This window comes from Chrysochloris asiatica, unplaced genomic scaffold (genome assembly GCF_000296735.1).
Source record: "Chrysochloris asiatica unplaced genomic scaffold, ChrAsi1.0 scaffold00010, whole genome shotgun sequence".
Lineage (NCBI taxonomy): Eukaryota > Metazoa > Chordata > Mammalia > Afrosoricida > Chrysochloridae > Chrysochloris > Chrysochloris asiatica.
The window spans coordinates 20,918,454-20,981,517 of NW_006408528.1; the positions used below are offsets into that span (position 1 = coordinate 20,918,454).

Sequence of the window (63,064 nt, forward strand, 5' to 3'; positions counted from 1 at the left end):
AATGGCCTGGGTCAGGCGCACCCTAGTCCTCAAGCTGACATCTTTGCTCTTCAACACTTTAAAAAGTTCCTGTGCAGCAGATTTGCCCAGTGCAAATGACAAGATATATGAGTCATAACATAAACATATGCACATCACTGTTTATCACAGTACTATTCACAGTAGCAAAAAAGATGGCGGCTGCCTAAATTCCCATCAATGGAAGAATGGATAAACAACCTTTGGTGCATAAACACAATGGAATACTATGCTGCCTTGAAGAATAACCATGAAGCTGCAAGTGTAAATTGCTACAATTTAATGAGCTTGACCTTTGCTTATGGATGTAGTTGCTCAAAATACCAGCCAAGAGGGAAGGAGTCTTCATATCCAGGATCAAATCCATCCCCTCAGTACACAGGGTTGATAGCGACGGGCAACTTAGACATTGGCTACCTAAAATGAGATGGCTATAAAGGTTATAAAGGCATAAAGTAGCTGACAAGTTTTCAAGAGTGTGCTTAGTTTGAGAGAGGAGGGGAGAGGTTAAAATCCCCACTGAATAGTTTTCATCTTTTTGCTATTGTGAATAGTGCTGTAATAACTGCAAATTAAAGCTACAATAAAACTGATAACACCAAGTGCTGGTGAGAACAAAGAACAATTGGGAAGGCAAAATGGTACAGCTACTTTGGAAAAGAGTTTGTTGTTTTTCTATTAAGCTAAACGTACTTACTAGATGACCGAGTCTCCCACTCTTAGTTATTTATTCAAGAGAAGTGAACCGTATCTACATAAAGATGTATACACAAATGTTCACAGCAATTTTATTCATAATAGCCCCAGATGAAAACAACTTGCATTCAACTAGAAAAAGAAACGAAGTACTTACTCACTAAACAACATTTCTCCTAACAATATTTGACTAAATGAAAGATTCCAGGCATAAAATTATAAATATAGTATGATTCCTATTATAAATTTCTGGAACAGGCAAAATCACAGGGCTGAAAAGTGGATGATGGAAGGAATTCACTGCAAAGATTCATGAGGGACTAGAATGTTCTATTGAATATGATGGTAGCATATTAATGGATGCATTTATGGAGCTTCTTTGAACTATAAACTTAACTGAGAATTGTATATAAATTATACTTTCATATTCCAGTGTACCTGATTTTAATAAAACATTTCTGTTGAATAAAAAAAAGTCAGGATATTGAGATTTCATCTCTCATGTTTTGGATATGTTGTCAGGAGAGAACAGTCCCTGGAGAAAGACATCATGCATAGAAAAGTGGAGAGTCAATGAAAAAGTAGAAGACCCACAATGAGATAGATTAACACTAGGTTCCAGCATCACAATTTTGAGTATTGCTCAGAACTTGACAGTGTTTCTGTCTGTTTTGCATAGTCAGAACTGACTGGACAGCACCTACCAACATTAATGCTGGAGTGAAATGGAATTGTTCTGATTTGCATCATTAACGATTAATGATCATGAGTATTTCTTTGCTACTCTCCCAAATGTCTTCTTTGGTGAAGTATCTGTTTGTGTCCTTTGCCCACTTTTTAACTGGGTTATCTTTTTGTTGTGTGGTATTAAGGTTTTCTACACATTTTTGAGATTTGTCCAAATAGCTCATTGCCAAAAACTTATCCCTAGTCTGTAGGCTCTCTTTTTACTCTTTTGCAAGTCTTTTGATGTGCATGAATGTTTAATTTTCAAGAGACCCCAACCATCTAGCTTGCTGTTTTTGTACTTTGTTATATTTGATAGTTTATTTATACCATGTATTAGGGTGTCTAAGTTTGTCCATGTTTTTTCTTTGGTAATCTTTTTTGTTTTAGATTTTACATTTAGGTCTTTGATTCATCTTGTTACTTTTTGTATATGGTACCGGATATTGATCCTGTTTCAGTTTTCTACAAATGGAGATCCAGTTTTGCCAGCACCATTTGTAAAAGATACTGTATCTCTTCTCCATTTAATGGGTTTTGACTGTTATTAACAATGAGCTGTCCATAGGTAGATGGATTTACTTTTCAATTCTCAATTCTGGTCCATGGGTCTATGTGCCAGTCATTGTATCTATACCAGGCTATTTTAATTACTGTGGCTGTATAGTAGATTTTGAGATTAGAGAGTGTGAGACTTCCTCTTTTATTCTTTTTTTTTTTAGTAGTCTTTTGCTTATCCAGGGCCTCTTTCCTTTCCGTATAAGATTTGTGATTATTCTTCCATATTTTTAAAAATGGACTCTGAATCAGGATTACATTATATTTGTAGATTTCTTTGGGTATTATTGATATCTTCACAATGTTAAGTCTTCCTACCCATAAGCATGGTATAGTCTTCCATTTATGTAGGGTTAGTTTGGTTTCTTGTAGTTGTATTTTGTAGTTTTCTTTGTGTATTTTGTGTCTCTTAGCTATTGAGTGTAAGTAAAGTATTGCTACTAGGCTCCAGTGTATATATACATGAGGTTATTCCAAGCAAAACATATTAAAAACAATTTATCTCCCTAGTTTGTCATATTGACTACCAATCTCTGAATTTTAAAGTGATTTTTCTATGGCAAAATGTTGGTAACTATACAAACTGAATGACAGGCAATCAAGAATTCATTTATACTAATCTGGTGTGGAGCTGTGGGCTAATGCGCTGGACTGCAAGGTCAGTTTGAACTGCAAGGTCAGTGGTTCAAGCTTACCAGCCACTCCTCGGAAACCCTATACAGGGTTTAGAACTCACTTGACGGCATACAACATCACAAAGTTTTGTGGGGACTTCTGGTGCGGTGCTCTAGGATCATCACTGGACTGCAAACCACAAAGTTGGCAGTTCAAACCCACCAGCTGATCATTGGGAACCCTATACAGGGTCACTATGAGTCAGAATCAATTCGACGGCACTTAACAAGAAGAAAAGTTTTATGGAGTCCTGGTGTGGTGCTGTAGGATAAGCACTGGATCCCAAAGTTGAACCACAAGGCCGGTAGTTCAAACTCATCAGCTGTTCCTTCAAAACCCTATACAGGGTTGGTATGAGTCTAAACTGACTCGACAGCACTGAACAACAAAGTTCTGTGTGTGTTTGAAAAATTTTATATTAAAATGTTTTAAATGGTTTTCATAAACCTTGGGACCTCAGAAATGTATGTCTGTGTGTAAAAGTCATTTATGGAAAACAAAAAGGTTCCATTAAATTTTTTTTTTAATTAAAATTTTTTTTGGATTATGAATATGAGGGTGAGTAAGAATGCATTGCTACTTATGCGATCCTATGCACAACAGAACAAAACACTGCCCAGTCCTATGCCACCCTCACATTGCTACCAGGGCTCCAGTTTATACAGCATGTGTTCATTCCAAGTAAAACATTACCTCTGCAAGCAATGGATGGCTACAGACAAGTTGTCTATGCAATACACTTATCTTAGTCTCCTAATGGTGCCGTTTAAAAAAAGATTAAAACAAGGGCTTCTGAGGGGATGTGCTCGACCAGTTAAATTCAAGAAAGAGAGCTCAGAAGGTTACAGTGATTATTTTTTGGAATTCCAAAGGATAATCTTGATAGATTTTCTCAAAGGACACAAGAAGATCATGGGGGTTTATTATGAACAAGTTGTAAGAAAATGAAAACTCTGTTAGTTAGAAAAAGGCCAGGAAATTGTGCCAATCTCATAATCACTGTTAATGCTGGAGCCAATTGCTGCTGACACTTTGTCAATCCATCTGACTGGTGTCTTCCTCTTTTTTGCTGACCAAGCATGATGTCCTTTTCCAAGGACTGGTCCCTCCTGATAATATATCTGAAGACAAAGTCTTATCATACTAGCTTCTAAGGAGCATTCTTAGCAGTACTTCTTCCAACAGATTTATTTGTTCTTCTGGTAGTCCCTGGCACTTTTTTTTTTAAATGTTTTATTGTGATTTATGTTATAGATTACAGGGGAGAATATTAGCTTTACATTCATCCTATCGTATATCGTTATATTGCCTTGGTTACAAATCCCCTCCATGCATCATCAACCAACCAAATGGCACACCCCGCAAGCCTGCCCCTCGGTTGTCAACACACAGCCCCTCTCCCTCTCTGGGTCTAGAGTTCCCAGCGCTCCATCTCTCCACGTCGTCATCTCTGCCTCCATCTCTGGCATCACCGTTTATCTGGGTAGGGTCCCACACTCTGCTCTTCTCGCTTGATGGTCCCAGGGCCCTCCACTCCTGGACTGCAAAGTCAGCCACTCCCCTCCTTTTGTTACAAAATGTCTACCTTTACATTTCCAACCCTCACAGTCAGTCCTGATAATAATTATTCACTATTGTACCACATGAGTGCTATTCACATCTCCTTTCATCAGTCCTGTCCAGACAGATTGGATACTGCTCAGTCGAGATTCTACCTTCCTTCCCGCCCTCTGGATCTAGGCTCCCTCTTGAAAGTTTGTAAGCTAGTCACTTCTTGCCTTTGTAGCCCGCCATTCCACCCCCCCCCCCCCCCCATTTTGGGTAGTCAATGCCCAAGTTGCCCATCCCTGTCTATCCTCCCTGGTACTTTTAATATTCCTCGCCAACACCGTAACTCAAATGCATCAATTCTTCAACAGTCTTCCCTGTTCATTGGCCAAATTTCACATGCAGATGAGGTTATTGAAAATACCATAGTCAGGCACACCTGAGTTCTCAAACTGACATCTTTACTCTTGTGCAGCAGATTTACCTAATGCAATACGTCACTTGATTTCTTAACTGCTGACTCCATTAATGTTGATGGTGGATCCAAGCAAAATGAAGTCTTTAACAACTTCAATCTTTTCTCAAGTTATCATGATGTTACTGGTCCAGTGGTGAGGATTTCTCTTTACATTGAATTGCAATCCACATCTAAGACTGTGGTCTTTGATCTTAATCAGTAAGTATTTAAGTCCTCTTCACTTTCAGGAAGCAATGTGTCATCTGCCTATTGCAGATTGGTAATAAATCTTCCTCTAATCCTGATTCCACATTCTTCTTCATATAATCCAGCTTCACAGATTATTTGCTTAGCATACTAAAAGTACTCTTGACCAAAAATACTGTTTTGATTTATACCAACCCTGTATAAGGTTCCCGAGGAATGGTAAGTGAGTTTGAACTGCTGATCTGTAGGTTAGCAGTCCAGTTCTTATCCTACCAGAAGTAATGCAAGTGACTTTGTTGTTGTTGTTAGGAGACGTTGAGTCGATTATAACTCATACTCTGTATAGGGTATACAAGGAGTGACTGGTGAGTTTGTGGTTCAAACCAACCTTGTGGCTTAGTACTTATCCCACAGCAGTACATCAGGATGGAGAGAAATTTATTTTCTCACAGATTAGACGCTAAAAGCCTGAAATCAAGGTATCTACTCTAGGAGTCCTGGTGTAGCACTGTGGGCTATTGCGTCAGACTGCAGTCGTTTGAAAACTGCAAGGTCAGTGGTTCAAGTTCACCAGTGGCTCCTTGGAAACCCTATACAGGGTCGCTATGGGTCAGAATCGACTTGACGGCATCTAACAAATTTAGGGAAGGAGTCCTGGTGTGGTGCTGTGGTTAATGCGACAGACTGCAAAGCCATTTGAACTGCAAGGTTGGTGGTTAAAGCTCACCGGAGGCTCCTCGGAAACCCTATACAGTGTCGCTATGGGTTGGAACTGATTTGACAGCACTTAATAACTTCAGGGAAGGAGTCCTAGTGTGGGCTGAAGGATAAGCACTGGACTGTTTACTACAAAGTGCTGGCTCAAACTCACCAGTCGCTCCTCAGAAACCCTATACAGGGTTGCTGCAAAAACTCTTTAAAGTGTTAAAGAGCAAATAGGTCACTTTGAGGACTAAGGTGTACCTGGTACAAGCCATAGTATTTTCATTCACCTCATATACATGTGAAAGTTGGGTAATGACCATAGAAGAATTGGTACATTTGAATTGAGGTGCTGCAAAAGAATACTGAAAGTACCACAGACTACCAGAAGAAAAAAAATTGTCTTGGAAGAAGTACAGCCAGAATTCTCTTTTGAAATAAAAATAGTGGCTTCATCTCTCGTCCTTTGGACATGTGGTCAGGAGGGACCAGTCCTTGGAGGACATCATACCTGGTGAAGTGGAGGGTCAGAAAATAAGAGGCAGACCCTCAATAAAATGGATTGACACAGTGGTAGCAACAATCAGCTCAAACATTAACAACTGTGAGGATGGCAGAGGACAGGGTAGTTTCTTTGTTTTACATAAGGTAGCTATGAGCTGAAACCGACTGGACAGCACCTAACAATTTACCTTTGCTGCCAACATATCCATATGGTGGTGCATACAGGGGGCTAAGTTATGTATACTTCTTAGACACAAAAAAACACCTTGAGGGAATGAGTTGCTACACCTCGGGGGATAAGGATCATAGTCTGGGGAACACCAATGTCAACTGGCATAATATAGTTCACAGAGACAATGTTGTACTTTGGTAGGTAGCAACTGGAGTCTTAAAAGCTGGTGAGCAGTCATCTAAGGTGCAATCCTCCCCATCTGGAGGAAATAAGAATGATGAAAATCGAAGATACATAGAAACAGTCCAATGAACTAGAACATCAGTCTCCACAACCCTGAGGCCAAGGAACTAGATGGTGCCTGGTTACCACTACCAAATACTCTGAAAAAGATCACATTAGAAGATCCTAGATAGAGTGGGAGAAAAAATGTGGAACAAAACTCAGAATGACGAAACCAGGCTTACTGGTGGGACAGATTGGTGGAACTCCTGAGACTATGGCCCTTAGTTACCTTTCATGTCTGGAACTGAACTGTCTCCTGTGGCTCAGTTTTCATCCAAATAATGAGTTTATAAGGAGAGTAGCTAAATTTCCAAACAAATAGGTGTGTAAGGGGAACAATAACACTAGTGAAGTAAGCACACATTAGAATAGTCAACCATTTGAGATCTAAAGAGCAGCATTTACTCAAGAACAGAAGGATTAGGATAGGAGGAATAGTAACAGGAAATACAGAGAGTATACGGGATAAGTGGTGTTACATTGAGGGGATTTCAATTAGTAAGATGAAACAAAATGTGTATGAATTGAATGTAAAACTGATGTCCTAGCTATAAACCTTCACTCAATTCACATTAAGCTGTTACGTTGTGTCATTAAGTCGGTTTTGTCATTAGGTTTGCACCATCAACATTGCAATTAGCCATCCAGTCCTTACCCTACAGCACCACATCTCTCATGCTTAAAATATGTCTATTTGTAGATTTAACCACCACCACTTTCCTTTGATTCTCATTGACTTATGGCTACTCCTTGTACTTAATATGGTTTTCAGTGACTATTTTTTCAGTAGGAGATCAAGCTTTTCTTTGAGTACCTCTGAGTGGACTCAAACCTTGAACCTTTTGGGTAGCTGCCAGTGCTTAATCCTTTACACCACCCAAGGACTACTGTTATGTTAACAAATGCACACATTGTTTTTTTGTCAACCATATCCTTCCCCCAAAGTATTTTCATAAGTGTACTAGGCTAACTTTGGTAGTGCTGATGAAAATAACTTGGGGGTGGTATTAGGTAGGTGCCCTCCTGACTCATAGTAAGCCTAGGTAAAGTTTTCGAGGAGCAGCTGGTGGATTTGAAATGGATCTTTTGTAGAGCAGTCCAGTGTTACATCCTGTAATACACACATAGATTAACTAGAGCATGTAGTCACATTTTTGCTGATAAGAGTGATTTTAAAAACAAAGTTTTTTTTTAAGGAAAACGTCTAAAAATGCTTTCTTGTAATTGACAGGATTCATGTAGTTCTAACAGTCATTTGAGATTTGAGGAAGTCAAAGTATTGAAGGTGACTGAGCTTACACTACAATTCACTATACATTTAAACCCAGTAAAATAAACTACCATTGTATACAAGGACGCTGGTAATTAATTTTGACATTCTTCAGTAGGTTGTTGTTAGGTGCCGTTGAGTTGGTTCCAACTCATAGCAACCCTACACACAACAGACTATCGTATTTATGCTTGAGTCCATCACTAGAACGCCAATCCTTCTCATTTGGGGTCATTTTGCTAACCCTCCTTTTTACCAAGCATGGTGTCCTTCTCCAGGGACTGACCCCTCCTGATAGTATGTCCCAAGCGTGAGAGACGAAGTCTTCTCATACTGGCTTCTAAGGAACATTCTGGCTGTACTTCTTCTAACACAGATTTGTTATTCTGGAAGTCCAAGGTACATTTAATATTCTCCTACATGATAACTCAAATGTATCAACTCTTCTATGGTCTTCCTTATTCACTGTCAGACATGGACATACATATGAGGTTATTGAAAATAACATGGCTTAGTTCTCAAACTAACATCTTTGCTCTTGAACACTTGAAAGAGGTCTTGTGCAACAGAGTTGCCTAATGCAATGTGTCATTTGATTTCTTGACTGGTGCTTCCTTAAGCGCTCATTGTGGATTGAAGTAAAATGAAGTCTTTGACAACTTTAATCTTTTCTCTATTTATCATGATGTTTATTGGTTCAGTTGTGAGAATTTCTGTTTTCTTTACACTGAGATGCATCCCTTACTGAAAGCTATAGTCTTAATTTTCATCAGTATTTTAAATCTTCTTCACTTTCAGCAAGCAAGATTGTATAATCTGCATTTTGCAAGTTGTTTGTCTTTCTCCAATCCTGATACCACATTCTTCACAAAATCCAACTCTTCAGATTATCTGCTCAACATACAGATTGAAAAAGTATGGTGAAAGAATATACCCCTAGCACACACCTTTCCTGATTTAAAAACATTCAGTGTCCCCCTTTTCTTTTCAAATGACTGCCTCTTGGTCTATGTACAAGTTCTTCATGAGCACAATTAAGTATTCTGGAATACCTATTCTCCACAATGTTGTCATGATCCACACAGTCAAAAGCCTTTGCATAGTTAATAAAGCACAGGTAAACATCTTTCTGGTATTCTTTGCTTTCAGTCAAGATCCTTCTGATAATATCCCTTGTTCCACAACCTCATGTGAATCTGGCTTGAACCTCTGGCAGCTCCTTGTCAATGTACTGTTGCAGCAGTTTTTGAATTATCTTTAGCAAAATTTTACTTGCATGTAATATTAATGACATTGTCCGGTGATTTCCGCATTATGTTACATCACATTTTTGGGATGGCACATATATGGAATTCTTCCCATCATCTGGTCAGGTAGCTGTCTTCCAAATTTCTTGGCATAGATGAGCGAGTGCCTCCAGTGCTGCCTGTTTGTTGAATAGATTTCAGTTTGTATTCCATCAATTCCTGGAGCTGTTTTTTGCCAATGCCTTCAGTGCACCTTGGACTTCTTTAGTACCATTGACTCTTGATCATATGCTACCTCTTGGCATAGTTGAAATGATTGAACACTGACCATTTTTTTTAGGGTTTCTAACTCGAGGTTTTTGCACAATTCATTATAATATCTTTGTCTTCTAAAGCTGCTCTTTGAACTTTTCTGTTAGGCTCTTTTACCTCATTTCTTCCATTTGCTTTAGCATGTCTTTGCTTTACTTTCTAACATCCATTTTGGTCTTTTCCTTGTCTTTTTAATGACCCTTTGCTTTTTTCTTGTATGATGTTCTTGATGTCATCCCACAACTCTTCTGGTATTCAGTCATAAGTGTCTAATGCATCAAAACTGTTCTTGAGATGTTCTCTAAGTTCAGGTGGGATATGTACACGATCTTATTTTGGCTTTCATGGACTTGTTTTACTGTTCTTCAGCTTCAGCCTGAACTTACAAATGATGGTCCGTTCCACAGATTGCCCCTGGCCTTATTTAGGCTGATGATATAAAACTCTTCCACGGTTTCCACAGATGTCAATTTGATTACTGTGTTTTCTATCTGGTGAGGTTCATGTGTATTTGTTGTTGTTAAGTGCCGTTTAGTATGCTCTGACCCATAGCGACCCTGTACAGGGTTTCCAAGGTGCAGCTGGTGAGCTTGAACCACCAACCTTGCAGTCCAGAGCATTAACCATGGTGACACCACCAGGAGTCTTTTCATGTGCATATTGTTGTTAGGTGCCATCGAGTCAGTACTGACCCATAGAGACTTTATGCACAGCAGAAAAACACAGTGTCCGATCCTGGGCCAACCTCACTATTGTTGCCACACTTGAGTCCATCAATGTTGGTACTTGGCCAATCCATCTCACTGGGGGTCTATCTCTTTTCCTCTGACCTTCCACCTTACCAAACATGATATCCTTCTCCAGCAACTGCTCCCTTTGACAATATATCCAAAGTATGAGAGAGGAAGTTTGGTCATTTTGGCCTCTAAGGAGCACTCTGGCTGCACTTCTTCCAAAATGGATCTATTGGTTCTTTTGGGAGCCGATGGCACTTTTAGTATTCCCCTCCAACACCATAACTCAAAGCCATCAATTTTTCTATGGTTTTCCTTATTCACTTTCACATGCATATGAGGTTATTGAAAATACCATGGCTTGGGTCAGGTGCACCTTAGTCCTCAAGCTGGTATCTTTGCTCTACAACACTTTAAAAAGGTCTTGTGCAGATTTGCCTAATGCAATACGTTGTTTGATCTCTTGACTGCTGCTTTCATGAGCGTTGATAGTTGATCCAAGAAAAATGAAGTCCTTGACATCTTCAATCTTTTCTCCATTGATAAGAATGTTGTTTATTATTCCAGAGGTGAGGATTTTTGTTTTCTTTACATTGAGATGTAATCCATACTGAAGGCTGTGCTCTTTGATCTTCATCAGTAAATGTTTTAAGTCCTCACTTTTTTCAGCAAGCAAGGTTGTATCATCTGCATATCGCAGGTTGTTAATGAGTCTTCCTCCAATCCTGATGCCACGTTTTTCTTCATAGAACCCAGCTTCTCGAATGATTTGTTCAGCATACAGGTTGAATAAGTATGGTGAAAGAATACAACCTTGTCGCACACCTTTAATTTTCAACCATTCAGTGTTCCCATGTTCTGGTTGAACAATTGCCTCTTGGTCCAGGTACAGATTCCTCATGAGCACAATTAAGTGTTCTGGAATACTCATACTTTGGAATGTTGTCCACAGATTGTCATGATCCACACAATCAAAAGCCTTTGCGTAATCAATAAAGCACAGATAAACATCTGCTATTCTCTGCTTTCACCCAAGATCCATCGGACATCAGTAATGATATCCCTCATTCCACGGCCTCTTCTGAATCTGGCTTGAACCTCTGGAAGTCCTCTGTCAATGTATGATTGTAGCTGTTTCTGTATTACGTTTAGTAAAATTTTACTCACATGAGATTATCAAAGAGATTGTCCTATGATTTCCACATTCTGTTTGGTCACTACTCTTTGGAATGGGCACAAATATGGATCTCTTCCAATCAGTATTCCAGATAGTTGTCTTCCAAATTTCTTGGCAGAGGTGAGTGCCTCCTGTGCTGCCTCACTTTCTTTAAAGATTTCAATTTTCATTCCATCAATTCCTGGTGCCTTGTTCTTTGCTAGTTCCTTCAGTGCACCTTGAACTTCTTCCCTAAATATCATTCTCTTGATCATATGCTACCTCTTGAAGTGGTTGAACATTAACCATTTCCATTTAGTACAGTGACTCTGTGTATTCCTTCCTTCTCTTGATGCATTCTGCATCATTCAATAATTTTCCCAGAGAATCTTTCAATAATGAAAGTTGAGGCTTGAATTTTTTCTTCAATTCCCCCAGCTTGAGAAATGCTAAGCATGTTCTTCTTTTTGGTATTCTGAGTCCAGATTTTTGCACATCTTATTGTAATATTTAGCTTTATCTTCTCATGCTGATCTCTGAAATTTTCTGTTCAGCTCTTGGACCTCCTCATTTCTTCCATTTGCTTTAGCATCTCTACGCTGGAGAGCAAGTTTCATTGTCTCTTCTGACACCCATTTTGACCTTTTCCTTCTTTCTTCTCAATGATTTTTACTTTCTTGATGTATGATGATGTTCTTGATGTCATCCCACAACTCTTCTGGTCTTCGGTCTTTAGTGCATAGTCATCTTTTATGTTGTTTAATACCTGTATTGGCACTGAAGAAGTCGTTAAGTTTTTCAAACTTCTATCAAACGATTTGTAGGATAGCTTCTATTACCAAGGCCATATTTCCCAATTATTGTTCCTTCCTTCATTTCCAACCTTTGTATTCCAATCACCAGTAATTATCAACACATCTTGATTGCATGTTTGCTCAATTTCAGACTGAAGTTTATAGAATTATTCAATTTTATCATTACTGGCTTTAGTGGTTGGTGTGTAAATTTGAATCATGATGTTAAGTGATCTTCCTTGTTAAATGCCATCCAGTGGGCTACAACTTATAGTGAACCTGTATAGGGCTTCCAAGGAGCAGCTGGGGGATTTTGAAGTGCTTATTTTGCAGTTAGCAGTTCAGTGTGTATCCTTTGTAGGCTTATGGATAGTGTTCTATTAACAGACAGCATTGTATTTCAAGATAGATCTTGAAAATTTTTTTTATGATGAATGCAATGCCATTCCTCTTGTCATTTAAAAAATAGCCAATACCAGTCCATTTCAGCTATCATTTATGGTATCGATCTTCATGTGTTCCATTTCACTTTTGACCACTTCCAATTTTCCTAGATTCATATTTTATGTATTCCATATTCCAGTTATTAATGGATGGTTGCGATTGTTTCTCTTCATTTTGAGTTGTGCCTCATCAACAAATGAAAGTCTCAAAAGCTCGACTCCATTAGCCTTAGCAAGGTCAGCTGTACTTTGAGGAGGCAAGTGTTCCCCAGTAGTTATTTTGAGTGCCTTTGAACCTGAGGGTATCATCTTCTGACACTGTATCTGACAATATTTGGGGACTGGCAAGTGTTCTACTGCTATTCATGAGGCTTTCAGTGGCTAAACATTCAGTAGTCTGCCTCTTTCCTAGTCTTAATCTGAATGCTCAGCTGAAACCTGTTCACAATGGGTGATCCTGGAGTCCTGCTGTGTTGCTATTTGTGAATGTGCTGGACTGCAAAGTCATTTTGAATCTCAAGGTTGACAATTCAAGCATACTAGCTGCACCTTGGAAATCCTATAGAGTCGCTATGGGTTGGAACGACTCAACAGCACTTAACAATGGTTGACCCTGCTGCTATTTAAAATACCAGTGACCTAGCTTCCTGCACTGCAGAACACAAGACACCACAGAACAAACAATAAACTGACAGATGAGAAGTGGTATGGCTAAGTCTGTCTTAGTCTGGTTCTTGTTCATCTTTTCCCTAGGCCATGAGTTTAATGCTGACTTGCTGTTTTCTTACATGGAGGCTTTTATTACGTTTTACTGACAAAATTTTTATCTTTGATTGCCCAGAGCTCTTTGCACATGTTTTGTGGATAGTTTGGGAGGCTGCTTCCCTCTAATTACTGTTGTTAGTTCCATCAAAATGGTGCTGACTCATAGGTACTCTGATTTCTGAACAGTAGTTGGTGGGTTTGAACCGCTGAACTTGTGCTTAGCAGTTCAGTGTCTATACTACAAGGCAACACCAGACTTCCTTCATTCTAATACGTTCCATAAAATTCATGCTAATTAATGTGGAAACATTTGTAAAAGCCTGCTTCTGCTTTTTAATCTAAGTTATGCATAATTATCATTCTGTACAAGAACAGGTGTGTAACTGCTTCTTTATACAAAAAGGATAATGTAACCGTTGATTTATAGTAACAGGTGTCTTATCTTTTTTTTTTGACAGGAGATATTAATTACTTGATCAGGTTGCAGGCTGGATTTGTACCTGTACTTGTCCCTTTGGTTGGGTGTCGATCTGCATAGTACAACCCATACAAACTGTGACAGCCCTCTTATTTGTATAAGCTTTCCAAATAAACTAAAATTTAATAATTTTTTATAAGTTGTATACCCATAATAAAGTTCATGTTTTGTTAAGTGCTGTCAAATCAGCACTGACTCATAGCAACCCTGTATAGGGCTTCCAAGGAGCAGTTGGTAAGTTTGAACCACCAACCTTGTGGTTAACAATCTAGTGCTTAACCTATAGCACCATATCAGGACTCCTTACTATGTTTTAAAAGCCCAGTATTCAAAATAATAATTAACAAAAAATATAAAAAATAAGGTTAAGGAAGTAGGATTCAGCATGAACCTTGTTTTGCTTATTAGATACATCTAAGGTATTGATCTTAACCATTCTGACAGCTGACAAATAGCCCCACCACAAATTGAAGACTATCACTCTATTGCATGTAGGCAATGTACAGGAGCTTTCATTGATCCTACTTAAAAAAGTACTGGTATAAACAAGATTTTGAAAAGCCAGTATTTTCCAACTATATTGGTAAAATTATTATATTCAAACGGAATCATGAGCTAATATGTTGGAAGCCATATTGTTGTTAAGTAACATGGAGTTGGTTCCGACTCATTGACCCTGAACAGGGTTTCCAAGGCTGTAAATCTTTATGGGCGCTGAAAGCCTCATCTTCCACGCAACAGCTGGTAATTTCAAACACCCGACTCTGCGGTTAGCAGCCCGATTCATAACCACTACACTACCAGAGCTCCTTGGAAGCCATATAGGATTATATAAAATTGAGACTGATAACTCATTTGTTTGTAGCAATAATGTAATTTATACAATAGCATCAATGTTTACTGTGTAAAATTACCACTGGTTGTAAATTACTTTTAAGAAAATATCCAAAGGCAAACGCCTCTTACACCTGTTGCAAAGGTGGTTCATTATTTTCCTTATATTTGTATTGTTTCTTCCTCCAAATTATCCTACTACCTAGTGTCAAATCAAAGCCAACCCTTATATGTGGGCGGTGGGGTGAGATGGGGTGTTTAAAGTTTGTGGGGAAATTGAAAAGATAAAGGATAGCAAATTACAAAGGTAAACATGCTTAGTACCATTGAGTCAGTTCCTACTCATAGCGACCCTGTAGAAGATTTGAACTGTCAAGCACATGGGCAGCAGTCCATACTCGGGGGAGGAGAGGTGAAGAGAATAATAAGGGCAAGTAATATATTCCATATGGTAACCTCATTAAATTATTCCTTCATGGTTTCTGTTTACCTCTCCAAGTAACAACTCCACAAAGCCAAATACTAGCATAGTCCAACTAGGTCATCCTCTTACAAAATAGTATACACTATATGTAAACTCACAACAATCTTATAATGCAGAAAAGAACTGCTTGCTCCATGGGGTTTCTGGCACTATACATTTTTGTAAATCATACAGCTTCAGCTTTCTCCCAAAGAGCAGCTGGTGAGTTTGCACTGTTGACCTTATTAGTCCAATGCTTAATCCTCTATGCACTAGGCTCTTTTGTCTTCAAATGACGTTGATGGCAGTAGTTTTTGGTTCTATCTAGACTATTGCTGATTGTTTTAAATGACGTGTGGAGTAAAGGATGACAACACACATACTATTCCCCTAATTACCACCAGCCTAAATACCTTAAAAAATTCAATTAAATTAAGACATGGAGTACATATTCACATAACTTCAATTTAAAACAATGCTAATATAAACTATAGAAGTCCTGGTGTGATATTGTAGGATAAGCACTGGACCTAAAGGTCTATTTGAATCAAAAGGTCAGTGATTCCAATTTGCCAGCCACTCCTTGGAAACCCTATACAGGGTCGCTATGGGATGGAACTTACTTGAAGGCACTTAAAACAATAAAAACTATCTAGTTTGCCCAAAAACTACAAATTTAAATGTGTCCATGTTACTGAAAACAATATCCAGAATCCAAATATAGAAAAATCTGTTCCCTTGCATATAAAATGTTTTTATAGGCAATATTGCCAAATAGGAATCTATTTAAGACAACAAATTTAACTATGTGAATTTATAATGCTAAGCTTTGAAATTCTTACATTTTTATTTGAAATAGTTTTCATTGACATAAAGTGAACATTATTATTCATAATTCTTAGGAAATAATTATGAACATAGTATATAAAATGTCCACCACTCATCAGTTTGGCGTACTGTGGTGGTTTGTGAGTTGCTGAGATTCTGGAAGCTATGCCACCAGTATTTTAAATACCAGCAGGGTCACCCATGGTGGACAGGTTTCAGATGAGCTTCCAGATGAAGACAGACTAGGAAGAGTGATATGCAGATACAACGTTGCTTGCTGAAAGACAAAAAAAGGCTTAAAATATTTACTGATGAAGATCAAAGAACATAGCCTTTAGTATGGATAGTATCTCAATGTAAAGAAAACAGAAATTCTCACCACTGGACCAATAAACATTCTTTATCAATAGAGAAAAGACTGAAGTTGTCAAGTACTTCATTCTTCTTGGATCAATCAAGAACACTCATGGAAGCAGCAGTCAAGAAATCAAATGATGTATTGCATTAGGCAAATCTGCTGCACAAGACCTTTTTAAAGTGTTGAAGAGCAAAGATGTCAGCTTGAGGATTAAGGTGTGCCTGACCCTAGCCATGGTATTTTCAATAGCCTCAAATGCATGTGAAAGCTGGACAGTGAATAAGGAAGACCAGAAACAAATTGATGCTTTTGAGTTATGGTGTTGGAGGATACTGAAAGCGCAATGGGTTGCAAAAAGAACCAACAGATCTGTTGGAAGAAGTGCAGCCAGAGTGCTCCTTGGAGGCCAAGATGGCCAAACTTCATCTCTCATACTTCTGACATTGTCAGGAGAGACCAGTTTCTGGAGAAGAATATCAAGTTTGGTAAGGTGGAGGGTCAGAGAAAAAGAGGAAGACCCCCAGCGAGATGGATCGGCAAAGTGGCAGCATCAACAGACTCAAGCTGGAGAAGGGTATCATATTTCATAAGGTGGAGGGTCAGAGAAAAAGAGGAAGACCCCCAGCGAGATGGATCGGCAAAGTGGCAGCATCAACAAACTCAAGCTGGAGAAGGGTATCATATTTCATAAGGTGGAAGGTCAGAGAAAACGAGGAAGACCCCCCCCCCCCACCAAGATGGACAGGCAAAGTGGTAGTATCAATGGGCTCAAGTGTGGCAACAACAGTGAGGCTGGCCCAGGACTGGTCAATGTTTCATTCTGCTGTGCATAAGGTCACTATGAGTCAGTACCGACTCGACGGCACCTAACAACAGCATATAGAATGTCAGAAGTTAATTCTACAAATTTCTGTAATAGCTATTCTATAGAAAAATGCAAATATTATTACCTTTATTATTATTTACATGTGGTTCTGTAAACAAAGTTGGCGAAAACATCTTAGTAATTTTTATACATATTTATAAAAATTTCAAGTAAAATGTAACTAAAAGCCAGTAAATGTAGAATTTGAAGGGGAAGAAAAAAACACTGACAGCAGATTATCTGAATTTTCTTCTTCCCAAATATTTAACGCATCACATGCACTACTGTTTTCAGGGTAGCTTGTGAAACCCAAGAATTCTGATTTCTCTTCACTAGTCTGAAATAAGTCCAGTAGAGATTGCACTGGTGAACTACAAATTGTGTTTTCTTCTTGTGTGATAAGAAATTCAGTTCTTTTCTTATCTAATTCCACATTTGGTTCCAGATTTTCTTTTTTATTTCTTCCTAGTAATAATTTCACTTTCCGGTGGATTTTACTAGAAGGTAATCTATCCATATTCTTGAAGCTGCATTCATTGGATTCCTTTGGAGGGCTACAGGACAGAGTCTTTGCTTGAATTGTTAGGTGCTCTTGTGAACTCTTTGTTGCTATCAGATCAGAATCATGACCAAATATTGAACTAAAGTCCCTGTCCTTCAAATCTTTTGATGAAAAATGGGCAGTACTGGACTTTTGTTTTAGTTGAGATGTACTATTATCCTTACTGAAATTGGAAACTTGTTTAGATATCTGTAGTATACATGGACAGGGATTCTTCACCTTTTTTAGTTCTTCCATGTTACTTTCACTTATAATTAATTTATGTTCCGAAACATCAAGAATACATTCCTCTTTATTTTTATGTGAAGGAAGCTGTGAAAAATTCAGTTTCATGTGATTTTCAGCTGCATTTAATATGGAACATTTACTAGTATCTTTCTCATCAAGTTCTCTTTGTTCACTTGAAAAATAGGTGATAGGTTCTGTAATAAATACAAGCCCTTGTTCAGGTTCCTGCGTTTCTTCATACAGAGAATTCTGCTCGATCGTCTGTGTATTATTTTTCCTGAACTCTGCCTGAGGGATATGTGGCAATTCTAGATTTTCTTTTGGCTCATTCTTCGTGAGGACATTTGTAATAAGAGGAGAAATGGATCCAATACTGTATTTTTTTCTTCAGAGGTGAGAAAAAAGAAAAAAATATTAGTAAAATTATCTTTTATGCTATTCCACAAACATATTACAAAACATTACAAAAGTAATTCCATGTTCCTACAATTTTTTTGAAGCTCCCGTTAAATCACAGAACGATGATACTAAAGTGATTAGTAATAAGTGATTTTGTTTTTATATCTTAAAATATTTAATAATTTCTGTGATTTACACTAATGCTTGTCTCAGTTTACACAGCAATGTAGACAATGAGTATTTTCCTGGAAAGTAAAGGCATAAATATATTTTTTGTTTATATTAAGTAAAAGATGTTAATTATCAAAGTAAGCTGGAAACAAAGTAAGTAACTATACTTCTACTAGTCCTACCACTGCTACCCAAGGCCACTGAAGTGACTCTGACTTAAACCCTATAAGACAGGGTTCTCTAACTGTTAATCTTTACAGGAGTAGGCAGTCTCATCTTTCTCTCACAGTTATACTTCTAAAGATGAAAAATTAGTAATACTTAATTTTCATACACATACTTAACCTGAAACTTTTTCTTCCTGAAACACCTTGATTTTCTTGGGATGGTAATTTACATTAGAGAATCTTAGAATAGGAAGAAATAACAGCTCACCAATTATATATTGTACATGTCACACATAACATTAAGAAATATAGAACTCTACCCCTTCAGTCAGAATGTTCCTTTTATATTTGTTTATACTTTCAACTTATGATTCCTTTTGAACAAATGGAGGAGGAAAGGAATGTGAAAACGTTAATCCAACACTGCTCTGTCTTTTTAAGTCCAGAGAAGTCTAGGTGACTTGCCAATGAAGGTGCGGATAATAAATTAAGGATAATTAAAATAAGTGATTAAGGAAGATGTAGTTTATGAATATAAATAATAGTTTATAACTTTGCTGTAGGCTGAATCCAGGGAATTAGTATTTTTTATGTTGTTGTTAAGTGCTATCCAGTCAGTTACAACTCATAGCAACCCTGTATAGGGTTTACATGGAGCAGCTGGTGAGTCTGAACTGCTGACCATGTGGTTCAAATCAACCTTGTGTTCCAGTGCGTCATCCCACAGTGCCCCTAGTTTATATAGTTGGCAATATGTCAATTCTCCAAATGCCATTTTATTAAATCAGTCATGATCTCACCAAATTGCTTTCTAGTTATTTTCCTGAAGATGTATCTTGGTATCACATTTTCTAGTCATTTTTATGCCTTAAGATTACAAACATTAACATTATCACCAACTCTAGGATATATCCATATGAAAGCATTTCTCTCATTGTAGATTAATGGGAACAAAACCAGTATCATTTTTGTCAGTGTGCAGTTATTGTAGAGGCAAATACAACCTAGTCATATATAAAAATCCTACAAGTATTTTTGGAAGTTTTACTGGAAAACAGAGTTTAAGAAGGTATAATTAGTGAAAATAATTAGTTTATAAGCATGTTTACATCCTAATAATACATATAAAGTAGATTAACAATATGGTCATTCTATACATCTGTATTGCTAGATTACCTTTTCTTTTTAGGTGTGTCCCTTTCATACTCCATAAAGTCAAAAACTAACTTAGATACGATTTCATCAACAACTTGATACTGGGTGCTCTGTGCAAAATTTCTGTGTTGTTCACATAGAAGATGCTAAAATATAAAAACATTAAGTATATTTTAAAAAACAACAAATAAGCCTTTTTGTACAGGTTTCCTAACAACAATTTCATATCCCTAAAATTAGGTTCCCAATGACTTGACTTAAAAGGATGCTAGGAAATGAAAACAATCCAATTCTGAGAAACCACCAACAACTCTTTTGGTATCATAGCCTTCCATTTTTAGTGAGGAAAGTCAAAATACTAACTAATTTATGGTTATAGTAGAAATGAGTTTTATCAGAAAATGAGATGATAGAAGAAAATTGCAGTAACATCTAGCACTTAATGTGCGCTTAGGATCTCTTGAAAGCGTTTTCTAATATTTTATCCTTACACAATTATCACTAAGTTATTGCTATTGTTAAGTACAATTGCATAAGCTTCAACTGAGCAATCCTAACGTAGGTTTCCAAGGCGCTATTGGTGGGTTTGAACTACGACCTTGTGATTAACAGTCCAACACCTATCCTATAGAGCCTATATCCAATGAGTGAAATATTATCATTTAATATACAAGAATCCAAAATATACAGGAATCTAGGAAGCAGATTAACAAGCAAATGAATCACATTGAATGCTGAATGCTGGGAGATACACAAACAAAAAATTCATAATTGAAGAACAAATTTAAGAATGAACAAATAAACAATCTCAACAAACTAGTGTTTATAACAGAAGTTATTTTTAATCTTAGGCGTGATAAACAAGAAAAGTTCAATTTGCTGAGATAAAAGTCACATAAAACAGGTATCTCCAAGCTAGTGCGCCTATCATTTGTCTTTTTGCTCCATGGGGAATTATATCTAAACACATATCAAGATGGCAGTCTTGGTGTGGTGCTGTGGGCTAATAATGCACTGGACTGCAAAGTCAGCTTGAATGGCAAGGATGGGGGTTCAAGTTTACCAGCCACTCCTTGGAAATCCTATACAGGGCTGCTATGGGTTGGAATTGACTTGATAGCACTGAAAAACATTATCAAGATGACCAACCATGGAAAACCTCATGTTGTTGTAATTAGGTATCATCAAGTCAGCTCTGACTCATACCAATCCTATGCACACACAACAGAACAAAATGCTGCCTTTTTCTGTGCCATCCTCCCAATTGTAATTATGCTTGAGCCAATTGTTACTGCCAGGGTGTCAATCCATCTCAAGTGGAGTTTTCCTCTTTTGAGCTGACCCTCCACTTTTGCAAGCATGATGTCTTTCTTCCCCAGGGGCTTTTCCCTCCTAACATTCTAAGTTTTAATGGTTAAATTGTATATCCACAAAAATTAAATTCTTCAATGGTAACAAAAAAGCACTTACAACAATATAGAATACATATAATCTTACTTTCAAAATAATTGAACATATATCATTATATATTCCTTGTACTGCTATACAAATGAAAACGATATTGAAACTATCTTCTGACTCTTATTCACCCAATAGATAATGAATTAAATGGCACTTTGACATTTATGGGCTTTCTATAAAGCTAATTTTAGTTTGAGAATCATTATTATCATTGTACCTTGTATTTCCACTTTCCTAACACTCATCATGGAGTCCTGGTGTGGCACTATGGGTTAATGAGCTGGACTGCGAAGTCGGCAGTGCAAGCTCACCAGCCACTGCTCAGAAACCCTATACAGGGTCACTATGAGTCAGAACACACTTAACAACATTCATCACAGTTGCAAATAAATGTTGGTTATCTCTTTGCTCTAGAGTTTTGTTGTGGCACTGTAGGGTCAGTCCTGAACCACTAACTGTTTAAATTTGGTAGTTCAAACTCACCAGCTGCTCCTTGGAAACCCTAAAAAGGGTCCAGGGTCCCTATTAGTCAGAACCGACTCAGTATTACTTACTTAATAATTTCTTTTCTCTATCAGACCATAAGATGCATCTGTACTGTTGTTACTTCTGGTGTTCAAATTTTTCTTAAAGAAATGCCTAGATTATGTTGGTAAATACTGTGGAGTCGGTTCCGACCCATAGTGGCCCTGCACAGGGTTTCCGAGGATGTAAATCTTTACAGGAGAAGAAAGTCTCATCTTTCTCCCGTGGAACAACTGGTAGTTTTGAACTGCTGACCTTGAAGTTGGCAGCTTGATTCGTAACCACTACACTACCAGAGCTCATAGAACCAAGTAATTAGAAAATGCAAGACACAATAAACAAAAGTTATTTACTCTTAGTGAATATATATGCAAAAATAAATAAACAAATAGCGATCAATCCCACTTGTCTAGGTTTACTATTTTTCCTTTATATGGCAATTAATGGCCAAGGTTTTCAATTTTAACCACTAACAATATTAAGACGACACAAAAAAAATACACAACACACTAATATCTTGTGTTATAAAGCAATCATTTAAAGTCTGAATAGAGTTTATGAATCAGGAATTTTAAAGAATTATTCCATCTCTTTAGCCATCCCACCGTCGTCTATCCAAACCAAACAAAATGCAAAAACCTCTCCACTATTTTTAAATAGTAATAATTCACATAATAACAGCAGCTAACATTTAGTGAGGAGTTCTGTTAGTATAGTGGTTACGAGTCGGGCTGCTAACCTCCAGTTAGCAGTTTGAAATTACCTGCCATACCACAGGAGAAAGATGAGGCTTTTTGCTCCTGTGCAGATTTAGTGTCACAAATCCTATATAGGGTGGATCACTATGAGTCAGACCTGACTAACGGCACAAGACCATCACCACCACTTGGACAGCAAAGCATCATCCAAGGTCACAAATATAGGCAGCTGAGATTCAAACCCAGGCAGCTAAATCTTGCTCTTTTAATCAGCTTGTTGTTAAGTGCTACTGAGTTGGTTCCAACTCATAGTGACCCTGCATAAGGTTTCCAAGGTTGTAAATCTTTACGGGAGTAGAAAGCCTCATCTTTCTCCCACGGAACAGCTGGTAGTTTAGAACTGTTGACCATGAGATTAGCAGCCTAACTCACAACCACTGCACTACCAGAAGCTCCTTTAATCAGCTTACAAACTGTTAAATTCTCACCTTCAAAACTTTGTTATATTCTTTCAACTACTGTATAGTTTTTCTTCTAACACATCATCTCCACCTTCTTCAATTGTTCTTCTCTAATTAGTATTTGGAGTCCTGGTGTGGCGCTGTGGGTTAATGTGCCAGACTGCAAAGCCATTTGAACTGCAAGGTCAGCAGTTCAAGCTCACCAGCTGCTCCTCAGAAACCCTATACAGGGTCGCTATGGGTCGGAACCGTCTCAACGGCACTTTACAACAACAATTAATAATGGGCAAAGCTGCTCAGGCTGATATTCGATATTCTTGACTATTACCTCTGTCTTTTCACATATCCCTTTCATTGGCAAATTCCTTATCTCATCATTCCTATCATCACACTTAGTTCAGGACTCCATCATCTGATTTCTGAGCCCATCGATTACTTGAACAAGATGTTTGCACTTGCTATTCCCTCTGGTTGGAACAGTATACCTTGCTATCTCACTTCTTTCAGGTGTTCAATTCCAATGTTACCTTATCAGACTGGTATTTATCTAATTAAAACAAATAGCAACATTGCTATTCCTGGTTTGTTATTTATTTAATGCTGTGGGTTATTGCGCCCTACTGCAAAGCCATTTGAACTGCAAGGTCGGCAGTTCAAATTCACCAGCTGCTCCTTAGGAAACCTATACAGGGTCTCTATGGGTCGGAATCGACTAGACAGCATTCAACGACAATATATGAGGAGGAATCAAGACATACATGGAAAAATTCCTTTGCCTTATAATTCTGTTTTTCCATGTATACTTTTTGGTTTTATCCTGTAGTCTGTAAGATTTAATCAATTAAACATCAGTGACTGAAGACCAAGAGTTATGGGATTACACAGAGAACATAATATATGAAGAAAGCAAAAAGTCACTAAGAAGACAATAAGGACAAGAAAAAGCAAGTTGCTCGCCCAGGAGATACCAAGACAAGTGGTCGGCCCACCTCAGGGCAAAACCCTTCCAAGACTAACACTCAATGGGAATACGTGAGCAGACATGCGCTCTGACTGGTGACCACGTTGTTCACCGGTAAGGGGAAGTGGGGAAAACAGCAATGAAGCTGCAAGCTAAGCCCTACCACATTCAACAGACTCCTATGAACCCAGGTGAAGACCTGGTTGGCCAGCAGTGTGGCAAGACCTGGGGCTCATGGGCCCCAAGTCAGTGACACAGCCACACAGGACTAGAATAGAGAGTGAAGTGTCCAGCTGATAAGAAAGGGCATATGCACAAGAACACCCACACTTGCAGATAATACCCACTTGACCTGGCCTCAATGGCTGAATGATCAGAACTCAACTAGAAGAAGAAAAGAGGAAAAACAAAAGTAATCTGATACAATTTGATGAACTTGACCTACAACTATGGATGCAGTACCTCAAAAGAGTGAATAAATCTTTACAGCGAGGATCATTCCCACCCCCTCGATACACAGGGTAAACAGGGATGGGTGGTGGATGCCATCCTGCCAAGGGAAGTAACAGCGAGAAGCCTTATGCATGAAAAGTTCATTGTTTAGCAAAGCGACAATGAATGTCCCCTTGGTTGGCAAAGCCACAAAGGGGTATTTCATGCAGGAGCCCCGTGGTTTCTAGCTTTTTCTTGGAAAAATAGTTTCTGATTTCCTTATAAGAAGTTTTAGAAAATCTTGCATAATCATTAGCATTTTAAACAAACCTCACGTTATAATAGTTGCCTTTCATATTAACATCAACTTTCATACCATATTCAACCTTATGTAATTATAAAAATTGTTTTTACATTAACAATAAGTTTTAACATTAGAGATAACCACGCTAGCTAAAGTTTTAGCAATTCAAGCTTAAAATTGTAAGAAACATTCCATGTGGTTTTAGTCAAGGACATTAAGGCCTTTAGAAAGCAGCTTAGAAAACAGTCAAGGGCAGTGAGAGCTTAAGAACAGAAGTAAAATTTTGATTAGAGGTTCGGAGAAATTGTTAGTATAAGAGAATTACTGCTTTGTTCTTAACTATGAAACTTTAGGGTACTTTTATGTTCTTGTTTTTGTTGTTAAATCAATTAGATGTATGACCAGTTATAGTAAAAATTATGTTTTTGATTGTAAGTTGTAATTAATGAATCTATAGAAAATAATAGATGTTGGTAAAGTTAGAAATTAAGATGTAGAACTTTGTTTAAAATTAACCTGACATTTAAAGAGGATTAGAGAAAAACAAATCAAGGCCAAACTAGATATTTTAAGGAGGATTCGAGAGAAACAGAGTCGCTTACAGAGGACAGATGTTATCTGAGTGGCTAGGGAGTGTAGAGACGCAGGAATGTTTGATGACCTTGTGTTCCTCTTGTACCTTTGCTGTAAGAATATAATATTTGACTGATTTGTAACTGCTTGTACGTGACTATTGTGAGATCATAGTATATTCTAAATGGGATATAAGAAGCAACAATTTTTAAGTAAAGAGAGAGTCATCATTACCATCATCTGCCTGAGACTCAAAATGACCCATTGACTCTGTGTAATTCATTCCGCTGACTCCACATCCTCCTTCAAGAGCCTCCTAATAATTTTTTAAGGCTGGTCCCCGGCAGACGGGCAACTTGGACATTGGCTACCCAAAATAGGGGGTGGGGGCTACAAAGGGAAGAAGTAACTGGCTTACAAGCTTTCAAGAGGGAGCCTAGACCCAGGGGGCACGATTAAGGGTGGACTCTCCACTGAGTGGTGTCCAATCTGTCTGGGAGGGGCTGATGAAAGGATATGGGGATGGCACTCATGTGGCACAATAGTGAATAAATGCTATCGGAACAGTCTGTGACGGTTGGAAATGTAAAGGTGTACATTTTGTAGCAAAAGGAGGGGAGTGGTTGACTGCAGTCCAGGAGCGGAGGGCCCTGGGACCATCAAGGGAGAAAAACAGAATGCGGGACCCTACCCAAGAAACAATGACATAATAGGTGGAGGCAGAGACGATGATGTGGAGAGATGGAGTGGCTGGGGACTCTGGACCCAGAGAGAGAGAGGGGCTGTGTGCTGACGACCAGGGGGCAGGCTTACAGGGAATATTCTTTGGTTGGCTGATGATGCATCGAGGTGATTGTAACCATGGCACTGAAACGATATACGATAGGATGAATGTAAAGCTAACGTTCTCCAATATAAACTATTGCATAGTTCATAATAAAGCATTTAAAAAAAAAAAGAAGATAATAAGGAAGAGACCAAAATGGATGTCAGAAAAGACCCTGAAACTTGTTCTCCAGTGTAGAAATGCTAAAGAAAATGGAAGGAAGAGGTAAAAGAACTGAACTGAAAATTTCAAAGGCCAGCTTGAACAGACAAAGTCAAATATTAATTATAACAAAATGTGAAAAGACCTGGAGTTAAAAAACCAAAAGGGAAGAACATGCTCAACATTTCTCACGCTGAAAGAACTGAAGAAAAGATTTGATGAGCAAAATATTCAGTGACCAGAAAGCATCAAAGATGGAAGGAATGCACAGTCACTGTCGATGAAATGGTTGATGTTCAACCTTTTCAAGAGGTAGCCAATGATATGATCAAGAGCCAATGATACTGAAGGTGCACTGAAGGAATTGGCAAACAGCTTTGGGAATTGATAGAGTACAAATTAAACCTTCCAACAAACTGAGGCAGCACTGCAGTCACTCATCTATGTCAAAAAATTCGGAACACAGTTACATGGCCAACTGATTCAGAGAGATCCATATTTGTCCTCATTTCAAAGAGAGGTGACACAATGGAATGTGGAAATATTGGATAATACTACTTTAACACCCCATGCAAGTAAAATTTTGCTAAAGACAACTGGAAAATGGCAGCAGTAGTATACGACAGGAAACTGCCATAGGTTCAGGCTTGATTCAGACAGGGACATGGAACAAGGGTCATCATTACGGACAAGAGGGATCTTGGCTGAAAACAGAGAAAACCAGAAAGATGTTTACCTGTGCATTGTTGACTATGCAAAGACTTTCAACTGTGTGGATCATGGCAAGCTATGGACAACACTGTAGAGAATGAGGATTCCGGATCACTTAATTGTGCTCATGAGGAAGCTGTACACAGACCAAGTGGCAGTTGTTGGAACAGATCAAAGGGGCATAAATGGTTTAAAATCAGGAAAGGTGTGCGCTAGGGTTATATTCTTTCACTATACTTATTCAATCTGTATACTGAGCAAATAATCCGAGAAGCTGGGTTATATGAAGAAAAATGTGGCAACAGGATTGGAGCAAGACCCATTAACAACCTGTGATATGCAGATGATACAAGATTGCTTGCTTGCTGAAAGTGAAGAGGACTTAAAATACTCCTGAAGATCAGATCACAGCCTTCAGTATGGGTTGCACTTCCATGTAAAGCAAACAAAAATCCTTACCACTGGACCAATAAATAACATCAAGATAAATGGCAAAAATATTGAAGTTGTCCAAGATCTCATTTTGCTCAGACCAATTATCAAGACTCATGGAAGCAGGAGTCAAGAAATTGAAAAATGTATTGCATTAGGAAAACCTGCAGCACAAAACTTCTTTAAAGTGTTCAAGTGCAAACATGTCAGTTTGAGAACTAAGGTGCGCCTGACCCTAACCATGGTATTTTCAATAGCTTCATAAGCATGTGGAAGTTGAACAGTGAATATGGAAGATCATAGAAGAACTGAAGCATTTGAGTTACGGTGTTGGAGAATATTAAAAATATAGCCAGAATGCTCCTTAGAAGTCAAGGCAGAGAAAGTTTGCCTCTCATACTTTGGACACATTATCTGGATGGACCAGTCCCTGGAGAAGGATATCATACTCAGTAAAGTGGAAGGTCAGTGAAAAAAAAGCAAGACCCCCAAAGAAATGGATTGGTACAGTGGCAGAAACAATGGACTCAAGCATAGCAACTATTGTGAGATTACAGAAGGACCAGGCAGTGTTTTTTTCTGTTGTGCATAAGGTCACTATGAGTTGGAACCAACTTAACGGCACCTAACAACGAACAGCCTAACAAGTTACCTGTCTATCCCACATCATTGAAAGTAATCTTCACGATTGCAGGGGATTAGTTTCATTTGTGAACTGCTGTTCAGACAGGCAGTTTCTGCATGAACAGCACTGCACAAATAAAACTAACAGTAGGGTTCTTAAAACTATTTCTTCAAAGACAACTAAAAACTACTTTTAATTATCAAATTGCAAACTACAGTCAAATGAATAAGCTGAAACTAAGTGGTTCAAGCTCACCAGCTGCTCCCTGGAAACCCTATACAGGGTCTCTATGAGTCAGAATTGACTTGACGGCATTCAACAACAAATGCAGTTTTAGAAACATTAATTCCCTAAAAATAAAATGACATTTACAGTTTCAAGATCTTCATATTTCTGCAAGCAACATTCACAATATCCTTTTTTTTTCTTCTCTTTCAAACGGAGCTGAATTGGGGTTCCATCATATTTATCACCATCTGTTTGGATTCTGGTAACAGAAATATATGGTAAAGAATTAACTATTCACACAAAAAAATATTTTGTCAAACTGATAAATCTATAGTAATTTGATTAGAGATTTATATTAGTAAATAAAAAATTAAAAAATATTACTTGAGATGATATTCTGAATAATATTCCTTCTAAAAGTAAAAATTCAGACAAACCTTAGTTTAATTTGAGTTTGCTTTTGGGTGCTACATGACTTATCCACATCAAAAGGACTGCAGGGCTTCTGGATAGAATAATTTATAAAAGGCATGTTGGTCAACTGAAGATAAAATGGCTTATAAAGTCTAAAAAAGAAAAAGAAAAAAAGGACAAATAGATGAGATTCTCTATCATGAAAGGAAAGAAGTTTTAGCCAGACTATTTAGAATCATTAAGGTCAGCGGTTCGAAACTACCAGCCGCTCCGCGGGAGAAAGATAAGGCTTTCTACTCCCGTAAAGATTTACACCCTCGGAAACCCTGTTACAGGGTCGCTATGGGTCGTAACCGACTCGATGGCACTTAACAACAACAACATTTAGAATCATATCATTTATCTGGAATCTGAAATAACCAATAGATATTAGTAGGCTTTCCTTCTAACACTTAAAGTCATACAAACGAAACTTAGTACTTACTGACACATATCTTCCACCTTTACAAAAGGCTTTTTTAGTCTACCTGCTTTAAAAAACATGAAACAACACATGTAAGTATTTATTTTTCTTTTACAAATGCTCTAGTCAAGAAAAAACTAAGTATCCATTAGACTTCAGGGGAAGTGTTTTCTAATTTCATCTGTTTCCAGTACAGTATACAGTTTATATTTTGAGATGCTTAAACTGAATAGATCCTCACAAAATGCAGGAAGATTTATTAACTTAAAACAGAAAAAAATAAACTCCACTTTTCTCATTATTAGTCTTCAAATGAAATTTAACATTCCTTCCAATTATAAATATTAATAACAAAGCACATTAGTATTAACAGCACCCGTAACTTTGATACCAATAGAAGATGTACATTTTACATACTGATTGCTATAAATATCTAAAAGCATCCATATGCTCATCACTTTACAATTATAGTAAAATTTAGAATCAATGCTAAAACTTGATTTTAATGTAATAAAACATTTATACCATTATATACTAACTAAAAAATGCTTTTACACCTGCATTTTGATCATTGACTTTTCTTAGTATTTCAATGACTTTTTTATTCAAAAAGGAGACTACAAGCGACACCTGACTGCTATAAGAGTCGTCCATGTTCTGAATTAAGTTATAAACTTCCTAATAAATCATTACAAGGCTTCTTAACATGATTTTTAATGAGACTTACAGGATTTGTCCTATTTCCAAACCAAATCAATTAAGTGTAAGAATTTCACAATACTTACTTCTTGTTTTCTGAGGACAAACTCTTTTCCCCTTTAAAAGTAAAAAAAAAAAAAAAAAATAGTGAAAATACAGGGTTTGAAAAGATGAAATCTAAAACCAATGGCAATGTCAATATCCTCAAGACAAAAACAATTAATGTAGGGAAAACAGCATATAAGAAGTTATTTATGTTTTATAGAAAAAAGGATGAGTCAAAAATTATCTGTACTCTGGTTGTAAAATTTAATCAACTTTTAGAAAAGACATATACATCATTTTTCAGCATAATTTCCTTGCTTTTCAAAACATGTTGTCCGTCAACAAGTTTTGTATTCCCTTATTGAAAAATAGTTTAAACTGAGCTACAAGCCACAAATGCACTGCTGTCTTCACTTCATCAGAGGTGAGTCTTCATCCTCGAAGGGCAGTTTTCAGGAGAGCAAACAAGTCAAACTCCGATGGAGCACCATCAGGACTATAAGGAAAATGATGTAACACCTCAGAACTAAGTTTTTTGCAGCATGTCAACAGTCTGGACAGAGATGTGTGAACATGCACTGTCATGTAAGGTCACAACACCTTATATAGCAGCCCTCTGCATTTAATCCCAAGTTTAGGCTTCAGTTCTTCAGTGAATAGCACATTTCACTGTAACGAGCACTTCTGACTGTTGAACCTTTTTCCTGACAGTGTTCCAATACTGGCCCTTTAAGAACTCCAGAAAACTGTAAGCATCAATTTTCCAGATGATGATTGACCTTTAAACTTTTTCTCATTTGGCAATAGAGGATGTTTCCATTCCATACTTTGCCGTTTGCTTTCAAGCTTTCAAAGATGAAGCCATGTTTCATCACCAGTAATGATTTTTTTAAAGAACCTTTACCTTCCTTTGACCATTGGTCCAAATTTTGTTTGCAGATGTCCAAATGCTTGTTTATGCTCTTCAGTGAGTTGTTTTGGTACTCATCTTGCACAAAACTTTTCAAAACCTAAGTCTGTCATGCATTAATTCATAGGCAGAGTCATGGCTGATTTGCAAATGATGTGCCACAAATCCACTGTCACATGGACGCTCAATGTTGTCAGAAGCCGTGAATGTGTACAGACATTTTAATGTAACCAGAGTGCAGATAAATTTTTCACTCATCCTATTTGCTACAGAATAAGCACTGGACTGCTGTTTGCAAGGTTGGTGGTTAAAACCCACCAGAGGTCATTAAGGATTAGAATTGATTCAGTGGCACCTTACAATAAGAAGAGTCCTGGTATGGCACATTGGGCTAATGCACTGGGCTGCAAAGTCAGCATGAACTGCAAGGTCGGCGGTTCAAGCTCACCAGCTGCTCCTTGGAAACCAAATACAGGGTCGCTATGAATCAGAATCGACTCGATGGCACTTAACAACAACAACAATTATACATATTTATGAATTTATTTCCCTTTCAGTTATATATCAGTTTTTGATTCATATGCTTTGAAGTTTGCTATTAGATGAAGCACACATTTTATTGTTGTTGTCAAGTGCCATTATAACAGTTCTTAGTTACCCTGCATAGGGTTTCCAAGGAGAAGTTTGGTGGGTGTTACAACCTTGTGGTTAGCACTTCAGTGCTGATCGTGTAAAGCTACACCAAGGCTCCAGTAATATTTAGTATTCTTGTATCTTCTTAGGGAGTATGGTGGCTCTAGAGGATAAGAGTTGGATTTTGAACCATTACAAGGTTAGTGGTCTGAGCCCCACAGTCACTCTGCAAGAGAAAGATGAGGCTTTCTGCTCCCGTCGGAATCGACTCAGTGGCACTTAACAAGAACAACCATATATCTTCTTGATAAACTGATTTTTATTGTGTAAAGTCCCTGGTAATATTCCTTCTTCTAAAATACACTGTGATAATATAGCCATTCCAGCTTTCTGTGATTAGTGTTGGTACAGTGTATTTTTTAAATCCAACTCCTGGTGTTGCCCTGTAGGATCAGCACTGGATTGAGAATCACAAGGTTGGCAGTTCAAACCCACCAGCTGCTCCTCAGAAACCATATACAAGGTCCTTATGAGTTGGAACCAACTTGACAGCACTTAGTAACAACTTTAGTGTATTTAGTCTTTATATTAAAATGGGTTCTTGTAAACAATATTTGAATGGTAATTTGTCTTTCATTAGCATGTTTAATTGATGCATTCTTAATGGAGCTAGTGATATTATTGGACTTAGAACTACCAATTTACTATTAAATTTCAGATGATCCACTGTGTTTTATTTCTCGACCCTCCCTTTTCCTGCTTTCTTTTGGATTATTTTTCAAGGTTTATCTACTGGTTCTTTGCTTATATCTGTTTTTGGTTTGGTTGGTTGATTTGTTTTGTTTAGTGATTGCTATGGGATTTACAATATACATATTCAAAGGCTTTCACAATACATTTTAAAATGAATGTTTTACTTACTTTAAATAAAACTAAACAGCCTTACAACTATTTGAGACATTTTAAAAAATTGGTTGAAAAGTGAAGGAAAGACATACCACATCTCTCATGGAAGTGCTTGACTTCTTGAATAAATATAATTCTTTTTTCTTTTGTTCAATGTAACATCTAATATCTTTATTAAAAAAAAGGACATTTTAAGGTTAGATGTTTTACACTTGGTAGTTACTAACACTGCTATACTCATAGTTTGTAACACACTAGAATAAAGAATTATCATTACAGGTATTCTTTGCTATCAACATTCCCATTGTCTAAGGTGAGAGACTAAGAAAAGAAATGGGTGATACTTATTAGAAATATTGTTAAAAGTAATTACAAAATCCTTACCATCAATATGAAGAATTTTTACTCCCCATGTTAAAGCATTTGATAATACACTATTTGAAGCAATAAAATCCTGTAAAAAATAAAATAAAAGTTTGATAACTTCTATCACTATAGGAAATAAGGTAAACTTAGATTCAGTTATTTGATGCTTACTGTCAAAAGCTTTATTCAGAACAAACCCTATAAAAGTTACTATAGCAAGACTGGCACCCTCCTACACTGTTGGTGGGACTGTAAATTGGTTCAACCATATTGGAAAACAGTATGGCGCTTCCTCAGAAAGTTGGAATTAGAAATACTGTATGACCCAGCAACATATCTACAAAAAATAAGAGCCAGGACACACAAGTAGATATCTGGCACACTGATGTTCATTACACCACTGACAATAGTAAAATCAGTCCTGCCTTAATATATCTAATGTTCTTGGCCATTTAATGCACATCATAGGACAGGTTTTAGGGATTTTAATTAAAAATATATAAAAATAGCTTAAGATACCCCCAGCAATATTTTTAAAGGCCACAAGATGGAGCTGTTTCTCTGTTTAGGCTTTGCCTGTAAAAAAAAAACAAGGAATATCAAGAATACTAACAACTTCCATTTGAGTTTTAAATTGCAGAATACACAGTGGAAAAATTTTCAGTTTCAACTTACATGATCTTTGATAGCTTTTTCAACTAGCAATTTTCCTCTGCTTAAACACACCTATAAAAAGACCAAATAACCAAATTAAAACAAAGTTAAGTATTTTTATAGTATTTCATTGAAGAACAGGCTAAAAAGATAAAATAGCTAAAAATCAGTAGATTTTATCTGTTAAGTACCGTCGAGTTGGTTCCGACCCATAGCGACCCTGTACAGGGTTTCCGAGGCTATCAAATCTTTACGGGAGCAGAAAGCCTCATCTTTCTCCTAAGGAGCGGCTTGTAGTTTTGAACTGCTGACCTTAAGGTTTGCAGCCAGATTCGTAACCACTATGCTACCAGAGCTCCTTAGACAAGCTTTAATGGCAATCAATACAATCAGTATACAGACAAAGTTAATTTAAGGTTTTTATTAACTAGTGGTTGTGAAGTGCTGTCGAGTTGGTTCCAACCCATAGCAATCTGTATAAGGTTTCCGAGGAGCAGCTGGTGAGCCTGAACCGCCGATCTTGCAGTTCAAATGGCTTTGCAGTCTGGTGCATTAACCCACAGTGCCATACCAAGACCCCTGTGATTTAGTAAAATAACATTAAAAAGTTTGTTTCCTCATTTTTTGTTGGAGCAACTGAATGAGCCCCAAGAAATCAATTTCATAGTATATTCTATTCTACGTGAAAAATAAAATAGCAAGGCTCTACTAGAATTTTGGCGCTGTAGGTTAATACGCCAGTCTGTAAAGCTGTTTGAACTGCAAGGTCAGTGGTTCAAGCTCACCAGCTGCTCCTCGGAAACCCTATACAGGGTGGCTATGGGTTAGAATTGACTTGATGGCACTTAACAACTAGAATTTTGTACCTATATTTATGTTGTTGTTGTCGGTAAGTACTGTTGTTGTTAAGTCCCGTGGAGTCGGTTCCGACTCATAATGATCCTCCACAGGGTTTCTGAGGCTGTAAATCTTTACGGGAGCAGAAGCCTCATCTTACTCCCGCGGAACAGCTGGTAGTTTCGAACTGCTGGCTTTGAAGTCGGCAGCCTGATTCATAACCACTATGCTACCAGAGCTCCTTGGGTTACCTGGGTTATCTAGGTGGGTCCAATGCAATCATATGAGCCCTTAAAAACAGAAGAGAATGACAGAAAAGTTGATCAAAAGAGAATAGCGGAGACCAGATGAAGCAGAAGAGGTCAGGAAGAACTCCTTGTATTTATGTAATCAGCTTACATTTAGTCTACTACCAAATTTGAAGGTTTAAGAATATGAATAGCTAACTTTCATATACTGTTTTTATATGGGGTGTGTGTGTATATATGTTGTTGTTGTTAAGTGCCGTCGAGTTGGTTCTGACCCATAGCGACCCTGTAGAGGGTTTCCAAGGCTGTAAATCTTTACGGGAGCAGAACGTCTCATCTTTCTCCCACGGAGCAGCTGGTAGTTTCAAACTGCTGGCCTTAAGGTTCGCAGCCCAATTCGTAACCACTACGCTCTCTCTCTATATATTTATATATACACACACCATATAAAAACAGTATATAAAAGTTAGCTATGTATGTATATACACACACACACCATAACTAAAAATCCCCAAAAACTAGATACGCAATTGAAACGGTATCAACAATGAAAAATACCATGCACTCTTGGCCTCTGTTCATTCTTTACCTTTTCTCCTTCTATTATAGAAAAGGGGAGCACGGCAGTTCCATACAATAAGCACTGGAATGTGACCCACAAGGCCCGCAGTTCAAGACCGCCAGTTACTCTACAGGAGAAAGATGAGGCTTCTGTTCCCACGATTTAAAAAGGCCTCGGAAATTCTACACAGGGTTGCTATGTGTCAGAATGGAGTCGATGGCACTTAACGATTATACAAAAGGTTCATGGAAAATCCCTGTATCTTTTAATTTCATTTTTCTGTGGACTTTCTGACTTCCCTTGCATATATATGTCTTTTTTGAATGGTTTCACTTATGTAAGTCATTTCTTCTGTTCCCTTCTCGTTTACCTTGCTTCCCTAATTAATTTATGTTGAAGATGATACTTTAATAATTTCATTTCAATCTAAAAAGGAAATAAACATTTCATCTTTATTTCCTTTCCTCCCCATACCCAACTGAATTAATTTATCTTGCCATGCACGCACCTTCCAATGTACTGGCAGTCGAGTGGGAGGGATGTATTGTCATTAACTTTAAAACAAAGGTTGGGTAATTAACACCTTCTATAAAGGGCCATGTAGTATATGTTACAGGCTTTGTAGGCCATATGGCTTTTACAGCAACTATTCAATTCCACCTTTGAAATAGCCAAACATAATATGCAAATGATAGACATGACTATGGTTCCATCTGGTAGTGTAGTGGTTACGAATTGGGCTGCGAACCGCAAGGTCAGCAGTTCAAAACTACCAGCTGTTCCGTGGAAGAAAGATGAGGCGTTCTGCTCCTGTAAAGATTTACAGCCTCGGAAACCCTGTACAGAGTCGCTATGAGTTGGATCTCATATGGGCAATTCATTTTAATTCCATGTAACTTCCACATCATGAAACATTTTTTTCCTTCCAATTGAAAATGTAAAACCCATGCTTAGATTGCAGGTGGTACCAAGTTGCCTTCAACTTATTGCAACCCATGTACACTGCTCAATTTTGTGTCATCCTCAAAACTGTGTTTGAGCCCATTGTTGCAGTCACTATGTCAATCCATCTCATTGAAGGTCTTTGCTGACCTTCTACGTTACCAAGCATGATGTTCTTTTCTAGGAACTGGTCCCTCCTGACAACATGTTCAAAGTGTATGAGAGGAACTCTTGTCAACTTAATTTCTAAACAGCATTCTGAATACATCTCTTCCAAGACAGATTTGTTTGTTCTTTGGGCAGTCCAAGTTATTTTCAATATTCTTTGCCAGAATTCAAATGCATCAATTCTTCTTCTGTTTTCCTTATTCAGCTTTCACATACATATATGGTGCATGAAAATACCATGGCTGGGTCAGGCATACCTTAGTCCTAAAAGTGACAACTTTGCTTTTTAACACTTTAACGAGATCCGGTATAGCAAATTTGCCCAATGCAAGAAATCGTTGCATTTCTTCACGGCTGCTTTCATGAAAATTGACTGTAGATCCAAGTAAAATGAAATCCTCGACAACTTCAATATTTTCACTGGTTATCATGATGTTGACTACTGACCCAATTGTGAGCATTTGTTTTTTTTATATTGAATTGTAATCCATATTGAAGGCTGTTTTCTTTGATCTTCCAACAGCAAGTGCTTCAAGTCCTCCTATTCACTTTCAATAAACAAGGTTGTGTCATTTGCATATTATAGGCTGCAAATGAACCTTCCTCCAATCCTGATGCCCTTCTTCATATAGTCTAGTTTTTCTCAAACTATTTGTTCAGTATATGGATTAAAGTCGGTGAAAAGATACAACCTGACATACACTTTTCCTGATTTTAAATCAAGCCGTATCCCTTTATTTCATTTGAAAGACTGCTTATTAGTCTATGTACAAGTTCTTCAAGAGCATAATTATCCATCTGATGTTAGTAATGGTATCACTTGTTTCAAGTCTTCTTCTGAATCCAGCTTGGATTTCTGGCTGCTACCTATTGATGTGTTGCTGCAGGTTTCTGAATTATCTTCAGCAAAATTTTACTTGCATGTGATATTAACGATATTTCACCATTCTGCTGGATTGATTTTCTTTGAAATGGGCACAAATATAGATCTCTTCTAATCTTTCTTCCAAATATCTTGGCATAGACAAGTAAATGCATCAGTTTGGTGAAAAATTTCAATTGCTATTCCATCAACTGCTGAAACCTTATTTTTTTGCTAGTGCCTTCAGTGCAGCTTGGACTTCTTTTAATACTATTGGGTGTTGATCATTATGCTACTTCCTGCAGTGGTTGAATGTTGACTAATTCTTTTGGGTACAGTGACTGGGCATTCCTTTCATTTTCTTTTGATGCTCTGGGTAGTGTTCAATATTTTAGACATATTGTTGTTAAGTGCCGTCGATTGGACTCCAACTCATTGCGACCCTGTATATGTTTTCTGAGGAGCAGCTGGTGGTTTGAACTACTGAAGTAGTTCAGACTTCTTCAAGCCTCAACTGCAACACAGAAGAAGTCCACTTTCTATGTAGACTTCTATGTTGCAGTTGAGGCTTGGATTTTTTCTTTAGTTCTTTCACATTCAGAAATACTGAGCGTGTCCTTTCCTTTTGGTTTTCTAACTCCACGTCTTCATACATTCATTATAAACTTTGTCTTGTTGAGTTGTCCTTTAATTTTTTTCTGTTCAGCTCTTTTAATATCTCATTTCTTCCATTCACTTAAGCTATTCTATGTTCAAGAGCAGTTTTCAAAGTCACTTCAGACATTCACTTAGGTCTTTTCTTTCTTTCCTATTTAACCATTGCTTTTTTCACATCTAATTTTCTTAATGCCATCCCACAACTACTCTCTCTGGGTCTTTGGTCATTAGTGTCTAATGCATCTGATCTGTTGAGATGATCTCTTCATTCTTGTGGGATATGTCCTTGGTCATATTTTGGCTCTCATAGACCGTGCTCTCGTGTCATTTTTATCACCAAGGCCATATTTCCCAACTACTGATCCTTCCTTTTGGTTTCCAACTTCCACATTCCAATCATTGGTAATTATTAATGCATCTTGACTCTACATTTGATCAATTTCAGGCTGAAGAAATTGTTGTTGTTAAGTGCTGTCTAGTTGGTTCTAACCCATAGTGACCCTTTATAGGTTTTCCGAGGAGTGGTTGGATTGCTTGAACTGCCAACCTTACAGGTCAAACTGACTTTGCAGTCCAGTGCGTTAACCCACAGCACTACAAAGAATTCTAATTTCTTCATGCTACCTTTGGTAGTTGGTGTGTATGACTGTACTAATTGGGTTTCCTTGTAGGTATGCATATGTCATCCCATCTTTGTTGTTGTTAAATGCCTTCGAGTCAGTTCAGACTCATAGTGACCCTATGTAGGGTTTCTGAGGAGCAGCTGGTGAGCTCTGAACTGCTGACCTTGCAGTTCAAACTGCCCTTGCATTAACCCGCAGCACCACACCAGGATTCCTATCGCAGACAGTATTATAGTTCATGGTAGATCTTGAAATATTCTTTATTATGAATATGATCTTATTCATCTTCAATTTGTCATTCCTGGTATAGTAAATCATATGATTGATTCAAAATAGTAACTTTCCATTTCAGTTAATGCTTAGAATATTAATCTTTTTGACAACTTCTAACTTTCCTCCTAAATGCATATTTCTTATATTTTTCCATAACCTGATTATTAATGGATGCTTGCAGTTGTTTTCTCTCTTTCTGAGTTGTGCCCCACTAAAGGTCTGGAAAGTGTTGCTCCATCCACATCATTAAGGTTGACTTTACTTTGAGGAGGCAGCTCTTCCACAATTGTATTGAGTGTCTTCCAAGCCCTCATAAGTGGAAGACCTAGTTCTTTCTATTCTTCTCTTAGTCTGAAAGCACTACTGAAACCTGTCTACCATGAATGACCCTGCTGGTATTTAAAACATCAATGGCATAGCTTCCAACACCACAGCTACATATATGCCCCCATATTACAACTGACAAGATATGTGAAGAGTTGCGCTACTGAAACCTGTCTACCATGGATGACCCTGCTGGTATTTAAAACATCAATGGCATAGCTTCCAACACCACAGCTACATATATGCCCCCATATTACAACTGACAAGATATGTGAAGAGTTGGCCCATAGGCCACAGTTACTCACTCCTTCTCTGAAATAAAAGTTTGTTTCTTCTTTAACAATGACCTTCTGTTAATTTTTAATAGACATCCATCCCTAAGTGCACAGAGGATATGACTGGTGTTTAGTGTAATAAAACTGATTCTAACTCATAGCAACTCTGTAGAATTTCTGAGGAGCAGCTGGTGAGTTTGGACAACTGATCTCATGAAATACTAAGAAATATTTACCTTTCTATAAGAGATAACCTTATTAATAAATAACCATACATGACATAGATATTATTCTCTAATTGAAATTTGCTGCCAGCCTATTGTTGAAAATCAAGAGATCCTGAAATTACAGTCTTTTTGAGAATCTAAGGGCATATTTAAGATACTTACTGAGTCTGGAGCTTTAAATGAGCTTCCATCATGGCTGGGATGAGGTGAAGTAGTTTCTGCAGTATATGCAGATTCTGGACTTGGTACAGGAGAAATTCGATTCAAGGTTTGTGCAAATTTAGCTTCCTTTTTATTTGAAATAAGATAACTGATGTCTTTGCTGAGAAATTCTTCAACTCGCTAGAGAAAAACAAAGCTTTAAAAATTAATAAATTGCTCCATATATGCTAGGCCCAATATAAAATTCTAATATTAGATTTAATATATTATAAATTGATGGATTTTTATATTGAGTCTTGAGTGCTCAAGATGTGCAATCGGAGTTTCAACAATACAACATTTATAATAGGAGGTTCTAAACACTACTTTTGCATACCTTATAAATCCTAATTAATTAAAAACATGTAACAACCCTATGGTACTAATATAAACCTCATTTTGCAAAACAAAAAATAAGCCTTAGAATAGTTAAGTGATGTGCAGATTGGAATACAACTATTTTGCATTTTTGAAGTACCAGTTTATGCAATAATGGAAATGTTCTTATCTGTGTTGTACAATAGAAACTTATCATATGTGGCTACTAAGCAGTTATAATGCGGCTAGTGTGACTAAGCAACTGATTTTAAAATCTAAATTTTAATTAACTCAATCTAATTAATTAAATTTAAATAGCTATATGTGGTGAGAGGAGTCCAGGCATGGTGCTACAGAATAAAGCATTGGACCGCCATGTCAGCGGTTCAAACTTATCAGCTACTCCTCTAAAATCATATAAGGTTGCTATGAGTCAGAACTGATGCGACAGAACTACAACATACATGGTTAGTGGCTCCCATATTATACAACACTCTCAAGTCATTAACTTTAACATCTGCCAGAGGGAATCTTTACCCCGTATCATTGTTTGAAGATTTCCCTACTAAAATGTTTGAATAGCACTGTTTAAACAGATGAATTTATAAACCCATATAGTAAAGTCAATGTTATTGAAGATCACTGTTATCCAGGAACGGCCAGGAAAAATTAAACTAACATAAACATTTCTAAAAGTACTTTAAACAGCTGTATTTAATTTCTTTATAACAATATAAATAGGGATAACAAAAATAAAACATTTAATGTAAAAATAAGCTAATTTCATCTAAGCACTGAACAAATACTGACTGCTGCTGAGACTAACGGCCACCTGTGTAAATACAAACCACTATCTCCTTTTGTTGTTGTTGTTAAGTGCCCTCAAGTCAGTTTTGACTCACAGCAACCCCATATAGGGTTTCCAAGGAGTAGCTGGTGAATTCGAACTGCTGAACTTGTAGATGAAACCAACTTGAGGTCCAGTGCTTATCCTAAAGCGCCACACCAAACTTGCCTTTTTTTCTTAGCAATATAAAGTTTTTGCGACTAGCAAATAAGTATTCACGTTTATTTATTCTAGCATAGTGGTTATGAGTCAAGGAGCTCTGGTAGTATAGTGGTTATGAGTCAGGTTGCTAACTTCAAGGTGAGCAGTTGGAAACTACCAACAGTTTCACAGGAGAAAGATGACACTTTGTGTTCCCATAAAGATTTACAGCCTTGGAAACCCTATACAGGGTCTCTCTGAGTTGGAATTGACTCCACACCATACTACCACCAACAACAGTAGTTATGAGTCAGGCTGTAAACCTCAATATGTCAGCAGTTAGAAATTACCAGCTGTTCCGCAGGAGAAAAATGATGCTTTCTGCTCCTGTAAGATGTGCCGCTTTTGAAACCCTATGCAAGGTTGCTTTGAGTTGGAACTGACTCCTTGGCATACTACTACCACCACTACTGCAAACTTAAATGCCTACAAGGTCTAGGAAGGACTACAAATGAATGAAACAATAAATTTACACATCAAGTTCTTTTTCATTTTCTTATACTGCCAGAGATTCCAATTTTCCAAGGGAAGCCCAAAAACAAGGTCAGTAATTAAAATTTAAATAGGTGCTGTAGGATCAGCAATGAACTACAAATCACTAAATTGGCAGTTCAGATCCACCAGCTGCACCTGGAAAACCCTATATAATGTTGCTATGAGTCAGAACTGAAAACATTCTGAGGACCAAACACATCCAAAGGCTATCGTGTGATGGGATTATTACCATGGACTGATTCTCACACATGGAAATCCCAAGTGTACTGTGTGATTTATACTTGGACTCTCTTATGTTCACTAGTATAGGTTCTCGATCTCATTTAAACAATCAGGCTGCTAATTATTTAAACAGTCAAACTGTTCAAATAATTAACCTAAACGTGGTTGGTTTCATGTCCTCTTTATACCCACTGCCACTGAATCAATTCTGACCCACATTGACAATACAGAAGAAAGTAAAACTGCTCCCTAGGGTTTCCAAGATAGTAAATCTTTATGGGAACAGACAGCCTCATCTTTCTCCTAAGGAGCAGCTGGTGGGTTTGAAGGAATGACCTTGCAGTTAGCAGCCCAACACTTAGCCAGATGTTACCACTACCAGGGATCCTTTATGTCCTTCTTGTTGTTGTTGTTGTTAAGTGCCATCGAGTCGGGTCCGACCCATAGCGACCCTGTACAGGGTTTCCGAGGGTGTAAATCTTTACGGGAGTAGAAAGCCTCATCTTTCTCCCGTGGAGCGGCTGGTAGTTTCGAACCGCTGACCTTACGGTTCGCAGCCCGATTCGTAACCACTATGCTACCAGAGCTCCATTATGTCCTTCTTAGATAGTATTTATAACTGCTATTTTCCTTGCCTCTATTCAAAGATACAAGATTTCAGAATTCACTGCTGTGCTAAGTATATCAGATGTGTATTCTTCACAGAAATGGGGTATTAAGATGTTTTTATTTAAGACTAGAGAAGCAAATATATATTAAAAGGCTAATTAAACAAAAGGCAATACCAGTAATTACCTGAATAAGATAATTATAAGAAGAATTAAGAGCCTAAATAACATTTAAACATAGAAATAAAATAATTTAAGGAGTAAATAACTGAGAATCATATTTATTAAAGATGAATCCTAATACCCTTCATATTTAGAGATAAAAGTTTCTTTACAGTTCATGTTGGAAAGAGACCATCATGGAAAAGCCTGTGTTAGTGACACAAAAGGCAATGTGCCAGAGACAAAAAAAGGACTTAGGAATATTTGGAAACCTATGCTCTTAACTCCATCACTCGTCTGTCAATATGTCGTACAGCGGTGGCTTGTCAGTTGCTGTGATTCTGAAAGCTATGCCACTGGTATTTTAAATACCAGCAGGGTCACTCGTGGTGGGCAGGTTTCAGATGAGCTTCCAGATGAAGACAGACTAGAAAGAAGGAGTGACAAACTACTTCCAACCATTTAGTCACTGAAAACCTTAAGAATAGCAGAGAAACACTGTCAGATACAGTGCTGGAAGCCCCTCAGGTTGGAAGGCACTCAAAATGTGAGTGGGGAAGCGTTGCCTCTTCAAAGTAGAGTTGAACGTGATGACGCGATTGGAGTAAAGCCCACGGGACCTTCATTTGCTGATGGAGCCCAACTCAAAATGAAGAGAAACAGCTGTAAACATCCACTGAAAATTGGAACATGGAATGTACGAAGTATGAATCTGGGAAAATTGGAAGTTGTCAAAAATGAAATGGAACGCATAAACATGGATATTTTAGGCATTAGTGAGCTGAAATGGATTGGAATTGGCCATTTTGAATCTGGCTTATGATGCCAGCAATGACAAATTGAAGAGGAATGGTGTTGCATTCATTGTCAAAAAGAACATTATCCAGATCAGTCATGAGGTACACTGCTGTCTGTGACAGTGTAATATCCATGCACCTACAGGGTCGCTATGGGTCAGAACCAACTTGACGGCACTTAACAACATAGGGACGCCCAGTTAATACCACTATTATTCAAATTTACGCACCAACCACTAAAGCCAGTGAGGATGAAATACAAGAGTTCTACCAACTTCTTCAACCTGAAATGGATTACACATGCAATCAAGACGTATTGATCATTACTGGTGATTGGAATGCAAAGGTTGGGAGCAAAGAGAGAGGATCAGTGGTTGGAAAACATGGCCTTGGTAATAGAAATGATGCTGGAGAACGCATGACAGAATTTTGCAAAAATCAATGATTTGTTCATTTCATATACCTTCTCTAGACAGCGTAACAATTCTACAAATGAACCTCACCAGATGGAATACATAGAAATCAAATTGACTACATCTGTGGAAAGAGAAGATGGAAAAGCTCTATACCATCAATCAAAACAAGGCCAGGGGCAGATTGTGGAACAGACCATCATATACTCATATGCAAATTCAAACTAAAGCTGACAAAAATGAAAACAAGTCCACGAGAGCCAAAATATGACCTTGAATATATACCACCTGAATTTAGAGATCATCTAAAGAACAGATTTGATACATTAAACACTAAATACCGAAGACGAGAAGAATTGTGGGATTACATCAAGAACATTATACATGAAGCAAAAAGTATTTGAGAAGACAAGAAAAAAGGAAAAGGTAAAATGGATGTCAGAAGAGACAATGAAACTTGCTCTCCAGCATAGAGATGCTAAAGCAAATGGAAGAAATTAGGAGGTCCAAGAGCTGAACAGAAAATTTCAAAGATCAGCTCGAGAAGATAAAGCCAAATATTACAACAAAATGTGCAAAGATCTGGAATCAGAAAACCAAAATGGAAGAACACGCTCAGCATTTCTCAAACCGGGAGACTTAAGAAAAAAATTCAAGCCTTGAGTTTTGTTATTGAAAGATTCTCTGGGCAAATCACTGAATGATGCAAAAAGCATCAAGAAAAGTGTTGAAGAGTAAAGATGTCAGCTTGAAGACTAAAGTGCGCCTGACCAAGCCATGGCATTTTCAATAACTTCATATGCATGTGAAAGCTGGACAGTGAATAAGTAAGACCGTGGAAGAATTGATGCTTTTGAGTTATGGTGTTGGAGGAGAATATTGAAAGTGCCATGGGCTGCCAAAAGAACCAACAGATCCGTTTTTGAAGAAGTGCAGCCAAAGTACTCCTTGGCAGCCTAGATGGCCAACCTTCGTCTCTCATACTTCAGACATATTGTCAGGAGGGACCAGTCACTGGAGAAGGATATCAGAGAAAAAAAGAAGACCCCAACAAGATGGATTGGCCAAGTGACAGCATCGATGGATTCAAGCTTGGGAATAGTAGTGAGGTTGGACCAGGATCGGGCAGTGTTTTGCTCTGCTGTGTATAAGGTACCGACTCAATGGCACCTAACAAGATGCTCTTAACTGTTGCTAAGTGCTATCAAGTCAGTTCCTACTCACAGCAACCCTGTATAGCGTTTCTAAGGAGCAGCTGGTAGGTTTGAACCCCCAATTTTGCATTTAGCAGTCCTCTTAATATATTCCCCTAATTGGTCTATTAGAGTCCTGGATGCCTGGTATGGCAACTGTAAGATCAGCACTGGGCAAGGTCAGCAGCTCAAACCCACCAGCTACTCCGGAGACACCCAATACAGGGTTCACTATGAGTCATAACCGACTTGGAAACACTTATCAACAACGTTAGAGTCCTGGTATGGCGCTGTAGGATAAACATTCAACCATAAGGTAGGTAGTTCAAATTCACCAGATGCTCCCCAGAAACCCTATACAGAGTTGCTATGAGTTGGAACAGACTTGTTAACAGTTAACAACAACATTTTAGGATAAAAATCTAAAGTATATTTTTAAGAAGTTCTTTTTAAAATAGGGAAGTAATTTTGAAATTTTATTGTTTCAGAAGGGCCTTAGGAACTGCTGTGGGATGGAAGGTGAGCCAGAAAGGAAGAGGGGTAGGTGGTCCCTGGTTTTATGCCTCTGTACTGTTTTTTCAAGAGTAATTTGCTTTTTGAATTGTGCTTTACACTTTAAGGTTTCTAAATACAACAGGGCTTCAAAAAGTTCATGGAAAAACTACACTTTTAATTCTATTTTTCCAAGCCCTTTTGAAACCCCTCATTCAATTTGGAGGGTTTCACTGCTAAAAACACAAGTCTGCAAAGCACTGATTTAGATAAAGAGCTTAATGGGTAATTCACCAATTTTGGAAAAGCTGTCAAACTACATCAAAAGAGCTACTTTATAGTCAATGCTAGAAGAATAGACTGGAACAATGGTAAATTACTCTGGGATTTAGGAGATTAATCAAGGACCAGTTATTTAACCTCTCTGGATGGACAGCACTTAGCAACAATCATTTTATCAGTGAGTCCTAGTGGCACAAAGGTTAAGTACTCTGCTACTAGCCTGAAGGTTAGAAATTTTTTTTATTTTTTGGACCTCAGTACCTCACTTCTGAAATGAAGTGTGACTGAAGAGGTCTATACATAACAGCTAAGGTTTTCAGCACTAAGACACTATTGACAGATGAAATACAGCCATATAGTCGTTATGATTCATGTTACTATTAGAAGCATGTGACAATGTTTTTGTTTAACAAATTGAATAGTAAAAAAGAAGTTAAAATCACTTTTCAAAGATAGGTAAACAAATACATCAACACAAAATTTCAGGAAACTTATCACATATTCTCTTAAAAATTTCTAGTTTGAAATTCAAAGAATCTATTCAGTAAACATTTATTCAAAGATTCTAACCCTGAGAAACTCAAAGTCCAGCAGAAGCAAACCTTTTAAGCAGGAATATGAAAATCTTCAAGAAATACATTAATAAAATCCTCACTATGATTCATCCAATATTAACTTTGATCCTAAGAAAATTATCAGAATTTGGCCCTAATTTTAAAATTACCTAACCAGGAGTCCTAGGTGGCCCTGTAGGATAAGCAATGGACTGCTAACCTCAAGGTCAACAGTTCAAACCCACCAGGTACTCCTCAGAAACAGGATAGTGATGACTTGACAGCACGTAACAACAATCATATTCTCAGTGAACCCTAGTGGCACAAAGGTTAAGCACTCTGCTACCAGCCTAGAGGTTGGTAATTTTTTTTCCCCTTAAGAATCAAGCTTTATTTATTTACAACAAAAAAAGGGCTGGTTAATTTGGATCTACTCAGTAAAGACCTGGCAATCGATCTACTCGCTTCCCCCCCCCTCCCCAAAATCATTATTAGGTGTCTGTAATCAAGTTGCTGACTCCATGTACAACAGAACAAAGCACTGCCCAGTCCTACACTATCCTCACAATATATGCTATACTTGATCCCATTGTGACAGTCACTGTGTCAATCCATCTCCTTCAGTCTTTCTCTTTTTCCCTAACCCTCCACTTTACCAAACAAGATGTCCTTCTGCAGGAACCGGTCTCTCCTGATAGCCGTTCAAAGTACGAGAGCCTAAGTCACCATAGTTGCTCCTAAGGAGTATTCTGGCTGCACTTACAAAACAGGTATCTTCTGATAGTCCACTGAGGTATATTCAATATTCAGTATTCTTTACCAGCACCACAATTCAGATGCATCAATTCTCCTCTGGTCTTTCTTTTTCATTGTCCATGCATGTGTTGATAGAAATTACGTGTCTTGGGTCAGGCTCACTTTGCTCCTCAAACCGACATCTTTGTTCTTTAGTATTTGTTAGATATCTCTCACAGATTTTTCCAATGCAGTATGCCGTTTGACTCCTTGACTGCTGTTTCCATGGGCATTGGATTTGGATCTAAATAAAATGAGAACTCTAACTTCAATCTTTTCTGTTTATTATAATGTTATTTATTTCTTCAGTTGTATATATTTCTTCTTTACATCGAAGTGTAATTTATACTGAAGGGTTACCTAGGTTTCAATATATTTCTTTGATCTTCATCAGTAAATGTTTAAGGTCATCTTCACTTGCAGCAAGCACAGTTGTGCCATCTGCACATCATAGGTTGTTAATAAGTCTTCCTCCAATCCTGAAGCCACATTCTTCTTCACATAGTCCAGTTTCTCAGATTATCTGCTCAGCATACACAGTGAATAAGTATGGTAAAGGGATACAACTCTGATGTACATTGTTTCTGATTTTAAACCACTCAATGTCCCTTTACTCTGTACGAACGATTGCCTTTTGGTCTATGTAACAGGTTCTACATGGTACCAATTCAATGTTCTGAAATTCCAATTCTTCACACTGTTAACTGGTCCACACAGTCAAATGGCTTTGCTTAAAGACTGTAGCCTAGAAAATCCTACGGTACAGGATTTCCCAACATGTCACATGGCGTTGCTATGAGTTTAAAATCAACTCAAAGGTAGCTAATAACAATGTGCAATGTAAGAAAGTAGTTTGTTTTTTTTCAAATTCCTAATTAAAAATTGTTACCTTTGCATCATATATTCTGTTGAGCCCAATCCTACCTCTCAAAAGCAATTTTAATACTATGGTTTGAACTGGTCTTCCATGGCCTGTAGTAACATCCTTGCTGTCATACTCTTTGAAATCTACTCCACACAAATTTAGAGAGTTCCTCAAAAACCAAAACCAACAGTTCCTGCTATATAGAGGATATCCCAGCATCATAACACAATCAGTGGCTCCACCAGAGTAGGAGAGTCTCCTTTCTTAAAGTTTGGGGATTTTACACTAGACTATAAATTACAGGGTCCTGGTATGGCACCTCAACGTCCGTGGTTCAAAATCACCAGTCCCTCCTTCGAAACCCTCTATAGGTCACTCACTATGAGTTGGAACCAACTTGATGACACTTAACACCAAATTACAAAGATCTGAAAGTTCTGTCAGTCTATAAAAGGTTAAAACAAATTTTTCTCTAACCAATAAGAACTGATAAAACTTTTAAGTTTGGGTTAACAGATGGTTACAAGTTTTCCAAAATGAAAAATTTTATGGTTGCATATTAGAAAGGACTACTTAAAAAGAAAAAAAAAAAATTGTTTCCCCTTTTTATTTATTTTTTTGTCAAAGTGGTTTTCACTTACCCCTCCTAGATCCTTAATGTCTTTTTGCAGTTTTTCAGCTATTGAAACAGAAGGTAAATCAAGGTAAAATACTTTCCCCCAAAGTGGTTTATATTTGCATTTTTCTGATTTGTTGTTGTCAGTTTTCAGAGATTTCAAAGATGGTCTGTTTTTTTCATTTTTGACTTGGATCCCACCTGTTACTAAAAATGTTCAGAATTAGATCATGATTTATGCCAACAGAAAATGTTCAATTTTTAACAATATTTCATTGAATAACAGTATCAGAAAGGGGAAAATACTTATAATCCTTCTAATTTTATAGTGATTAGCTTTCTAATGAAGTCCAGGTGTGGCACTTAGGACACGCATTGAACCTTGATCTCAATGTCGGTATGAAATGTAAGGTCGGTGGTTCAAACTCATCAACCTCAGAAACCCTATATACTGTACACAGATCATTATGAGTCTGAATCGACTTGATGGCATTTAAGGACAACAGCTTTCAATGTATTTCTTTGTAGTTCTACTTAGGATACAAGAAAAAGGTTTCTGCAGTTTGCTGTTGTTGTTAAGTGCCATCAAGTCAACTGGGACTCATAGTGACCCTGTATAAGGTTTCAGAGAAGCAGCTGGTGACCTTAAACTGCTGACCTTGTGGTGTGCAGTGCTGATCCTATAGCGCCACGCCCTATACTAAGTGGAGTCCTGGTGTGGAGCTGAAGTATGAGCACTAGACTGCTAACCACAAGGTCAGCAGTTCAACCTCACCAGCCACTCGTCTCCTCGGAAACCCTATACAGGGTCGCCATGACACTTTATAACAACAAATATTGTTAAGTAATTACTTTTTACAGAAGAGTCTTTACAGGAACTTTTTTTTTTTTTACACTAAGGCACAAAACCTTTTATAAAGATTTTCCTGCTTAGAATGTAAATATATGGGGGCATTTATGCATTTGCTATTCTGCTGAACAATCAAAACTGGTGCCTAAAATAACTACACTTCTGTTACCCAGGATGGACTTAGTCCTCAAGAATTCATAAATGCAAGTTTTAGTTTCTAAATTATGAGCAAACTATTACGGTTCATTCAAGAACCAATCACCATTCACGTCATTATTGCCAATGAAAACAAACCTGAGTACAATCTGCACATAACTTGGAAGCTGCCATATATATAAACCCTGTACAGGGTCGCTGATGAGTCGGAACCGACTCCACGGCACATAAAAACAACAAAGAAAAACTTGGGGACTGAACTACTTTACCAAATGTTGTTGTTATGTGTCGTAGAGTCGGTTCCGACCCATAGCGACCCTGTACAGGGTTTCCGAGGCTGTAAATCTTTACGGGAGCAGAAAGCCTCATCTTTCTCCCGCGAAAGAGCTGGTAGTTTCGAACCGCTGACTTTGAGGTTAGCAGCCCGATTCGTAACCACTTAGTTACCAGAGCTCCTTATTTTACCAAATAAGTGATGGAAAATGGCAACCGGCTTTTGTTTCCCTATTTGCCCATAATGTTGGAATTCAACATTTGAATACACTTTCTCGTAACTTTATGAGTGAAGGAACATACACTTAAAACAATAAAACCAAAAATGCTAGTAGTTCACGAAATGAAAAGTCACAAGGAGCTTAAAAGGTGAGGCGCCGAGTCCCAGCATCTGTGGGCCCGTGAATTCTGGGGTCCGCCGTGTTTCCGTTTTACAGCCAAGCGCAGACCCAGTTTTAAGGCCTGGTCGCGCCCCGGTCCTTCCTGAGGGAAAACCTTGACCCGAGGCTTCCTGGAGGCCCCTTTTCCACAGTAGAGGAGAGACGTACGACCGGGGGAAGAAAAGGTGGGTCCAGCCCGAAATCTCTGAACAATCAATGGGGGAGCCATTAAGGAAGGAGAGGATTAAATGGCCTGCAGACGGAGGAGGGGCTTCTTACCCTGAAAATGTCCTTTGCTGTGGATCCTCATGGCTCTAGAGTTCATGGCAGCCGCCCGGCACCTACATACTGAGTCCGGAGGTGGGGTAGCGCCGGGCGGCCGCGAAAACACGGCTTCACCTGTCCTGTAACAGGCCCGCTGCCCCTAACGTTCCTTGGCCAGCATCCAACACGTAACAGAGACGTCGAGTCTGCGGGCCGGGTTTCCGAAGACAAGGCGCGGAAGAAGAACGGGCAAAGCACAAGCAAGTGGGCTGCGGCGGTTGAAGATTTGAAAACGCGTCACGCAGCCGCGGCACCGAGACGCGCACCCCGCCCGCTCGCACGCACGCACGCAGCGCGCTGCGCCCCGCCCCTACGTGCCCGTCTTCTCTTTCCCCGCCCCCGTCGTGCCTGCTTTCTCGCGCCAATTGACCCGAAAGTCGGCTTCCTGGAGTCGCGCGCCGCTTCCCTTGAGTCCGCCTCACGCCGCGCTCCCTTCTCCTTGGGCCCGCCTTCTCGCGACGCTGCCCCCACCCCCTCACTCCTGCCTCTTCGCGTCTCACGTCCCGCCCCCTCGCACCCCGCTTACCCCCGTCGTGCCCGCCCCTTCGCGTCGCATCGCGTCACCTCCCAGTTCTGTCCCCAGTTGCGATGCCCTCAGCATTTAGAGTCCAGTGGTTGTTCCTTGCCGTGCTAGGTCTTGTCGCAGCCTTCTAGAGCCTTGCTGGCTGCGCATTGACCAAACCTAGTGGATGCAGTTAGTGCTGGAGGCCTGCCCAACCTTTCTTCAAGGTTATTAGCGTTGCTGGCATCTCCTGCCCTCCGGTCACCTCCTCCATTAGGTACGCTTATAGCCTAAGAGTCGTTATCGGGAGGCCGGGGGCCTATCGGCTGCGGACAACCTCTAACTCAACGTGGGGCAGGAGAAGGAGGCTGCAGCCTCTGCCCAATGCGCTTCGGGTCGTAGAGCGTGGTTTTCCCGCGGCCGCCTAAGCCCGCCGACTGGGGACAGGCCGCTGGCGGACTTCGCGGAGTGAGAGAGGCAGAGGGGCGGGAGCTGGCTGTCCCCCGCCTTAACAGAAACGCCGCTCCTGAGCGCCTGCAGATTGTTAGTGCCCTTTGGCATTTGACAGTGAGCCGTGCACATTTGAGGTCTGTCGGGCAGAGGCTTCTGTTTTAATTGTGTGTACGTTTATATCACTAACATTGGAAAGGGAGTGAAATTTGAAATCTGAAGTCTTGGGTTTTGGATCCTCAACCGACCACTGGTGATAATCAGACTTTGTTTAAATTACCTAATCATTTTTAGCCTGAGTTTTTAAAACGAGAATAAAAATAGATTTATAATTAAAATATGGTGAGAATTAAAAATGTTTATGAAAGAGTGCTTTGTAAATGATAAAATGCTTTATACACACAGTTGGGTTGGGGGCGGTCGTCTTATGGAGGATAAGGGTGGTATATTGTATAATAACTTGTCTGTGATAGGCACTCACTGTTTAGTGTTGGATTTTTATATAACGTATCAAAAGAGTGTTATACTATCGTTTTGCAAATAAGTATTTTAAAGCATAGACCAGAGCATATTGTTTTGATGCTGGTGGTGATGTGCCGTGGAGTCGGTTCCGACTCACAGCGACCCTGTATAGATTTTCCGAGGTTATGAGTATTTATGGGAGCAGAAACCCTCATCTTTCTCCCGCAGAACCGCTGGTAGTTTTGAACTGCTGACCTTGAGGTGAGTAGACCAACTTATACCCGCTCCTCCGCTACCAGACTGTTAGCCAAAATGAAGAACGCAGAAATGAATATGGTTTACTGAAGGAAATGAGAGCTTTGTTTTGAGTAAGTATAGGCTGAAGGGCCTGGGGAGATATTCATGAAGTTAGTTGGAGATAAGCTGTGCAGGCTAGAGAGAGAGAGAAATAGAGAGTTAAGTGAGAGTGAGACCGATTTTAGAGACAAATCAGTCATGAGGATTTGAGAGACAAATCCGATCTTGAGAGGTAGTAGAAGGTTAATTTGAACAAACATTCAATATTATTTTTCTTTCTTTGGAAAAAAAACTACTTTCAAAATATAAGTTAAAGAAGAGCAATCATAAGATTTTTTAGCTTTATCCAAAAATTTAAGGAGTTGAGAAACAATAATAAGAGCATAAAATGTAGTTGAAAATACGGGAGGAAGTTAAATTGCCCCAGAAGAGCATGTGAAATAAGGGGAGAGATGTTGAACAGAGGATGATGAAATAGTGAAAGAGATGTTGAAAAGGTCAGAGAATTCAAAAGTGAATCAGGAACAGAATTTATCTTCAGAAATCACAGAAGATTACAAATATTGAAATCCTAAAGGCTTCATTAACTATATATGGCTTTCCATAATTTTGAGCCTCAATTTTGATCTGTGAAAAGGGGGTAATGATACTACATAGATTTTATAAAGGTCAAATTAATCATTTTAGAAAGCTTAATTAAACTAGAACTTGCTTGTCCCAGTAAGAGCTCATTAAGTGCTATCATACTGGCAAACTCCACAGCACCCATTCCATTACCTTGCTGATTTTAATGGGGGAATGACAGTAGCACAGTTGCACTCTATGCTTTTAGTGCAATCTTGACTGTACCCGAGGTATTAATGCCAATAGGAATTGTAAAGTCTGCCTTACTAAATAGTGTTAATACCTTTGTAGCTGTAACCTGAGGTTCATTTTGAAATGTTATTTTGGGAATTTAGTTCTTCTGGAAGCTACAGGAAGAAGTATTTCATTATATATTTCTGGCCAATAAGGATAGAAATCTCCCACATCCAGAAAAACCAAATCCACTGCCATCACTTAGATTCTGACTCAAAGTGACCCTGTATGGAATTTCTGAGGCTGTAAATCTTAAGGGAGCATAAAACCGCCGCTTTTTCCCATGGAGCAGCTATTGGGTTTGAACTGCCAACCTGCAAGTTAACAGTTCAACGTGTAACACACTATGTGTAACCAGGATTCCAGGAGATCAATCATTTGGTCTGTTGATAAAAGTATAAATTTTATGTTAAAATAGACCTTGAAAATGTACAATTGAAAGAGCCCTTTAAATGAAGGGTACATATTCAAGAAGAAATGACTGGTGGCAGGATTACTTGTGGTGATGTTTGGTTAAAAAGTTTCATAAAGCCAAACTGAAGAACTTTGTACAGGATCATGGTCTAATTAAGCATTTGGCAGTGAGTCAAGAGAAAGGAATTTTATTCAATACTGGCTGTATCACTTAGTAATTATATAACCTTGGGTAAATATTAACCTTTCTATGCTAGATTTTCCTCATTTATAAGTGAAGACCATTCCTGCTTAGTCGGCCCCGCATGTCCAAATAATTTTTTTTTTTCTAGAACACAGATAAACTGATTTAGTCTCTTTCTTTCACTTTCCTCTTTTCTAGGAACTCTTCCTCCAAGAAAGGCTTGTAGATTCTTCGTGTTTGAGAATGTTTGTCATTTAAACTTGAAAACTACTACCTTGGCAAGGTATAGCAAATCATTAAAACTAACTGAAGTAGGATGTAAGGAGCCCTGGTCACACAGTGCTTAAGCACCCAGCTGGTAACTGAAAGGTCGGCGGTTAGAACTCACCAGCCACTCCAAAGGAGAAAGATTGGCAGTCTACTTATGTAAATATTACAGCGTTGGAAACCCTATAGGACAGAGTTCTACTGTGTCTTACAGGGTCACTGGGATTCAAAATGGACTCGATGGCAACAGGTAAGTCAGATGTAGAATGGAGAAGAGGTGTGGAAAGGCGAAATTCCCAGGGAGTTATTGAGTAAGGATAATATTACAGCACAGTTCTTTATAAGAGTGATTTGTTTTTATAAAACCATTTTGTATTCTGAGATTATAGAAGAGCCAAGAGGCTATTACCGTGAGAATGATCTCTACCACTAGACTGTGTGCTTTCAGAAGAAGGGACTGTGTGCTTACACATAGAAGAATGAAAAGATGGAAAGAAGAAAGTTACTATGTTGATAGAACTGTAGGGAATCTAGAGCAGTGGAGACTACATTATGAGTTCTAGGCAATCCACTAAGATTTTTATCAATTTTTCTAAAACTGCCTCCAAATCTTTGGTTATGCTGTCCACTTTCCAGATTATTCTTTGGTTAAATTGAGAAAGAGACTTATTTTTCAGATCTTATTATAATTAGATATATATTATAATTATTTAACTATTTTCTAAAATAATAAGTATATATACTATAAAATCACCAATTTAATGGCAATGGTTTTAGATGTTATAAAATAGTAAAAAAATTGAATAATCGTAATTCTTTATCTTAAAATGTTATATCTGGAGTTTTGGTGTTTTTTCCCTCATGTTGTAAATAATTGCTGTAAATAATTCAATTCCTTTTTCTGGGTTTAATTTCAGGTGAGTGTATTCAAGTTGTCACCTCTTTTCAGATGGGTGGCAGCATAAAGCACTGTATGCCTCGTAAGCTTCTGGACAAGGAACTATATTTATATTTTAGCATATATATATTATTTTTCCACTTAAAAGAACTTTGTTGATATGTTGTTGTTAAGTGCCTTCGAGTCGGTTTCGACTCATAGCAACTCTGTATAGGGTTTCTGAGGAGTGGTAGGTGAGCTTGAAATGCTGACCTTGCGATTCAGACTTATCTTGCACTCCAGTACATTGCTGACATAAATGAATATATAGTGCTGTCATTGGTTATTTGTAGGTAAACTTTGTTGTTGTTGCTAAGTACTGTGGAGTCAGTTCCAACTCATAGTGACCCTGCACAGGATTTCTGAGGCTGTAAATCTTTGCGGGAGTAGAACGCCTCATCTTTGTCCTGTGGAACAGCTGGTAGTTTCGAACTGCCGAGCTTGAGGTTAGCAGCCTGATTCGTACCCACTATGCTACCATAGCCCCTTATGTAAATTTTAGGGATTAAAAATAGTGAATGTTCTTATATACAGGAAAAAAACTTGAAAATGCACTTATTAATTAGGTTTTAGAAACCATTAGCATTCTAGTATATATGCTTTCTTTTTTCTTAAATATTTTGAAGTAAATTACTGCTGCTGTACGATTTCAACCCTTAATATTATAGTGTGAATTTCTTAGGCCTGGAATAGCTCAAATGGTTAAAAGCTCTGCTGGTAAATGAAATGTTGGTGGTTCAAACCCAACTGGTAACTCAACAGAAGAAAGAACGGATGGTCTGCTTCCATAAAGATTACAGACAACAAAACCCTAAGGGGCACTTCTACTCTAGAATACGGGGTCACTATGAGTTAAAAACAACTCAATGGCATCAAATCAACAAACATACACGAATAGTTTTTAAAATGTAAAAACACTTTGTCACCAAGCAAAATCAATAATAATTCAAAAATATAATTTAATATCCAGTCCATGTCCAGAGTTCATTAGTTTTTTCATTTTTCATCCCAAACTGACTTTCTAACAAATATGACTTGTTTGAACCGGGATGCATTTAGTTGTTGACTCCCTTGTTGCTATTGTTAAGGGCCATTGAGTCATTTCTGACTCTTAGCCACCCTTTATAGGGGTGTTGTTTTTTTCCCAGTGTAGGCTTTGGGAGCTGTAAATCTTTGCAGGAGCCCAAAGCCTCATTCTACCCTGGACTGGCTGATGGGCTCAAACTGCCAACCTTGTGTTTCGCAATTCAGTGTTTGTCTTACAGAGCCACCAGCCTCCCCATTGACGCACTTAGGATTCCTTCAATATAGAACATTTCCTCTTCCACTGCATTCTTGTTTCTCTCCTTACTTTGAAGAAACTAAGACATTGTCTAAGGTATCATGAGGGACCAGTTCCTGGAGAATGACATCATGCTTGGTAAAGTAGAGGGTCAGGGAAAAAGAGGAAGACTCTCAATGAGATGTGTTGCACAATGACTGCAACTGTGAGCTCAAACCGAGCAAGGACTGTGAGGATGGCACAGGCAGGGTCTCCTTCTGTTGTATGTGAGGCCTCTGACTTAGGCTGGATTCTTTAGAGAAGCAAAGCCAGTGAAACTTAGATACACGTATATATATTGTTGTGAAGTCCCTTTGAGTCGATTCCGGCCCATGGTGAATCTGTATACGTTTTCCAAGGAGAGACTGGTGAGCTTGAACCACCAACCTTATGATGGATCAGAGCGACTTGGCTGTCCAGCACATTAACCAACAGTGCCACACCAGGACTCCTATATATTCAGAGATATTAATCTAGGAAAATTGGAAGTTGTCAAAATTAAAATGGAACTCATAAAGGTTGATATCCTAGTCATAAATGACTTGAAATGGACTAGTATTGGCTATTTTGAATATGACAGTCACATGGTTTACTGTGTTGGGCATGAAAACCTGAAGAGGAATGGCATTGCATTCATATTCAAAAAGAACATTTCAAGATCTATCTTGAAGTATAATGCTGTCTTTTATAGGATAATATTCATAAGCCTACCAGGTAGACCAGTTAATATCACTGTTATGCAAATTTACGTACTAACCACTAAAGCTAGTGATGATGAAATTTAAGAATTTTACTAATTTTGTAGTCTGAATTTGATCAAATATGCAATCAAGATGTAATGATAAATGCTGGTTATTGGAATGCAAAGATTGTAAGCTAAAAGGAAGGATCTGTAGATGGAAAATATGGTGTTGGTTATAGAAATGATGCTGGGGATCACATGATAGAATTTTGCAAGACCAATAACTTCTTCATTGCATAAATCTTTTTTAAACAACTTAAAAGAGGACCATACACATGGACCTCACCAGATGGAATACACAGTAATCAAATTGATTACACCTAGAAAGAGCTCTGGTAGAATAGTGGTTATGAATTGGGCTGCGAACCACAAGGTCAGCAGTTCGCAACTACCAGTTGTTCCGCGGGAGAAAGATGACACATTCTGCTCCCGTAAAGATTTAAAGCCTAGGAAACCCTGTAGAGGGTCGCTATGAGTCAGAACCAATTCCTCGGCACATAACAATAACAACAACAAGAAAGAGACGATAGAAAAACTCCATATTGTCAGCCAAAACAAGGCTAGGGGCAATCTGTGGAACAGAGTATCAACTGCTCATATGCAAGTTCACACTGAAGCTAAAGAAAATTAAAACAAGTCCATGAGAGCCAAAATACTATCTTGAACACATCCCACCTGAATTTACAGATCAGCTCAAGAACAGATTTGATGAATTAGACACTAATGACTAAAGACCAGAAGAGTTGTGGGATAACATTAAGGACATCATAAAGGAAGAAAGCAAAAGGTCATTAAGAATACAAAGGAGAAGAAGACTGAAGTGGATGTCAGAAGAGACTCAAACTTGTTTTCCAGCATAGAGATGCTAAAGGAAATGGAAGAAATGAGGAAGTAAAAAAGCTGAACAGAAAATTTCAAAGGGCAGCTCAAAAAGAAAAAGCCATGTGTTATTATGATATGTGCAAAGAGTGGAGTTAGAAAATCAAAAAGGAAGAACATGCTCAGCATTTCTCAAGTTGAAAGAAATTAATAAAGAAGTCAAGCTGCCCGTTGCAATATGGAAGGATTCTGTGGGGGAAAATACTGAATGATGCAGACAGCTCAGTTGAAACACAGACATAACTACAGTAGTTGCTAGGAGTTAAAATAGACTTAAGGGTACCTAACAACAACAACGTAGTGGTTACGAATCGGGCTGCGAACCTTAAGGTCAGCAGTTCGAAACTACCATCTGCTCCATGGGAGAAAGATGAGGCTTTCTGCTCCTGTAAAGATTTACAACCTCGGAAACCCTGTGCAGGGTCGCTATGGGTCGGAACCGACTCAACAGCACTTAACAACAACAACAAAACCCAGTACTATACATTAGAGTAATATGACTGCATTTGTGTGATTCTTTGTGGCGTCCTGGTGTGGCGCCACACTGTAAAGCTGTTTGAACTGCAAGCTTGGCGGTTCAAGCTTACCATTGGCTCCTCGGAAACCCTATACAGGGTCGCTATGGGTCGGAACCAACTCGACGGCACTTAACAACAACAAAGATCCTTTACTTTGTTCTTCTATTCTTTGAATTTTCTAGAAACTGATAAATAGATCTAAAGACTTGTTTTATTTCAGGTAAAATTCCCCCCTCCCCTCCTCATCCCAAATACTTTGTAGATGATGCTGGATATATTTTATATCACATCAAGTTCCATTATTAACGATGCTAAGGTTGATCAATGTGTTTGTTCATATTAAACAGTTTTTTTGTTTTTAAGCTGTGCTAATAACAAAACACATGAAGTTTTTTTTGTGAAAATGTTTTTGTAATTATTGCTAGGATTTTTGGAGTGTTTTTCATAGTCCTCAAAACACTTACTAGGAAGAATTCAATAAATATTTTTGTATTTGTGTTTTAAAGGTGTGTTTTTTTTCTCACATACTCCTTTTCTTTATGCTTGTCCTTTAATTTGTTTTTATTTATTTATTTATTTTCATTCCAAGTGTTCAGCTACTGATGCTACAAACAGTACAATTTTGGAGCATGGTGGTGATGGTGGTAGTGTGCCATGGAGTTGGTTCCGACTCATGGCGACCCTGCATAGGGTTTCCAAAGCTGTAAATCTTTATGGGAGCAAAAAGCTTCATCTTTCTCCCGTGGAACGGCTGGTAGTTTCAAACTGCTGACCTTGAGGTTAGCAGCCCGATTCATTTAACCACTACGCTACCAGAGTTGAGGAGAAGATTTCAACCAGGTTGGTAAATAATACAAGTCTAAAGAAATGATAAAACTTGCCACTTATTGTTATTTGCTGTTTGTTAAGTGCTGTTGAATCGGTTCCAATTTATAGCAACCTTGCATACTGTTTCCAGGGAGCAGCTTGTGGGTTTGAATCACTGACCTTGCCATTAGAAATCCAGTGCATATTCTACAGCACCACACCAGGACTCCATTTATTGTTATAAAGGATATTATTTGGATAAATAACAAAATTGGAATGTGGACTGCAGAGTACTGTATCATTGTTAAATTTTCCAAGCTTGATTATTGAACTATTACAAGAAACTAAAGTGTCTACGTGGAAAAATGTGACGTATGCAACTCTTCAAATGGTTCAGGAAGATTAAGAGATTTGTAAGGAGCTCTGGTAGCGTAGTGGTTACAAATTGGTCAGCAGTGCGAAACTACCAGCTGTTCCATGGGAGAAAGATGAGGTTTTCTGCTCCCACAAAGATTTGCAGGCTCAGAAACCCTGTACAGGGTCTCTATGAGTTGGAACTGACTCCACGGCACATGACAACAACAATGTGTATTTATGTGTAAGTCTTGTTAACTTGTAGATTAGTATATTTCTAGGGAAAGTATAAATTAGTCCAATCTTTTTGAAAAGCAACTTGGCAATTTATCATGTTTTTAAAATGTTTAACCCAGCAATTGTAGTTTTCCTTTTAGAGTAACTGTAGGAAAGCTGCAAAAAGATACATATATAAGTATACTCATATCAAAATGGTTACAATTGAAAAACTATTGATGGTGGTTATGTGCCGTGGAGTCGGTTCCGACTCATAACGACCCTGTACAGGGTTTCTGAGGCTGTAAATCTTTACGGGAGCAGAAAGCCTCCTCATTCTCTCGCAGAACAGCTGCTAGTTTTGAACTGCTGACCTTGCGGTTCGCAACCCGATTTGTAACCACTACGCTACCAGAAAGGTCTAACTATCTGACAGTATGAGACTGTGCTGTTGTTGTGTGCCATTGAGTTGATTCTAACACATAGTGACCCTATATGAGAGTGTGGCACCTAGGCTGTAATCTTTATAGGAAGGCGCTCTGGTAGCATAGTGGTTATGAGTCGGGCTGCCAACCTCAAGGTCGGCAGTTTGAAACTACCAGCAGTTCCGCGGGAGCAAGATGAGGCATTCTGCTCCCGTAAGGATTTATAGCCTCGGAAACCCTGTGCAGGGTCACTATGAGTCGGAACCGAATCCACAGTACTTAACAACAGTCTTTATGGGAGCAGACCTAATCTTTAGGTCTTTTCTCTTGAAGAGTCATTAATTTATCAGCCTAGCACTTAACTGTTGCACTTACCAGGGCTATATAATTATATATTTTACAATCTTTAGGAGTCCTAGTGTGGAACTCTAGGATAAGCACTGGACTGCTAACTGCAAGATCTTTGGTTCAAACTCATCAATCAGCTGCTCCACGGAAACCCTACATAGGGTCACTATGAATTGAAACTAACTCGACAGCGCTTTAACAACATCAGTCATTAACAGTGATGATGTAGATCTGTATTTATTGACAAAATGTATTTTGTGTCAAAACAGGCTACTAAATAATGTGTATAGCGTAGTGGTTATGAATTGGGCTGTGAACCGCAAGGTCAGCAGTTCGAAACTACCAGCAGTTCCGCGGGAGAAAGATGAGGCGTTCTGCTCCTGTAAAGATTTATAGCTTCGGAAACCCTGTGCAGGGTCGCTGTGAGTCGGAACCGACTCCATGGCACTTAACAACAACAACATAGTATGAATCCTGTTTTTGTTTTCTAAAAAAGATGCATATGTACTCATACATGAGTGTCTAAATATATTTGATAAGTATATTTAGATAGATGTAATCTACATGTATGTGCATGTATGTGTGTACATAAATATATATAGAAAGATGACATGTCAGTGGCTACTTTTGAATAGTAAATTTATAAGTGATTTTTATATATTTTGAAAGTGATTTTTAAATTTTATTTGACTTTTTAAGAAAAATATTCTCTCATCAAATCTATTTAGGTCATGGATCACTTTTATTATGTAATTAAAAATAATGCTAGGTTTCCTCATTCTCTGAGGCTAAAGTCTCAAATTCTGTGCCTGCTAGGTCAACTGTTTGTTATTAGCTGTCTTACAAATAAGATGCTGTACTTACAGCTTAGCTGAAGTGCATACCATTATTGGGAAATCTGAGAGCATGCTTTATCAAGGCCAGTTTTATGGTATCTTTGTACACAGAATTTATGTATTTACATTTGATAGTGTTGAAGAGCATGTTCTTCAATATAAATACTGATTATTATTTTTATAGTTTATTTAACTTTTCAACAGTCCACTTTTCTGTAACAGGTTTTTCTTCAATTAGCTAAAAACATGGACCCTGAAATGGAGACACCAGAGATTGTCAAAGTAACACCTCTTCAACAAATGCTTGCCTCTTGTACTGGAGCTATACTGACATCACTAATAGGTAAAATAATGTTAATGATTATTTTGTCTTAGTGATTTAATGCTGTAGAATAAGCACTAGACTGCTAGCTGCAAGGTTGGTGGTGTAAACCCACCAGCTATTCCTCTGAAAACCTACATAGGGTTGCTATGAGTGGGAATGGACTCAACAGCACTTAAAAACAGCAACAACACAACAGTAATACTACAGGTGGATGCATTAATACACAGACATTTACTGTCTCACAGTTTAGCAGGCTAGAAGTCCAAATTTATGGTGCCAGCTCTAGGGGAAGGCTTTCTCTCTGTGTAGGTTCACGGTTTAGGAGTAAGGTCCTTATCTCCTTTAGTGTCTGCAGGCCTGGCATTCCTTGGAGATAGCCACATGTCTAGGTATCAGTCTTGCCCTGGGTCCAAGAGTTTCATTGTACAGGGACTCTCAGTCCAAACGACACTCCACTCCAGCTCTTCTTTCTTGGTAGTGGATCTTTCTCTTTGCTTGCATCTCTCTCATTTTATTATTATAAGATAATAAATGCCACTCGTTTGTCAGTTTTTTGTACTATGGTGGCTTGTGAGTTGCTGTGATTCTGAAAGCTATGCCACTGGTATTTTAAATACCAGCAGGGTCACCCATGGTGGACAGGTATCAGATGATCTTCTAGATGAAGACAGACTAGGAAGAAGGAGTGACGAACTACTTCCAAATATTTAGTCACTGATAACTTTAAGAACAGCAGAGAAACGATGTCAGATATAGTGCTGGAAAATGAGCCCCAAGGTTGGAAGCCACTCAAAATGTGACTGGGGAAGAGCTGCCTCCTCAAAGTATAGTTGACTGTGATGATGTGAATGGAGTAAAGCCTGTGGGAGCAAAGCCTGTGGGACATTCATTTGCTGATGGGCACAACTCAAAATGAAGAGAAACAACTGTAAATATCCATTGAAAATCAGAACATGGATTGTACTAAGTATGAATTTGGGGAAATTGGAAGTTGTTAAAAATCAAATGGAACACATAAATATCGATATCTTAGGCATTGTTGTTGTTAAGTACATGGAGTCGGTTCCGACTCATAGTGACCCTGCACAGGGTTTCCGAGGCTGTAAATCTTTATGGGAGCAGAACACCTCATCTTTCTCCAGCGGAACTGCTGGTAGTTTCGAACTACTGACCTTGTAGTTCACAGCCCGATTCATAACCACTACACTACCAGAGCTCCTCTTAGGCATTAGTGAGCTGAAATGGACTGGAATTGGCCATTTTGAATCTGACAACCACTTGGTTTTCTATGGTGCAAATGACAAATTGAAGAGGAATGGTGTTGCATTCATTGTCAAAAAGAACATATCCAGATCAGTCATGAGGTACAATGCTGTTTATAATACGATAATATCGTTGTGCCTACAGGGAAGCCCAGTTAATACCACTGTTATTCAAATTTACGCACCAATCACTGAAGCCAGTGAGGATGAAATAGAAGAATTCTACCAACTTCTTCAATCTGAAATTGAACGAACATGCAATCAAGATGTATTGCTCATTACTGGTGATTGGAATGCAAAGGTTGGGAGCAAAGAGGAAGGATCAGTAGTTGGAAAATATGGCCTTGGTGAT

At 38.3% G+C, this 63,064-nt stretch overlaps 2 protein-coding genes across 2 annotated transcripts in view; one reads left to right on the top strand and one right to left on the bottom strand.

The window, feature by feature from the left end:
- Positions 1-17,276: 17,276 nt before the first annotated feature.
- On the bottom strand, positions 17,277-50,309 carry DBF4 (DBF4 homolog (S. cerevisiae)). Its single transcript, XM_006834321.1, has 12 exons — positions 50,264-50,309; positions 48,351-48,526; positions 39,427-39,606; positions 33,288-33,338; positions 32,631-32,700; positions 32,339-32,415; positions 29,839-29,869; positions 29,075-29,120; positions 28,614-28,742; positions 28,321-28,435; positions 19,799-19,923; positions 17,277-18,270 (listed from the first exon to the last, which is right to left on the bottom strand). The coding sequence occupies exons 1-12, from the start codon at positions 50,307-50,309 to the stop codon at positions 17,277-17,279; spliced, it is 2,040 nt and encodes a 679-aa protein (XP_006834384.1).
- Positions 50,310-61,371: 11,062 nt separating this feature from the next.
- SLC25A40 (solute carrier family 25, member 40) overlaps positions 61,372-63,064 on the top strand; it is a 35,532-nt gene continuing 33,839 nt past the window's right edge. Inside the window, exon 1 of the mRNA XM_006834322.1 lies at positions 61,372-61,468. Coding sequence (XP_006834385.1) covers positions 61,372-61,468 — 97 coding nt within the window. The remainder of the gene's footprint in view (positions 61,469-63,064) is intronic.

What these genes read in the sequence shown, in the direction of transcription:
- DBF4 (XM_006834321.1), bottom strand. Translation starts at nt 50,309, where the DNA reads ATGAACTCTAGAGCCATGAGGATCCACAGCAAAGGACATTTTCAGG. An exon ending in CATTTAAAGCTCCAGACTCA is followed by an intron (nt 33,339 to 39,426) that starts GTAAGTATCTTA and finishes GTCTTTTTATAG; the next exon opens with GTGTGTTTAAGCAGAGGAAA. An exon ending in AATATGAAGATCTTGAAACT is followed by an intron (nt 19,924 to 28,320) that starts GTAAATGTCATT and finishes TTTATATTTTAG; the next exon opens with CATCTTCTATGTGAACAACA.